Source organism: Phoxinus phoxinus (genome assembly GCF_949152265.1).
Source record: "Phoxinus phoxinus genome assembly, chromosome: 16".
Classification (NCBI taxonomy): Eukaryota; Metazoa; Chordata; class Actinopteri; order Cypriniformes; family Leuciscidae; genus Phoxinus; species Phoxinus phoxinus.
In genome coordinates this window covers 21,989,224-22,061,312 of record NC_136891.1, presented here as the reverse complement: position 1 = coordinate 22,061,312, position 72,089 = coordinate 21,989,224, and the positions used below count along the sequence as shown (strand labels likewise).

Sequence of the window (72,089 nt, the reverse complement as noted above, 5' to 3'; positions counted from 1 at the left end):
AACATACGACGAAAAGGGTACCCTTTAACGTCCATATGTGACGATTCGGGAATGGTTGGGTTTAGGTATGCGGTAGGGTACCGCTAGAGGGCGCTGCTGGTGCGCTTATGTCTGCGTCTCATATGGACGTTAAAGGGTACCTTTTTCGTCGTATGTTGCCGAATGGTCAAGACGCGTCAGTATGTGACGTTTTGGGGTGAGACCGGGACTATAAGGCACTTGCGACATGGGATTTTTTTTTTATCATAAGTAGCAAGCTGGTCAACACATAATTATAGTGAAAGTGACATGTGGTGACCCATACTTGGAATTTGTCCTCTGTATTTAACCTATCCAAGTTAGTGTACACACACACACACACACACACACACACACACACACACACACACACACACACACACACACACACACACACACACACACACACACACACACACACAGACAGACAGAGCAGTGGGCAGTCATTTTCGCTGTGGCTCCAGGGGAGCAATTGAGGGTTATGTGCCTTGCTCAAGGGCACCTCAGTCACTTCCTGCTAGTATTAGAAATCGACATCGCAACCCTTGGGTTACCAGCCTGACTCTCTAACCATTAGGCCACGACTGCCTCCTTTAAGGAGCAATTACATCTGACCAATGACCTTTAAAAAATATTAACACAAGGGAGTTTATGAACAGATGCAGATGGTACTATCTGCCATAAACTGTAAACAATACACTTTGAGCTCAAGCCCATTATTAAACTGGAAGTCACATTTCATCCACAGTAACAATCAATGATGGCACCAAAAATTACACAATCTTGTAGACACAATGCCAACTGGGAAAGTTTCTAACAACAATCTCTTCCAAACTTCAGATTTTAAAGTATGGCAAATCATCAATAGAATTACACTACCTCATGCTTTCATATATGTGTTCCAATGTGGAAAATAAGGGCCTCTTATTTTTAAGATTATGTTTATAGTTTTAATTTACATATTCAAATTTAGCATATGTAAACTTTTGAATGAGGATTTAATGCAGCTATTAGTTTGTGGACTATATGAAAAACATCCGTTATGTGAAATAGACCGTATGTGTGTTATGATTCCATATATAATATTGTATTATTAAACTACATTATTTACTACCAGACTGTATTTTACATATATGATTTACTCATCATAATATTATCAATATTATCTCAAAACATATCGCTGGGAAGAAAGTCACAGGACAAAATGCTTTTTGTTTAATTATTTTTAATTATGTGTATTATTAATTATTATTATTGTATTTATTTGTTTATTTGACCTTATAATACAAAAATAAATAATAAATAACTGTAAATTACATTGAGGTGGTACCAAATGAAGGGTTTTCAGGCACTTAACAAATTGCAAAAAAATACTGCACAACAAACAATTTCATGGTATAGACATTTATATTACTATTATGTTTGTCTCTTAATTTCTTAATGGTAAGTTTATGATGCGTAGACAGGAAAAAGCTAAAGTACCTTACTGGAATCTGGATTATTATTGGAACTTTACCCGATGATAGAGTTTATGGAAACAATTACGCGACTGTTCTAATATTAAACTCATAAATGCACCTAAATGGTCTGTGTTTGCAGAATACCTTTTTTATTGCACACTACATCCTATCAACACGCCCTGAAAGACAATTCTGGCAGGCGTGTGGACTTTGCATAAATAACATTTTTTTAGTCGGCACCTTCTGTGACAAAATGCTGCTGTCAGATAACGCATCTGGAACACTCTACTTCCTTTAGGTGATGTATACCCTTGGATGCATCAACATAAGCGTCGTCACTTTGATGTTGACCGAAAGCAACATCCGTGAGTCCACAGCTGCAAAGAGAAAAAAAAAAAAAACAAGAGGCACCGCTCATGCAATGGGTCTCCTGTGTGGCTGTTACCATAGAGACACTCGGATGGCAATTCATCCGTATCTAATTTCCTTCAATTTCAAGATGGTCGAGATGCTCCCTCAAGCAAACTGGTGGGAGAAGAAACTCTGGAGTATCAAGGGTCAAAACACCAATTTCTTGGAGCTCTAATGGACCTTGGGGTCAGGATGAGTCTTTTCTCATGTCTTCACATTGAGAACAGCAAGCACTTTACAGAGCCAGGATACATTTAATGAGATGCCTTTCACACCACTGAAAATAAAACTACTGGGGGAAAAAAGCTTTGAGATATGGGATATTAAGATATAATAAGTCTTGATTTTGGGGGCTTAGAGACTCCAGGGCCATGGTAACCTTAACATGCTTCAAACTGTCTCCATTCTTTTCTTTTTTTACATTGTAACAAAATGTCACTTTGTAAAATGCATTTATTTTCACTTGGTTAAATTCTCTGACTGATAATAAGCAATACAAGCGGTTACATAGGGACCACCAGGGGGTCCAATGCTAGATAATGCTTGCTAATAAGTGCTGTGTTAATATTTGAAATCTGAAAATCTGCTTTGGGTCCTCAAAATGCTAAGGCCGGCACTGACCTGTTGATACACTCTTGCTAGTTGTTTAAAAGACATTTTACACCAAGTAGCTTTTCCTTGTCATAAAAATATATAATTATCATATACTGAGTGTGACTTATTGACCTTGGAGCAGTGTGGTAACTGTCAGGAGTTGGCAAGCAATGAAGCATACGAGACAGGAGTAGTGAACTTCATCCATCTTGTATACTCTTTCACTTCCATTCTCACACACATTATGTCGAACACACTTCAACGGTTCAGACTTACTTTTCAAAATAGCAGTCCACAATACAATAAACTTACGTTAATTGTTTTTACATTATCAATCGATAACATGTTCGGTGACGTTAATTTTGGTCATGGCTTGTCTTGAAAAAGTTGACAGTTGTCGTAGGAGAAGACTGTATTTTGATGAAGGAGAAAAATAATTTTGCCGTAAGTAAGATTTGATCGCAACGGTCATTAATCTTCTGTCGGTGATGTCAAACTAATTTCCGATTTTAGCTTAGGATCAGAGGAATCTTTTAGGATTTGCACAATTCGTCTCAGACGGCCAAATTGAGGCCAAAATCGTACAGTGTGTACCCGGCTTTAGCTACAGTGTGCCAGAATGTAGTTCTCTTTCGCACTTTAATGAACAATAAGACACTCACAATTATGCAAAAATATCTGTTTTGTCTAATATCCTCATAAGAGCAGTCTTAAATGAGTTAAAGGGTTAGTTCGCCTATTTAAGACATGAAGTTGTATGCAATCCTTACTACACTGACCCACTCTGTGGTCACCTCCCTGGTCAGAGTTCTGGCAGCTGGAAGTTTTTCAATAAAGTAGTGCTGGTTAGTTTCTGGGGCCTCAAAACAGTGCACACGTTTCGATCAGCTGTTCCATAGTGTTTACACAATCGAATGACAACGACGTAAAAAGTAGAAAATTAACAATGGTGCGAACTTGTAAATTCCCAGGTTGTGACCACAAGAATGTGCCGGGACAGGAATCTGTCCTCTCGCTCTCTCTCTCTTCCCGTTCTATCTCCATCTGCTGAAATTCGGCATCGGTATACTCCGGTTCATAAAGGTATGCCTTTGGCGTTGTGCTAAAATTACTTTCATCATCATCTGTTCCGTCTGACATTGTGCTAAAATTGGTTTCATCATCAGAAGTTTCGTAGTCAGATATGTTGTCAGCGAGTCGCGCTATCAACAGCTGATCGGAACGTGTGCACTGTTGACGTTGACAGCAGCGCGGATTGATAGAAATGGAAAGAAAATAGTGCCGATTAAAACTGAGGTATGAATTTTGTCTGGAGTGTTTTTTTGTGATGTAAATGAATCAAGCTTTGAAACGCAAATAATTATTTCACGTAAAAACGCACAGTTTTGAAACTAACCAGGATTACTTTTTTGAAAAACTTCCAGCGGCCAGAACTCTGTCCAGGGAGGTGACCACAGAGTGGGTCAGTGTGTATGCACTATAGTGCTGGTAAGGATTGCATTCAACTTCATGTCTTAAATGGGCGAACTAACCCTTTAAAGTCTTAAATGAACGTAAAGAGTTTGAGAGAATGAGGCGTGTGCATTCCGCCGGGGACTTAAAGTGACAGCAGCCACTAATTCTGTCTGTCAGTAAAGTTAAACATTGAACAAAGGGAAAAGAGAAAATTACTCACTAGTCTTGACTAAATAACTTTTGTAGCTTAAACAAGGGTTAGTCTATTTTTAATTTATGCAGTGCAAACTATTTGATTACTTTAGTCAATTTCTGTCAATTTCTGTGTAGGAGAAGCATTTCATGTATTATGGGTTATTGTGAGGACTGTTTCACTTAAATTAAAAGTTGTTATATATTATTTGAAGCCTAATACATTTAAAAAGTTGATAGCTTTCAATTACACTGTAATGTTGAATGGCTATAATTAATGTTTAAAACTGGGGGGATATAATTTTCACCAAGAAATCAGCTGTAAAAAGAGTCCATTAAACAAGTATTTACAATATACTGTCTTTATGTGTTTTTAAAAATGTAAAAATTACGATTAATCACAGAACAAACGTGTGATTAATATAGTTAGTTATTTTTTGAATCGATTGACAGCACTAAAATAAACTTCGTCAACATCATCAACAGGAGCTGGAGCAACAGCATTATCTGCAGGAGAAGCATTAAGGGCAAATGTGACAGATAATCAACAGTGGCATTTTGAATCGCCTGTACACATGATTCATCAGGAAGAAAACCCTCCACTGTAACAGTATGGTCTAAGAACAGCAGGCTGGTTTGCCGGAAGCGACACTTGTCTTATTTATTGAGCTGCAAGCCAGCAGCTTCTTTCTAGTTATTGTAAGACTGCTTGAAGTGCTTTGTCATGCATAGTCATGTCATCTCTGTGGATGGCAATGTCACTCAGGTAATTTTTAACCCCTGACAAGCCAGTCAAGATGATGATGACCATCTTCTGAAATGCTGCAGGCACTGAAGCCAATCCGTGAGGAACACGATAAAAGTGGAACAGTTCGTCATGAGTACTAAAGGTCATGAGATCACGACTGTCCTCGTGCAGCGACATTAGTAGGGCTGTTATGATAACAGATTTTTCACTACTTGGTTACCGTGGCCAAAAGAATTCACAATAACTGTATATCGCAATATCTATTGAAATCTTGAAAAAAATAAGCAAAAAATAACACTATCAGTCAAATAGAAATTAAAAAGAAATAATATTATTGTCTAGTAATACATACAGTGATAAAGGCTATGTCGATTAGCATTGCATTTTATTCAGCTAAAGTGACTGCCAGATGTCCTTGTCCATATTAGGGATTTCCTGGAACGTATTGCTCATGAGTCTTACTTGTGGACTTTCTGCCCTTCGGCGTCAAGTATGAATGAAACATAAATTACATGTGAGAGTATTTCCCATTTCAGGCCTATAAATAATGGCGACTTACTTTCTGTACAGAGGCCAAATGCAAATGCAAAAAAAAAAAAAATGGAGGTGGGTGAACAGGTTTCTAGTATTGCTCCCTTTTGTCCCAAGTTAACTATATTGGTGTGTGGGTAGTCTTGTCTGTAATAATTTTACAGGGCAGTAGCATCTACCCAATATGTATGCTTGTGTATTACGACAGGCGGCAACTAGAATTAAAGGGATACTTCTCCGATTAGCATTAAGCTTTGTATCAGTAGAAAACCTGTAGTATTTTCGAATTACCATGCCCCCCCCCCCCCCCCATGCCCCCCTGAGACGAGAGATTTATGTATTTTTTGTTTAGAAAATATCTTCCTTTGACGTAAATAAATAAAACAATTTAAAGGCTAAAAACTACAGCCAGTAGAAGGAGCTAGCTCTGCATGTTTTCAACCCACCCATAGGGTGGGATCTCACTCACAGAATGTACAAACAGTGTCAGCAATCTTTTTTTTAAGCTAAGCTAAGCTAACAGGATCTTGCTCTGTGGAGAAAGCTGAGTAGGGGTGACCATAAGTCCTCTTTTTCCCGGACATGTCCGGCCGCTGCTCCGGCCGCCTCCCACTCCCCCACCATCCTTGCATCGGACCCACGCACCAGACCAGACAAGACCTTGAGATCGCCCAAAATGTCCGGGAACTCACTACGCCTATACATTATTACATTATTTGACACTGACACGAACGTGCATTCTGCTTCACAATGCTAAAACGCACATCAACCGATCACTTGTTTAGCGTTCATGTAAACACTACATTCAGATTCACCAATCGGAATGTATTCAGTCCGACTGAAACAAAAGGCGTGCATGTAAACAGAATGAATGGCAACCGCAGAAACCAAAAGCCGAATCCCGGACATCCCGAGCGAGGAACAGCCGCGGGCGATGGAGGAACGTTAGGCGGCCGGAACGGCCGCTGCAGCAGAGGAGCAAGACCCGCCCGGTGGTCAGGAGGAAGAGTCCGGGCAGACTCGTCATGGAAATTTACGCTAAAACGGCATCTTTTCAGTTTCGAGTCAACTGCACCTATATGTGTAAATTCTTTCGATACTGGCCTCTGTAACCGGCAGCAAGTGCATTCTGGGAGTTGTTGTCTTTCATCTCAGTCTAGAAGGCACCAACTTCAAAATAATTTCACATTTCTACTGCATAAATGATCCAATTTACATACACATTAACCCTCTGGGGTTCTTCGGACCAAATGGTCCCGAAGCTTTTGAATAAACATTTTTCAAAAATCATAGCTTCATCGGAAATGTCCGAAATTTGTTAACTTTGTTGGTACTTGGTATATGAACACCCAAAAAAATTGGCAACAGGATTTGAATTGTCTAAGTGGTTGTAAAAAAAATAGTCACACTCAAGACCTTCGGGTCCAAATGGTCCCCCATAGGAAATGAATGGGAAATTGGCAAAAATGTGAAAATACAGAGTTTTTTTGCGCGTACAATCTACAAATCAGCCACGATCCAGAAAAAAAGCACACAACAGTGAAGGGGTGAATCTATAAAACATCAAGAGTGCAAAACAGACACATCCACACACACACACACACACACAAACACACTTTTATACACATACACACTAATAAATTCAGATTACATAAATCTATTTTGAATTTTTAAAAATCACAGCTTCTTCGGAATGTTACGAAACTAGGTGACTTTTATGGTATTAGGTATGTGAACACACAAAAAATATTGAAGTCATGATCCAAGCATGCTAAGTGGTCATCACACTTCTGCTCTTTGGTCAAAAATGACCCCCATAGGAAATGAATGGGAAATTGTCAAAAATATGAAAACACAAGAGTTTTTTTGTGCATACAATCTACAAATCAGCCAGGATCCAGAAAAAAAGGACTCAACAGTGAAGGGACGAATCTCTAAAACATCAAGAGTGCAAAACAGACACACACACACACACACACACACACACAAATGAAAGCTAATTTGACTGTATTATAAAGTAAAACTGGCACTTCAAATTACCATTTAAACCAACCAAACTAACAAAAAAAGACAAAAATAGTCTTTGAGAATCTGTTATTATATTTTAAAATCAATAACCTGAAAAAAAATTGGCAAATATGTGCAAAAATCACTAGAATTTGCAAGCCTTTCTACAGAAATCTGTAAATCTATCTAGTGGTAAAAATGTGCTATTGCGTGATAAAAATGCTCAGTGTATCCACCAGATGGCACCAATCTAATTAAAAAAAAAATTTTCATGAGGCCTAGGCTGCGTTCGAAACCGCATACTCAATGAGTAGGTACTTAATTTCAATAAGTACTTACTTAACGAGCGCTAAAAGAGTAGGTACTTTATAGCCAAATCTCGTTAAGTATGAATGCGAACCGGACATCTGCCATGTTGACGTTATCATGTGACCTACGCCGCGTTATCACAAGTGCAACAACTTAAAAGATTTGAACGACACGTTTAATTCATCTATCTGTAAATATCTTGATATTGATTAAACTTGCTCATTTTATGGTATTTTTAAAGAAACTGCTGCCCATTTATTTTGTGAATACATTTAGGGTTGATTTAAGTTCTTATATTTAACCTTACTTATGTGACCCACCGTTTTATCCTTAACGATATTATTTATTTTTATAACGAAATCCCCAAATTGTCATCTTTTGAATATGTTGTTCATTTCTATTTCTATCTAATATGTTGTTTAATTTTATTTTCAAACATTTTCATCCACAAGCAAAAGTGGCTTACTGCTGTTTTCCTCTTTTTCTGTCGTTTCATCCCTCAGGCCTATAAATATCAAAAAATGCATTTTTTAAATGTATTATAATTACTTATTTAAGAAAAAATATATTAAGATATTCAACCTTTTTCCTGTGTATACAATCTCATATTATGAATGCAAACATAATAAATATATATATATATACACCTCATGACTACATTTTCATTCAAACAATTAATTAAAGCATTAATTAATTAAATAATTATATTTGATTTACTGACAACAATGATAAATATTAATAAATGAGTAAATGAATGAATGAAAGTCACCACACAATAAACAAATGCATGTACAAGTCAACACATGAAACAAAGCTTTATTCAGACTACAATCATGTAGACTACAGGCGCTGAACCACATCTACTGCCATCTCAACACAGCGGTTCCCATTCTGTGGCTTTATTCTGATGAACCAGCCGACCACCAGAGGTGAGCCGTGCCGGAGGTTGTTGCGTGATGTGTTGTGCTTCACGATCTGAGGCAATAAGGGCCGGTGGAGAGATGGAGGGTCTCATAAGGGCCGGTGGAGAGATGGAGGGTCTCGTCCATGGCACGATCTTCAGCTCTGTGCTCCTCATCCTCAGTGCTCACTCACACCAGTCTGCTGAGATCCTACAAAAATGCACAAACATAACACAAAAGCAGTCATTTTAACAGCACAATGTAATTTGATTTCAGTATTATTTAGAAGACAAGAACGCTTTTTTTCATAAATGCCGCCATCATCTTTCCCTGCAGGTCCTGCTCCACCACAACAGCTGAGCAGCAAATGCACAGAAATAGAGTATCAGAAAGGTGCTGTAATAGCTCTGTTTGAAATTACAATAATTAAAATAAACTACAACTTAATATTTAAATAGTTGTTGTTATTGATTTCTGTAGTATACTCACTCAAAGCCTTTGATGCAGCATCAGCTTCATGAGCCTCTCTCCACCGGATACACGCACATCTGTTCATCTGTCCCTGTAACATCCAGACAAGACTCCCATAACCTGTGATTTATGAGCTCAACACTACATTTACATGTTGAGGTTGTTTTAACTTTTTATCCAACATAGATGTTCCTCAATTTATCAACAGTACTAATGGACAAATAAAATAGATAACTTATGTTTAGTTAATTTATAGATTTGTTCTACATAATAGCACACATACCACTCAGATGTATATTTCATGTTGTGCAATACTTATAAAAGATTTTCCTGTCAGATGTAAATGGACGTTTAAAATAAGCGTCTTTAAGATGTTTATGTAAATCCCCTTTAGAGACGTAACTTACGTGTCCTTACCGGAGCTCCCCTCTCAGCTAGAGCTATACATAATAAAACGTGTTTTTACAGCAAAATCACAACTATACTATACTGTCTAACTCCTTTACACCTTCAACAGTTAAAACGTTTACTCTATAGTAGTTTAACACATGCAATTTTAACACAAGGAACCGTGTTTACTCACATTTGAAACCCCGCGCGTCGCTGATCTCCGTGATGTTTTATAATGACGTATCCTCTCGCGTGGCCTCCTGGGATAGAAGAGTATCCATCGGACTGCACTCGAAAATCTGTCTGGAAGCAGTAAGCCATCCGGGAACTCCTCGCCTACTCTTTTATGAATACTGATGTTTCGAACGTACTTCTTCCTTCACGTACTGTTTTCGCCTACTATATAGTAGGAAAGTAGGCATATTCGAACGCACTTAAGTCCGAATCTCGCGATAATTAGTACGTCACCCAGGTAATTCTCGCCTACTCTTTTATGATTCGTGCATACTTTTTCGCTCGCCTACTCTTTTCCCCTACTATATAGTAGGGAAGTATGCGGTTTCGAACGCAGCACTAGGCTTGACTCTAAAATGAAATACAGCTTTAATAAAAAAAAAAAAAAAATTACATATATATAAAAAATTTATATTATATTCAATGGGGAAAAATGGGTCATAATTATTGCATAAATATTAAACCAACCAAACAAACAAACAAAAAAGACAAAAAATAGTCTTTGAGAAACTGTTATTATATTTTAAAATCAACAACCTGAAAAAAAATTGGCAAATATGTGCAAAAATCACTAGAATTCGCAAGCCTTTCTACAGAAAGCTGTAAATCCATCTAGTGGTAAAAATGTGCTATTGCGTGATAAAAATGCTCAGTGTATCCACCAGATGGCACCAATATAATTTAAAAAATTGTTTTCATGAGGCCAAGGCTTGACTCTAAAATGAAATACAGCTTAAAAAAAAAAAAAAAAAAAAAATTACATATAAATAATTTTTTTATATTATATTCAATGGGAAAAAATGGGTCATAATTATTGCATAAATATTAATTACAAATCATAAAATTATCTCAAAACACCAAAAAAGAAAAGAAAAAATATTATAAAAAACAAGTAAAAAAAAAAATTGTTACATTTTTTTTAATAAATATTATTCCCACCCTCCCGGACCATTTGGTCCCGAAGGTCCTAAGTGTGACTCTGAAACGAAGGACACCAGAGGGTTAATCTTTTCAGCGGTGAAATATCCCTTTAAGGTGCAATACCGACACTTACTGTATGTTGGGAACTCAACCAGATATTAGCACTGTATTATTTACATGCCATATTATCATAAGTGTACTATTCGTTTTAAATATTACGGTTATCGCCAAGACATATTGTGACGCCCATAATGAACACAATAACGATATTTATTTATTTTTAAATATCACGGTTATCGTCAATATCGGTATATCACGACACCCCTACTTGGTGGTAATCATTAGTCAGGTAGGTTGATGGTAGAGAAAACAGTAGAACCCTTTTGATCAGAGAGTACTTCATCCATGTGTGGTAATGGAAAAGAGTCCACGATCACTGCTTTCTATGGCTCTCTGAGGTCAACGCACATCCTAACTTTGTCTGATTTTTTCCTGCGTAACAAGTTACAACAATTTGTGACACCCATGCAAAGGTGTCGATGTTGTCTATCACCCCAGCTGCTTGCAAGCGTTCCTCTGACACAGCACCACGAACCAAGAGTGGTAAACAGCAAAGTTTTGGAGCACAGGTGACCATTTCATCCAGCTTTATGCACTGTAGAAAGTATTTAGCACATCCAAACTGAGCAACAGTTCATTAAAAGACTGGTACAGGAGAAGCAGGCACATGAAGGGCATTAGGAGGCAGGACTTGTTTTTTTTTCAATCCTCACGGGAAGAGCAGACATTAGGTCCCTCCCCATTACTCCACCACCTGCTTGACATCATTAACCAACATGATTGAACGACAAATTTGCAACAGTACAGTTTCGGGAAACAGTCATGTCTGGCTAGTTGATTTCTTTAATGATGTATCGTCGTACTATGTTAGTTAGGCAGCAAGTTACGTCGCAGTACGGGAAACCCCTGACTTGCTATTGTAACAGTGTTGTCCAGTGTGAGATCCGTTTCTAGTAAAAGTCTCTCACATATGGGATAAACACATTCTCTACAAACTAAATCATGAATCAATCCGTCAGTTCTGGCACCGGCTCTCACATGAAATAACAAGCTCTCGCAAAGCAACAACGTGCTGTAAAACTGTCTCGTGAGATGCCTGACAGTATTTATGGAAGGCGTGGTGTTCGGCTATTATGTTAGCTTTTGCATCCTCTGCATCCTTATATGTACGTTGTACTTGTTTCAGTAGTCTCTTATTCATTAATTGAAAACACACAGTCTGTTTGCAATGTCTACCAGGGTGATAATACGGTTTTCTATCTTATTATTAGCAATTTACATTTTAGAAATATTTATTTTATTAATTACTCCATAGTGATAGATGCTCTTTTTTACATTTGAGTCACTGCCCGTGAGACACTCTCTGCACATCCCTGTTTCAGTGTTGTGTCAAGGGCCTTCGGGGAAGAAGACACTAATAATGTGGCTACGTAATGAGGAATTTCCATACACTCAACACCCCCAAATTAGAACACTTGACCCTGAAGATCACAAAAACAAAACATGTACTGTTTAAGGAAAAAAACTATTAGGATCAACCATCTGTAAGTATTTAGAAACGACACAATTTTTGAAGAATGATAGAGACAAAAATAGTCTATTTTTCAAACTGTGCGCCTCAAAGGAGAAATGATTGCATGGAATGGTTGGGGTAGGATCAAAACACGTTTTGCTTTTTAACCGTGGGTTTATATTTTCTGGATTTAGTTCACCTGGGAGATAAAAGGTCATTAAAGTCGCCATGAAATCAAAATTTACAGTTTTTTACCTGTTTCAACCACAATTTCCAATGGAAAAAAAATCTAATCCCACCGTACTTTTTTCATGTGTGAGTATCATTTCACTCGCAACCTCTGTTTGAATATATTGTTGAGAGTGACATCTCATTTTCGAGGGGACCTAACAAAAAACATACTTCACATACATACATACGTACATACATACATAGTAACAGAACAAAAACAAATGCTCTCCATCACACCAAAACCACCCATATCTTCCCATATCCAACTGTTAGATATTAGGCAATAAACAATTAAGGTCATTCATATAGACATTTATATCAAACATGAGGAAAACAGTTGCAGCTTGTATGCAAATAATTAAGAAGAGACATCTTAAACTGGTTAAAAGAGGAGATCGATCTAAAAGACCTAAACCATTCCAATCAGAAGGGGCTTTACATTTAAAGGCTCTCCTCCCACTTTCTTTGTATATATTTGGTACAGAAAAAAAAATAATGGTCAGTGTCTCTTAGGCTGTAGGATGTTTGATATGGAATCAAGTATTGTTTCAGATAGGATGGGTTTGAGAAAATACATTTGTGAATAAACTGCAACCAATGTTACTGTCGTCTAGCATTTAGTGAAAGAAGATAAAATAACTTATACATTTCACATTGATGAGTTCTAAATGGACACCTCAAACACAAATCTGCAGATACTATTATAAATCACATTCAAAGGTTTAAGATTGGTTACGACTGTGTTCTGATAAACAACATCCGCATAATCAATTATAGGCAATAATAGTTGAGTAATAATTTTTTATCTAATCTGTTTTGGAAAACAATTAATTGAGCGATATAACATTCGTAAGCTACATTTTATGTTTTTTACAATAGAATCAATACAAGGTCTGAAGGTAAGTCGGGAGTCGAGCGAAAGGCCCAGATATTTAAACTCCTCAACATTATTTAGAGGTGTACCATATAGGAATTTAACCTTAAGATAATGATTTTGCTTATGGAGTGCAGATCTAGTTGCAAAAAGCATGCTATAAGACTTATTTTGATTAAATAAAAGCAAATTAGTAGACAACCATGTTTGAATAAGATTAAAATAAAATTGAAGTGAGTTTTGAATGTTAGATATCTCATGACACCCTGTTTGATGCCAACTTCATGTGTGCAAGGACAGAAGTGAAGCAGGGCATGCTGTCTTCCCCCTGACAGTGATATGAGGAAGTGGATTGTGCGGATTGATGGTGACCTATAGGGCAGAACCCTGTTCCTGGAGGACACCAACAGTGCACATTTTGGATGTCTCCCTTATCAGACCCATCCATTTCTGGCCTTGGAGTCACTATAATGAGCTGATGAGTTGAATCAGGTTATTTTGATTAGGCAGAATTGGAAAACGTGTAATGTTGGTGTGCCTCCAGGAACAGGGTTGGGAAACACTGACCCTGGCTGAGTCTGAAAGCTTAAAAAATGCTGCCATCAGAGGATGCATGCAAAGGTAGGAAGGCATCAAGGTATGTCCGAATCCAATGTTAGCTTCACTTCCTGCCTCCCTTGGAACCTTCATCTGATCGATGGCTATATGTTCGAAAGCTTAAAAATGCTGCCTTCAGAGGATGCATTCCAAGGTAGGAAGGCATCAAGGCAAGTTTGAATGCAGTGTTAGCTTCACTTCCTGTCTCCTGAGAGACCTTCATCTGATCGATATTTGAAAGCAGCATAGATGTATGCTTGTGTCCTTCACTGGATATCCCAGAATAATGTGCTTTCCATTGTGTGACAGTTGAGCTGAAAAACAAAGATCGCATCTGAAAGTTGGTGTAAATTAACTTTTTTTCCACTTTTGATAGCAAGAAATTACTATTATAGTTATTATATATCCACTTAGTTATCACCAAAGCTCACTTTATTTTGTTGTACAGGTAGATCATTAAATTGTTATGCTGCCTCAAAAGTCTGTCCGAAATCAGTTTTGTGGGGTACCTTCATGTGCAACTGCTGCCTGTAAAGTCATTGCCTTGTAAGGCAAGAAGTCCTCGGCATAAGCTTTTGGATGCATCCCTAGAATCTCATGGGTGGTGTAGCCTTTATTAGCATCAGGTACACCTCATCACACAGTGATATCTGTACTCAAAAATCATACCCATAAGATTCCCCCGACCCACATATTAATAAATTTTTTCAGGTATAAAAAGTCTAGTCTTATCCAGCGTTTACTAGACAGTGGGAAACCGGCAGTTGACTTAAAATAAACTTATTTTAATGTTTATTAGGGCCTAAACAACTAAAGGCACCAGGGTGGCTGTGCCACCGGCTTGGGCCCGCAATCGCTGCTTGCAGCTTTAATTTTGTCTTGGTGTTGTGTAAATTATCTTTCATCTTGAGCGCCCCTAGTGGGCCCCGGCCCCCTAGTTGAGAACCACTGATCTAGACTTTTTGACCAGTGGCATTAGACCCGGGCTACTTGCTTATTCTGGCCAACAGTCACTAACTTGGATAGAAGAGATTAACTGACATTTACTGTAGCAAACAACCAGAGCTACTTTTGATTTTGCATATTATTTAGGGGCAGGTTTATCTGAAATAAATTATACCACTATAAATGATTGGTATTGATACAATTAATTTTAAAAAATTGTCTTTGATTATGGTTGTATACGGACAACATTGGAAAAATTGCAGAACATTGCAGAAAATTGGACTTTGTGATCAGAATTTTTGTCCGTCCAAAAGTATTAAATACTTATTTCTATTTCACAAACACAATGTGCTCTTACTCCAGAAGTTGAGGAGAATAACTTGTCACACATTTAACTCCAGTGAATATTGTACGTTTATTTTTCGTAGTCATTTTCACATAATTTTTAAGTACTGACACGAACCTTAAAGGGGAACTATTATGCCCAGCTCAAAAATGCCCCACATAATTTATAGCTTTTCAAAATCAAAAAGATATTTTAAGTGTTTTTGTTTTGTTCTGAGGCACGAGCTGTACAGGCTCTGCACTCTCATGGAAAGCGGGTTGAGAGCAGCAACTCATTTGCATTTAAAGATAAACGCACGAAAACGGCATGTTTTTCCTTCCACTCAAAAATACAACATGGTATAATAAATTATATGTGGGGTATTTTGAGCTGAAACTTCACAGATCCATTCTGGGGACACCTGAGACTTATATTAGGCTACATCTTGTAAAAAGGGGCATATTCGGCAACGAATATGTGCATTCAAATTGTTTAAGCACAGCTAGCCGTGGATTATCTCACTAATACCATGGTCATTTGCCAGCATTGACACTGTCGCTGATGTTTACAGAGCAATTTTTGACTGGAATGGTTAAATTGGCAGTTATATTCGTCACCTAGTCGTTAGATCTCAACCTGTTAGCCTTCAGCGCCACTTTTGAAAAATCCCCAGAAACTGCATTCTCAACCGAAAACAGATTCAGTTCATTGACGCTTTGTCCTAAAAGCACAAGCATGATCTCATTTGAAAGCTGACACCTGGCACTTTATTGGAAATGTAGAATGAATTATTGTCATAATGAAAAAAAAAAATTATGAATAGCTTCAAAGTTGTGTAAGTTATTAGAAATTTATATCTTCATGAAAATTAAATTGAAGTTGGCCCGTCAGCACTCTAGAAATGCACTCCAGCTAAAGACACATGTCTGACCATGTTATATTTAAAATTTGAAGGTGATAAGTCTAAAACTCTGTATTTTGTTAAATGTTTTTCAAGATCATCTCAAATGACTTTATTTTGAATTGACTCTAAAATGCAAACTTGTGTTTATTGTCATCTATTAGCATCTATTCAGTCTATTGTCAATATTGTTTTGTGGTGCAAACGAGACCCATTCAGTGACAGTCTCTCCTGCTCACATTTACACCTCTCCAGCCTGCTTATGGCCATAAATATGCTTTTCCTTTGTCTCCATTATAATGCCTAACGACTGGCTATTCACGGTTTTTCACCCCCTAATTTCTTTCATAATCTTCACTTCACATTTGAAACTGTATCAAATGCCTTTCTTAAATAAAGAAATATTTCAGTAAGCATTCCGATTTAGAAAAAAATCATAAAAAATAACAGCTAGATGGCAGGTGCAACTAGAGAGCTAGCTAGCATGTTAGCTTAGCACACCATCAATACACGACAATTTATGAGATTAAAACCATGTGTGTGCTCCAAACTTACTTTATAGCGCAAGTCGAGTGTTTTAAATAATCTTCTATGATCTTATTTGGCTTCAGAAAAGAAAATCAGACAGAATATATATTACTTTATGGTATTCTGCACAATGCTAAAGTCTATATCGATTAGCATTACATTATAAATATAATCTATTATTATAAAAATACCTGACATGACTCGAAGAACACAGGTAAATCAAATATCATTGCAATCATGTTTATTGTCTTCAAAACATCTTTATCTGCATGTTACAGCGATCTCTGATAGCGTTGTTTATGTGAGTAACGTCCTGGAAGGTCACAGGTTATGGTTCTTCTTCGTGAGTGCACTGTGCACCATATTTGGAAAAATTCTGTGCAAATGGCGCCCTCAGTCTGCTGTATGGATTGAAAACACAGTACATCAGAGTATCCAGCGCTCTTTATGTTTAGATCGACGCATTTGGATATAAATTCAATAAATATTATTCCTGTGTTACCAAGGTAACTGTTCCTTCAAGCAAGGGGGGGGGGGGTCAAAAAAACTTAACTACAACGTACTCATACAAAAAAACAGATTTATTGACAAATAAACCAATAGGACAATACATCTATCAAAGAAAAGAAAAGAAAATACATTGTAGAGCAAAAATTCATTTCCCCTCAAAAGATATTAATAAACAGCCAACCCCATTATAAACCCCAGTACAATCCCAACTTTGTCACACAGAACAATTCAAAATAAAACAAAGTAAATTACACAAACAACCCCAAAATCATATCAAATAAAACTATAGCACACTCAAACCCAACCAAAGAAATCAATTCCACTGCAAACTTAAGTAAATCGTTCATGCGTTTTAAAGCTTCAAACTAGTACAGAGAGTACAAGGGTTGGCTGACAACATGAGGCTGGGAAGTGATATACAAACAAACAGGAAATACAAATCAAAAAGAAAATACCCCACTAGCCAGTACGATTCACAACCTCGATGCACTCATTGCGCTGGAGGCATACAGCGCGCACATGCCGGTACTGGCTAGATGGGGAAATCAAAACAAAATAAACACAAGAGGAACAGCGATCAACTAAACCTAATACAAAAACACAGTTAACAATGACCACAAAGCTTACTTGTTACTTTATTCTCATTATAAAACAAATCAAAACAATTACAAATACCAAAGCTTCAAATGAGGCCTACCTGCCACACAGCCACCAATCCTGGACTAACTTCCAAGATAGGAACGGGCGTGACCAACGGCCTACACATCCACAATGTTTGCGTCTGCATTAAAAACAATTACCTAATGTAGTAAAACAAGGCTTCATAAATATGACACAAAACAATCACTATTTATTTAGAATTTTGGTTACAAACCAACATGGACATGTCACCGACAGCACAATGTTTCTGTCTGCATTAAAAACATCTAATTCAGTGAAACAGGCTTTGTAAATATATAAAATAAAAGTCAATATTCACTTGGCCTACCTGCTCACCCAGACCGCGTCTGTGCACCAACACACAAGGAAAGGCTACCAAACAGCACAATTCCACACAAAAGATTGGACCTCCTCTCTAGGCCTCCCTACAGGTGCCTGCTTAAAAACCCTCTACCTACCTAGCCACGCCCTCTATTAATTGCCACCTCACCGGCTACACCTGTCTATAGAAATATGATGTAAACCTATGAGAATCTATCAATATTTCTCCAAATCTGCACATTTTTGAGCCAAAAGCCCTGAGGGACGTTGTTTTGTCACGCGTTCTCATGACAACACAGGAGTTTTTTTGAATGGACGCGGCTGATGCTCATAATTCATATTAAAGGTATCGACTCATTTTTTCAATACATAAATCCTGACACAAATTAAGACATAACTGTCACTATAAGTTTCTCAGAATACAATAGTGGTCAAATACTGAAACGTGAGACTTATATCTTTTTAATGATGTATAGTTTGTCAAGGTAATAACATTAAATCTGATAGTAACTTTGAACTATATAAAAAAAAAACGCTTCAGTGCGTCCTCGCTCTGGTGAAGGCTAACAGGTTTTAAGTCAGACACAGAGGTAAAGTAGTGCGGTAAGGTTACATTTATTTGGTTGAATTATAATATAGATTTGAATTAATTTGCCTATTGAGAGAGATGTGCGTGTGAATTACCTACATATGTACAGCGTCTCTACCAGCAATTAAGCTATGTGTTTAATTACTTCAAAAACAGTGACGTTACAGACCTTGTAGCGATTCAGTAACGAAGTAAATTTATTAATAAGAGTTGCGGGGCAGTGTTTACAACACGTTTAGCTATGTGCTCCTCTGTGTGCAGCGCGATCTCCGGTCTCTGTGGGAGAATGACGATTGGCACACTTCATTTGCACCTTATGCGCTGTGAAATCGCAAACTGTCTGAGTAGGTACTACATTTGAATTGGGACTTTTCGAATAATGTTTTTCGAATACTATTTATTCGGATATACTACGCTTTTGGCGTACTGCTTTTCACATACTATATGTAGGAAGCGATATTGGATGCACAGATGGTCTTGTGGACATAGCCTACATGGTAAAAATAAATACAACCGTAGTGAGGATAATGTTACAGTTATGGTTTAATTCTTCAGGTCATTATTCAGTTTGGTTTTCCATGTGCCCGTATGCCTGGGTTCTAATTCCTTGTTTGTTTCCATGTTAATTAGTTTTACACCTGTTCTGTTTTCCACTGCTCCCAGGTTTATTTAAGTCTTTAGTTCAGCCGGTTTAATGTTCAGTATTGTTTATGTGAATGTGTTTTATACTATAATGTGTATGCATACTATAATGTTACAATTACTTACTTTATAGTATTTTAGCAATTTAAGTAGTAAAACAATTAAATAACAAAAATGAAATGCAAAAATTGGAAAAGGGTAACACGCAAAAAAAGAAAACATACTAAGTATTAAATTGGCAGTTCTGAAAAAAAAAAATACACAGAGCACAATTAAACCTCACACAATCGATCTTCATATGTTGTTTCCCAGCACTGTGTTCCCTCCTTGTTTTCCCAAGAAATTATGATGAAATTGGGACTCAAACCCATATAATTAGATATGCCACACCAAGCCTGGATCTGCTTGCTTTGCTTTAGAGAGATTGCCAATGTTGCAGATGTATATGAAATGTCATCTTATGCACTCATGTCCCATACATGTTCAGTAAGATTTGATGATTAGGAGTCTGTTAACTCTACTGATTGGTCTCTTGAGGAATAACTCGGACGTCTTGCGGACAGATTTCCCTGAACGGATATTGCTTGTCTGTGTGTAATAATAATATTATGGCACATCAATTTACAGTGCTCATATATGTCACGCTGATCAGCTCTGTTTTTTTTTTTTTTTTTTTAAATAGGCCTACCTAATAACTAACATACAAGTCTTCTGTTTCTCTAATTCAAACAGATGATGCCCAGAATATAAATGTTTTAAAACGGGCACACATCAATGCTATTTTTTGTATTATTTTTTTATATTTAAATATTTTTACTTTAAATTATTTATTTGAATAATTTAGTTTAATTGTTTCCATGTTTGTTTGTTTTTGTCCTAAAATGTTATTCAACAAATAGTCTCAAAATTCAGAAGGTCAAAAACTATTTGTTTAATATTACAGTTTTAACATTAATACACTTTTTTCCAATGGTTCACTTTAGACTGCTAACTATAAGTAACTTTGCAGCCACATGTCAACTTACTGTCATTCTATTAGACTGTCATGCTTAATATCTGCTAACACTTTATTTTCATGGTCGCCCAACAGACATTCTACTACATGTCACTAACTCAACTAACCCAAACCCTAACAGTCTACTAATACTCTAATGAGAGTTAGTTGACATGTAGTTGCAAAGTTACTTCTAGTCAGTAGAATGTCTAAAGTGGAACATCAAAATAAAGTGCAACCAATATAATATTAACAAATTATTAGCATGTTAACAATTTAACGTACTAGCAAATATTGCTTAAATCACGCAATAAATTTGTCAAGAAGTAAAAATATTATAATATACAAGTGTACTGCTTGATACAGCTGCTGCATTCTGTCTACATTTATATAACACATGAAGCTTATCCACATGAAGTTTTCAAGTCTCCAATAAGAAAACTAACACGATCTCATGAAAGTGTGATATGTTATACAACGAATGTTATTTCTCATGCCAATTATACGCCAAAAATGTGTTTTTTTGCGTGCATATGCCCGTTTTCAAAAGTTTTCATTTTACGGCACCCAAAATGCTGTTGTCTCATAAATGAATCGTCAAAGTGCATAAAAAGATTTACGTTTTTAGTTAAAAAACGGTGTTGTGTAAACAGCCCCTAAAATATAATGAAAATAATCCAAAATAGAACAAACATGTTATATACAGTATATTTGATTTGATATATATTTATATTATTTATCTTGACTATCAATTGTATGTTAGAAAGATAAACTCTAACGTTGCTTATATGTAGGTAGAGCAAGCAATTCAAATGAAGCAATATTAATTAATACATAAATCAAAAATTAGGATATAATTGTGAACACAGGCCATTTAATTGAAAGTAAAGCATCTCATGTTACACATCAGTTCTCTGAAACATTGTTCGAGCCAGTCATGCAGTCATGTAATACTATGTCACGTTTCCATAGTAATATTGATTTGCAAAATAGCCCTTCTGTGGGCCTCATGCTATTGAGGTTCACCATTTCTTGCTGTCTGACGCTGCTGCGTATCACATACCAGACATTTGACAATCGGCCATGACACTATCCAGTAACTCTCAGAAGATTGTTGAAAACAGTAGGAAAATTTAAACAGCTGGATTTGAATCTTGTGCATAGAGTAATAGCTATGCACTGGATTGTTCATGGCAAGAAATCAGTTTTAGTGCGGCCTTTGGCACTTTCATTCTCTCTCTTTCTCTTTCTGTTTATAAAGTGAAATCAATTTTTCTTCAGGAGTTTGACATTTCATGATCTAAACAGAGCTGAAACGCCTCTTCTTCATAATTTCCGCTTAATGCACCAGTTCTGTTTAGGTCATGAAATGTCATCTAGATTCTTGAAGAAAAAAATATTTAACTTTATAAACTCTGCTTAATCACTGTTCAAGTGTATGGAAGAATTTCACAAGGACCTTTTACTGTTTGGAACTATAAAAAGTGGCGACTGCCTTGATGAGGGATCCAGATAACAGATACAGATGGCTTGCTGCCCACCCCCACCCATGACCTCCTCTGAGCCTCCCAACAAAGTCTTGCTGCCACCAGCTTTAATTAAGCAATCCATCTCAGGTGAGAGCGGGAAGTGCTGATCACGGCACGGACTGTCTGCGTGACCTGCTTTTATGAATAAAAGTAAGCCTGCCATTTTGCTGCGCATTGAAAAAAATATATATATATATGTTAATGGATAATAATGATGATGGTTGTTATTGTTATTGATAATAATAATTATATTAATAATAAGAAGAAGAATTTAAATATTTTCTCACTCAAGTACTAACAAAACTCGATGTACAGACCATTTGTCTAATTTTAAGTAATGAGATTATAAATAATTAGACAGCGGTGTACTTAAGATATACAGTACAGTTCACAGTAATTCCTTTTTGAAGAATTTTTTTTATTTATTTACCCCTACTGAGACCAATTTGACATGTTTTACTGCTAAATAATTACTTTATATGAAAATATCATTAGCACTTTAACCACCAGGGGTCATATTTGATTGAAATTATGTTATGTACATTTGAATAACCGTCAATTTTACCCCATGGGGGTTAAATTATATGATACTTCACAGATCAGTAGCTACTGGACCTTACATTTAACTCTTAAATGCATGAATGTTTGGCCAATCATTATTACATATTTGGGTCTTTAGGGACTTAGATCTATATTTAAGTATATCTGGATCTCTACCTGTCACGACAATATAAAATTCTCCTGATGAAACAATTACAATTATTACAATTTCAGAAGAATAAAATAAAGAATATTTTACCTTTTGGAGGGTTTCAGTTTGAACAGATGTTTTATACCATCAACACTGTCCTCATTATTTTGTTTTCTGCCTGCAGTAACTGTGAGTGAAACGTCACTTTATCATTGTGTATCAGACATTAACACCTTGTGGAATAAAGGTGAATTGCACTTAGTCAGTCATCAAAGATTAAATTATTGTTCTGCAGAAAAAAATATACTTCTGTTACACACTTTGGGTCATTAGCGACAATATACAAAGTTTACAAAAAAAGAATGGGAAAACAGTCATTATTTTACAATTGTGTTCTTGCTATGTTTATAATGAATTAATTGTGTAATACTAAGAAGGTTCATGTCTAACCTTAAAAAATTGAATGAGTAGGGTAGTGAATGACGTTCGGGATCAATAAAGACCCGAAGTATGTGTTTAAGGGTTAACAGAAGCATATAATTTTTGGATTTGCACTTTGTTTCATATATTTTGTAACTTTATACTTAATTTTGAGTTTTGTTTCTCATGGACTTTAAGGTTAAATTTACATGACAATGATGTACTAATAACAGGAAAGTTTTTCCTTCGCTTTTTTTATAGTTTTTAAAAAAACACTGTTCATTATTCAGGCCAGGGTTTTGCATTTTTTTTTTGGTTTACACAGATACGAGAACGGTATCGTTTTCAAAAGCTTGCATTTTCAGTCCGCCAAAACGCTGATTTCATGTACAGTAAATGAATTACCAAAATTCATACAAATGTTTCTATGGTTATTCATTGTGTGAGTAATTTTCCCAACCTGTTTCTTGCTTCATTGCTTTGCTTCAACCTTTATATATATATAGGCCCGAGTTTGAAGTGTGCATCGTCCGATCTCGTCAATGTTTAATGGTTGTTCTTTTGCTGCGTGTTTCTAATCTCTTGAGTTTATTTTGATTTGAGAGTTTATTAATTAACCACTGCCTTTAGATTCAGCCTCTATTTGATCATTGCCTCAAACATTGTTGACAGCTAAGCTTTAATGTCATCTTTTTTGTCTTCTGAGATAATGGTGAACATTAGAATTGAGGGGAAAGAAGTAGAGACTGGAACCGTTTGTTTTATTTTCAATACTCAAAATCTAATAGCCGTTGGGTCAAGGAGAAACACTTTATATTGTTTAGCCTGCTGGGTTTTACAAGAATAATGTGTTGCCAACTTAACATTTGTGTTCATTTGGTTTACGAGAAAGAATTCCATAAAATGTAGCAAAAATGGACATGCATCTAGAAGACATTTAACCCCATATTGTGAAATCGTTCTGGAATACCACCACAATATCTGGTTTATCTACAGTTGCTGTGTCATGAGCAGAAGATTTGTTATAAAGGCAGCGTCACGCTTGAGTCACAATGTTTATTTTCATATCAGCTTCATAACAGTTATGTGTGCAAGTGTTTTACTCACACGAAAGACAGCCAGAGCATGACAAATGGAAAGTGAGAACGGATCCAGGCTTCCAGTGACGACAGCCTCGTTATGCGTTTATAAGAGCGCCTGTCTGATCTCACCACTGTCTTGTTGGAGGAGATTCAGCCAGACAACACATCGGAAGTGAACGGATAGTGGTTCTGGATCTGTAATTTGGAGCTGTCACTTAACATGCAAGGTAGGTAAGATTCTTACAAGTCACTGGGACTTTAATAAAAAGGGTTATATTCAAACAAACTTCATCACATTATGCTAACGTTGGAAAGAGACTTTGTTACTGAATAATTCAATTTAATTATCCGCTTTTTGGATATGAAACATTATAAGTCAGAATACAAACTTGAGATCAACTATTTTTACACATGTTGCTAATATTCCGAAAATATGAAAGATTGTAACATAGCCAACTGAAGATTAGATGGATCTTCAGTTAGATGGATCAGGTCCAATAAATGACTCCCCTTCATTCCTAGAATTGGATTAGTTTTTTTTATTTGCGAAACAGGAAGGAAACTTTAAACGTTACCAATTCAGGAATAAACAGCAGGTTTTTGTGATTATCCTCAACATAAATTTACACTGTGGATTATTGTCATCCATTTTACAAGAAAATACCATTTTAGTCATTAGTTAAATGTTACTTGCCATTCATTTGTAATAACTATTCTAATTTATGAGTGAAAATTGTTTCAAAGAAAATCTTAAAAGTAAACAAACATATTTTTTACAGTGTCCCAATGGAACTAAATTCATCGAACCTCCACTGCAACGACACAGTTGCCTGGATATGGCTGTCTTCTCTCCAGCCTCCCTTTCTGGCTCTTATCAGTATCCTGGGAGTGGTGGGCAACAGTCTGGTCCTCTGCGTGTTCTGTCTCCAGCGGAAGTCGTGCAGCGTAGCTGATGTGTATCTGGGCAACCTGGCAGCTGCAGACCTTGTAATGGTCCTCTGTTTGCCCTTCTGGGCGGTCACCGTCGCCCAAGATTATCAGTGGGACTTTGGTCAACTGCTCTGCAAAGTGGTCAACACCGCCATCTCGATGAACTACTACTGCAGCATGCTCTTCCTAGTGCTGGTCAGCGTTGACCGCTACCTCGCCTTGGCCAAACCCATGAATCCTAGTAGGCTGAGATGCCCCAAATGGGCCAAGCGTATATGTGCGATGATTTGGACGGTTGGATTCACCCTCAGCCTCCCAGCCTTGGTTTTCCGAAGAGTAAATGTCGTTCCTTTCTTAGGGGTGGAAGCTTGCTACCTAGCGTACCCTCATCCGGCCTGGGTGCTCCAACGGAACCTCACGACCAACTTGATTGGATTCCTGTTTCCCCTGCCGATCATTTTACTTTGCACCTTTCACATAGTCAAGGCGCTTAAAAATCGTGGCCTGGGGATTCAACCGAGGGTGCGGACCGAGAGAAAGGCCGCTCAGCTGGTTCTGGCGGTCCTAGCTGTATTTTTCCTGTGCTGGACACCCTTTCAGCTGGTGCGGTTCCTAAACACTCTCGACTACTTTCAGCTCCTTCCTGGGTGCCTCTGGGAGGACATATTGCAAATAGGCAACCAGCTGGCTTCTTATATAGGGTATAGCAATAGCTCAATAAACCCATTCTTGTACGTTATTGTAGGTAGTCACTTCCGAAAGAGAGCTCGAGGAGTTTTTTGGAGACTTTTACATCCTGGATGGAAGAGCAAACCCTCTGTGCTCACAAACATTACTGTTATTAGCAAGAGCGGTGAAAGTCCCAAAGACAGCAGAATAACACCGCTGGCACTGCGAGCTGTGCCCTCGCACCTCATATAGTTTGTAGGTCACCATGAACATACAAAGAAATGGAGGAGTGGGCAAGAAACATCATGGTCAAGGTTCGAATCCCAGGAGAAAAATATATACCTCTGATTTCTTTGATTGTGCAATCTCATTTACCTTTCCTCACATTCATTCTTTCCGACTTAGCTGAGGTGTGGAAAGAATGAGAAGCGACGATGGAGGAATTAGTGTCAAGTCAACAATGATTTTGCACTAAAATACTTTGAAAAAACTTTTGTAAAGGTATAACTGAAAATCCGTGGACTGACATGGTTAGGTTTTAATATTAGTAAACTGAAAGAGTCTATTTTATTGTTAATCATTAACTGTTGCTTAATGTAACATTTTATTTTCACTAAAGCAAATTTGAACACCACAAACCTTTATTTATTGTTTTTTAAAAAGAAAACCAAGGAGTATATTTAAAGCCAAAGCTGCCTTTGAATATATAATGTATATATTTATAATATCACTGTATTTGTGTTATATTAATAAAGAAAATTAAATACTGTACTTGTACTGCTTTAATACGTCGCTGTGATGTTATGTTGATGTAGCTGGTTAAACAAGACATTTTGAATAAAGGAATATGTACTGCTAATATGTGAAATTTATGGTTGATTAAAAAAAATTAAAATTAGAACTTTTATGTTCAGTAATCCAGAAGTGTAAAGAATGATTGGACACCAGGGAAGGATACACCTATATTTCCTAGTTCTCCAGTCTCCACTGGAAGCTTCCTCGCCTTATATTGGGTTTAGTAAATTGATATATCCTTCATGATGGTCCTCGATCGATATCCGGCTCATGGAGGACAGAGCAGTGAGGAACCAGGGAGTATTTAGAAGCACATCACTTTGGAAAAAGTGCCTGCCATATACCCTTTTCAGACATTTATCTGATAGGAACATTCATTTCTTTTTCGGAATGCTGTACTTTGTATGGTTATTGTTAATACCATGAATTGTTTCACTTAGTACAGATACAGTATGAGCATATATGTGTATACGTGTCAGTGTGGGTTATGTCTATTGGCAAACATGTTCCCTAAAACAGACTTCTCTGTGTGGTGATCAAATAGTTTTAGGCTGCATGACAGGCTTTCTTTCTTAAAATAAATAAATACACTATACCATTTCCCATTTTTGGCTCACTTTTTAATAAATATAAAATCTGGATCCTGAAACAAAACCAGTTGAGAATCACTGGTGGTCTTTACAGAAGTGAGTCAATTGTATTAGTGAATCACATGAACTGAAGCACAAGGTTTCCTATCTCCTCATTTGTCTGACTAAGCTGACTCAACATTTAAATCTCTCATTATCTAGCCATATTAGGCAGTTATCGTGAATGTTGCAGTTACCCGCTTGTGACAAAGTAGTCGACTTAAGCATACTTTTAAAAAGAATACTCATAGAAAAATATTATTTTAAAATAATATACTTAAGTGAAAATTAAATATGTTTTCAGACCTTAATTATCATTTATTTATAAATATAAGTTATTAACTTATTTGCAATTAAAGGAAAATGTATTATAGTTTACATTTATATTGAATTAAATCGAACTTCGGATGCTTTTTACTACTTAAGTATCTGTGTAATGTCATACTTACTTATACTGCCGGGTGTACTGACAAAGCATTTGTGGTAAACTAAAATAGTATTAAATGTAATTTATATTGAAACTTGTGTCATGTATTTAAATAATTTTGTATATAATCTTTTAATTTGACATTATTACAAAGTAGACTTTATGTACCCAAGTGTGTTAAGAAACAGTCATTATAGTGAACTCTCTTTACAGTTTTTTCCAACTGCTTACACACGTTTTCAAAACTATGTCTCCTTTTTTCAAAACTCTACACACAATTCCCAAAACTGCACACACAAAATGCAAATTGCCTCACATCTCCTTCAAAATGTAACACTGCATTCAAAATGCCATAAACACACGTCAGAACGAAGCATTTGCATCAAATGACAAACACTTCTTTCATAATAGTAAATTTTTGGATATATCATGCAAACACTGTTGTTCTAAATCTAAAGCTCTTTGGTCTTTCATAGCCTAATATATACATTTCAATGTTAGTGAAAGTAATCTGCTGATATATGAAGGACTAAATATGACCGAAGGAAAAATAAATAAATAAAAGTAGAAATAAAAGTAGAAATAAATAAATAAATGCATAAATAATAGTGAAAATAAATACATTTTGGTAATATAAATGGCTATTTCTGTATTTTTGCATGTATTTATTCATTTATTTATGCATTTCTATATGTATTTATTTATGTATTTATACATTTATTTCTATATTTATTTACACTTTTATTTATTTATTTATTTTTACTTTTGTCGTTTTTAGTCCTTCATACTGATAGGGGTAACAAGTACACTGTAAACCTTGTGTATCTACAATGTAGAAACAGAAAATATTTAACATTACTGTTGTTTACAGTAGCATACAACAAAACCATAAACATGTAAACCAAAACAATATTATTTAGAAGGAATCTATTTTTCAAATCAGGTAATCTGACCTTTTACCTGTTTATAGGCCTATACTACAGTAAAGCAGTGATTGGTTTGTGATCAGCAATTACTGTAGTGTTTGCACATGTGAGGAGTGTGTGTGTGGCCTGGTGAATAAGTGTAGCATTTTGATTGGTTGTGTTTGGAAAAGGAAAGCAAGTCACTTACTGTTAGATTTTTGTGTTTTAGTAAGAGAATTGTGTGTAGTGTTTTGAAAAAAGTGTTTTATGCAATTGAAAACAGAGTCAAAGGCTGAGAAATAGCTTATGGGTTTGGAGATTTGATGTGTAGTTTTGCACTTTGAGTGAGAGGTTTCAAAAATCGTGTGACATGAAAAGATTTTGAGTGTAAGCAGTTGGAAAAAACTGTAAATACACAGACATGCATGAATATATTTAAGAAAAATGTGTTATATATATATATATATATATATATATATATATATATATATATATATATATATATATATATATATATATATATATATATATATATGTATGTATGTATATTTATATATAATATAATGTATGTACAAATATATATACAGTGTATATGCAAATATTTCTTAAATATATACATCCATATGTGTGTATTTATATATACAAAATAATTATACACAGTACACACACATATATTATGTAAACACAAACTTTTATTTTGGATGCGATTACAGTTTTTTCCAACTGCTTACACACAAAATCTTTTCATGTCACACGATTTTTGAAACCCCTCACTCAAAGACCAAAACTACACATCAAATCTCCAAACCCATAAGCTATTTCTCAGCCTTTGACTCAGTTTCCAATAGCATAAAACACTTTTTTTTCAAAACTCTAAACACAGTTCTCTACCTAACACACAAAATCTAACAGGAAGCGACTTGCTTTCCTTTTCTAAACACAACCAATCAAAATGCTACACTTATTCACCAGGCCACACACACACACTCCTCACATGTGCAAACACTGATTGCTTTACTGATCACTAACCAATCACTGTTTTACTGTAGTATAGGCCTATAAATAGGTCAAAGGTTAGATTACCTGTTTTGAACAATGGATGCCAACAATGGACAGAGACGCCACACACACAATTGTGTTCTTTACTGTATTCTAAAGAATATACTTTTGGTTTACATATGTTTATAGTTTTGTTGTATGCTACTGTATACAACAGTAATGTTTGGCCTGATAAATATGTTCTGTGTCTACATTGCATCGGTGTTTACAGTGTTGTTACCCCTCTCAGCAGATTACTTTCACTGAAGAACATTGTATTGAAGTGTAGATATAAGCCTATGAAAGACCAAAGAGCTTTAGATTCAGAACAACAGTGTTTACATGGTATATCCAAAAATGTACTATTATGAAAGAAGTGTTTGCCATTTGATGCAAATGCTTCATTCTGACATGGGTTTATGGCATTTCGAATGCAGTGTTACATTTTGAAGGAGATGTGAGGCATTTTGCATTTTGTGTGTGCAGTTTTGGGAATTGTGTGTAGAGTTTTGAAAAAAGGTGACATAGTTTTGAAAACGTGTGTAAGCAGTTGGAAAAAACTGTTATCGTAATTAATCTTTGCCCGGCACTAATATATATATTAGTGCCGGGCAAAGATTCATTACGATTAATATATATATATATACACACACACTTTTAACAAGATTTTATGTATACTTCAAGTGCACATTCAAAACAATTACGCTCAATCTTTTTCTCAAGAGCAGCTCTGAGATCAGTCTTGTGTGATGCTGTCACAGCCACTGGGGAGCAGTGTTGGTCAAGTTACTTGGAAATAGTAATTAGTTACTGATTACTGATTACTTCTCCAAGAAAGTAATCCAGTTACTTTACTGATTACTTATTTTCAAAAGTAATTAGTTACTTTACTAGTTACTTTACTAGTTAGGCTACTTAAAAACATGATGCACGACCTGAATAGGCTACGCTATAAAAGCAGACTTTTCAGCCTAATTCTATTCTTTCTGCATATTCCATCATCTAAAATTGAATCAAATTAAACATTCTCTTTTTAAAAACTTGTTTAATTAGTTTCAATATTTTAACTTTATGCACATTGCATCAACCAAAAATTTAATTAAATGCAACAGTCTCAGACTTGAAGAAAAATGTTGAACATTTTCAATTTCTGCAGACCACCATATTTTAACGAAATACACAAAGTCCTTCTTCTGTTAACTTATATTCCAGCATATAAAATGCAAATATTTTTTTGTAAAATCCTCTATTCGATTAGATTCAAATAAAATACAGCAATAAAATAATTAAAATGAAAGTCTCTCATGACTGTATTCCAAATTATTAACAGTTACGTCTTTTAACATTAAAGAGCAGATTCGTTTTGTTTTTGTAAATCGTCAGACATGTTTTTACCATTTCATTGAGTTTTCCTTTGTAGAAAGCTTTTGTTTAAAGTGAATTTCGTTTTGTATAAATTGTATCTTAATTTTAATAAATATTGCATCAACCAATTGCATGTATTTAATTTAAAAAAAAGCAAATATAGCAGACAATATAATAACCGTGACATTGAGGCGGTAGCGCGCCGCGTTCACTTGCATTGCATTGTTAAAAGCCTTTCTTTAAAGTGAATTTCGTTTTGTATAAATTCAATTCTTTTTGTATCTTATTTTAATAAATGTTTCATCAACCATTTGCATGTATTTAACAAATACAAGGCAAATATAGCAGACAATAACCGTGACATGGAGGAGCCGGCGCGCCGCGTTCACTTTCACTTTCATTGTTAACTAGAGCGCGCACCTCATAAATGAATGAAACTCAGCGTAGGCCTATGTCTCATGATACATTAGCATTAAATATCTTTGCTGCATCCTTTCTAGAACAGACTAGGGCTTTCTCGCGGCTCGCATCAGCATTTACGGATGATGAGTTTTGTGATGCGGATTAAATAAATAATACCCCATTCGCGCAGCTCTATCGATAACAACATTGAACACTAGGCTACACAAATAGTATTTTTTTATTTTATTTAGGCGATTCATTTTCCATAGTGACATAGGAGGTGCCGGATCCAATAAAAAAGGTTCCGTATCCAACGTCGGGCGTGTTCCGGCTCAAATTAAGCCACGACTCACGAGACAGTCTAACGAAACAAAATCACAGTAACGCAGTAACGCTGCCTCCTTACGGGGAAGTAACAGTAATCTAATTACTGTTTTTGCAATTGTAATCCCTTACTTTACTCGTTACTTGAAAAAAGTAATGGGATTACAGTAACGCGTTACTTCTAACGCGTTACTGCCCATCACTGCTGGGGAGTCTATAGCCTTTTCCAGTTGAGTTTGTGCTGTGAGTTGTGTACATTGATTACAGTAGTCAATGTGATGAAAGCTATCTAGCCTCCAGTACGGAAAGGTCACTGAGTAATTATAGAGGTCCTTTCTCCTCTGAATTCTAAGCTGAAAGGGCAACACTGTCCTTCTGCTTGAACCACTTTAGAGAGAGTGCAGTGCTTTATTCACAGTAAAACAACAGTGCCCACTACATACTTAACAAGCTATTCAGGAATCACTGTTAAAGTTTTGGCATGATTGTATACTCCTTCGTGTTAGCTGCTACTTTTAAAAGTTTTAGAGATGACACAAAACAAAAGTTTGGAAGATAAATAAATGTTTAGCTTAATGCTAAATATCCATCTGTGCAGTACAACTATCAACTACCAAAAGGTCAGCAAACAAACCTGCAGATAGAGACTTTATTTCTTGATATGAATGCATATGACACACATGAAGATGACTATTCCACCTAAACTGTGTTATATGAATTAGCATTCTCAGACTTCCTCATTAGCCGTTAGCATGTTAGACCTGCTGCTTTTCCCCCCTGTCTGAAATCCCTCAGGACACTGAAGATGCTTGATCAGTTGGCTAGATAATGTATTTTCAACAGTGTTACACTATGTTTGGAGGGGTAAATGACATCTGGATGCTTCGGTAATCAAGTTGAAACCTCACTCTGTTGTTTGTCATTTACTGCATGCTAATTACATTGCATTAATGGGTTACATTTAAAAGACAAACTTCCCACAGATGCATACTCTAGAGTAGAATACTGATATGAGTATGATATCAAATTCACATTGTCTGTTGATTTTTAAGGTTTTAAACTGGAAAAATAAATGTGTGATGTTTACCACTAGAGGTCAGTGCAAGACAACATATTCTGTGTGACTTCTTCATCTAGCAATACATACATTTTTGATCCTGTAATGTTCATAAACTTACATTTAAATGTCATCATAGTGTCTCTTGAAAATGTTTAAGTTGTGTTAATGTTTATAGTGTGGCCTATACATCTAAAACCACAAAAAAAATCTAGAATTACTAGAAATGTAAATGCAGATAAATAAGTAATTAAGCAAATCTATAAAGTTTATCTCAAGTTGTTATTCTGATTATGTAATTTGTAATGAAATCAATGTTTCAAACTTTTAAACTCAGCTGTAATTCAAAAGGACATACAGTGATATTTTTTTTGCATCCAGTCAATCTGTCAGTTATGATAAAAAAAATGTAAGGAAAAAAAATTACTCAATGGTATTTACATAATCATTGAGTATTATGCTTCTGTAGTTTGCAAAGTGACAAAAAAAAATCTCTCTCTCTCCGCTGAGACTATTTAGAACAAAATACTTACAGAGTTACGTCTTTACATTTATGCATTTGGCAGACGCTATTATCCAAAGCGACTTACATTGCATTTCAAGGTACAAAATAACATTATTATCAGTTCTTGCTTTCCCTGGGGATCGAACCCATGACATTGACGTTGCAAGCACCAAAACTCTACTTGTTTGAGCTACAGGGAAGCTTACATCTTTCAAAACATTACAAAATTGTATATACGATCTGGAATACAAAGAAAGATCACCACAGACAATAACAAATTGCATAGACACTACACACTCAGCTTTTACTTATTGGACTACACAAGAAAAGGAGTCTGAAATTACATAATCAAGCTAAATACATGAAATAGTTTTCAAAAGACCTCTAATGGGCAAGTTACCATTGTACCTGCAAACAGGTAAGACAATCTGACTTCAAAACATCTGTAATAGCAGCTCCAAGTAACCAAATACATTCAATTATATCCTGGTAAGAGAGGACAAAGCTCAAGCCGAGGGCTTATTACTTGAATTTACGCAACAGCACTTTTATCATCCAGTCACTGGTAAAAATGAGTCATTCATTAATGTGTGTGTCCACTGTATTTGTTAGAGGAAATACACCACATAGAAATGCATCATGAACAATCAATCGTAACCCAATTTGGAAGTGAGTAAAAGAACAGCAGTCGGCCCAGAGAAAGCGGCAGGCCACATCTATCGTCATGAATCAGCCAAACGGTGACAGATAATCTGTCCGACTCCAGTAGAGCCACTGACCTCATCCCATTTTCCTAGCATTCCTTCCTTTCTCCCTGCATCTTCGTAATCAAACACAGCCTGAGATTACAGCCTGATATATTGCATCACATTTAAATGGTGGTTATTATTCAATAGTTATAAAGTATAGTAATTATACATGTTTTCTTAAATAACAATTTAGCACTACTGCATTTATCAGTTAGTTATTGTGGCAATAAGAAACAACAAATAATAATTAGATAATAAAATACAGTATGCACTTTCAATGTACTTACAGTTACCACAAAAGTAAGTAGGTTGTAAGGTAACTACATGGGTTAAGTTAAGGTTTAGGGGTAGGTTCAGGCTTAGTACAAGGTTAGTGTCATTACTACAATAAGTATATAGCATGTTCATGCAAAACAAGACTGTAAAACAAGTGATATTGGTAGTTAATTGCATTTTATAATTAGCCCTATTGCAATTTTAACTACTAGAAATTAACATTTTACATTTATGCAAGTTTAATAGACAACTAGATTAGGAAGAAAAGACATGAAAGCAGACATTTTGTCTTGCAAATGCAGTAATTTCTGAGAAATGTATTATTCTGTCTTGACGGTTTACTGATTTACTGACTAATAACACAGTAATAACACAATTGTGGTCAATGCATCATAGATGGTGGCCCAGATATTAAACTGAAAGACATTTTTTGTTAAACCCAGAGAAGAAAATGTATGTTTACCAAAAGTATCACACTGCAAAACTTCACATCTGTAGTGTTTTTTAAATCACAGCCAATATAGTCTGATTACACTTGGAAAGATGCTAAATTTGTTTGTGAATGGCCAAGAAAAGGTGTAAATGTAATAAACATTCATTAACAGGCAGCATCACATATGTAGCTGTAGAGCATCCATTATGCAAACAATGTGATCTGCTAAATCCACTAAACCTAGCAGAAACTCCAGCACAAGCTTATTTTTAAATGGTTATGACAAACCTGCACATGACAACGGTTAGCATCCGTTTTCCACTTCTCATTTACATAAAGTTGAGCATTTCTCAACTTTTGGACACTCTCCAAACCCAATGCATTCCCCAGTCCACTGTCAATCCCACAAGCCTCTGCATGAGCGTGTGCAGAGGCTTGTGAAAAAAAACTAAAACAAGTATATATATGACCACATCTTAAAAACAAAAGCCACCTCAAACAGAGTTACATATATATACATATATATATATATATATATATATATATATATATATATATATATATATATATATATATATATATATATATATATATATATATATATATATACCAACACACACATAACAATAATGAATAATGATGGTTATTATATTGCAATTTGGAGAACACAAGTTTAATGTGAAGATTATTTGACTCATGTGTGTCCACATTTCACTTTTAGCATAACTGCCAAGGCTCAGAACTGATCTAGACTCCAGCACGTTACCACGGTAACTACAGCCCAGACATTTATTGAATCAATGACGATAAACTATATAATGTATCCCTCCATCTCTGAACATTTTGTCCATTTTTTTGTTTGTTTGTTTTACGCTGCCCTGAAACTACTCAAAAACTCAATCACAGATAAACGGTGAAAAACAATGTTCTTGATTTCTTTTCTCTTCACTTCGATTCTTTACTCTCCACTTGACTGAGATGGTGTATATGTTCCCTGAACTCTTATTCTTCCCCCAGGTACTGCATATCTAGATTCATGCAAGGTTAATAATACTCATCCAATCAGCTCTCATTTCTGGCTTTTGTTTGTGTCACTGTCGCTGTCGCTGAGCGTGAGTCACATTTGGGAACTCGTGGAGCCCCCAAGCGACAGGGGCAGCTGGGAACATAAGCCTCTGGATGGAGCAAGAACAAGCAGAAAGAGAGAACAACTCATAACCTCACAGCACTCACAGGGTAAATGGCTCTTAATCTTCCAGTAATAGGAATCATGCATCACAAACAGGGTGACAACAACAGCGCTAATGAAACATCCTGTTTTCCAAAAGCCTAATCAACACTGTGGATGTTCCTCTACAGAGGCAGCAGGGAATGTACAAGCTTGTTGATGTGACACATTGAATGTGTGTTTAAGTCGACAACAGCAACACCTAAACTTGTATCTGAAGGGAGGGTTTAAATGAAACCTGAACAATGGGCCTTTCTCAATCTGTGTTCTTGTCTGTACTTGTGTTCTTGTGAAACGTCATCTTTTGTGGCCCAAGTACTGTCCCAATACACAAGTTTGCATTTTGGCAAGAATGGTTAAAGTGTTCTTGACACGTCAATTTTACCGAGGATGCATCGGTTGGTAACTGGTGTGAACTTGACGGCAGAAATATCCCAGCATTCATTTCGGATTTCGAGGAAGGAGAGGCAGGTCAATACAAAACATCGTTTTTCTACAATTTCGTACGCTATTTCATCACCTCTGAGAACATTTGATGCGAGAAATTAACTGTGTAGATTTCAAATATTGCCATTTTTACAAAAGTTTATGCCAAATCGAAAATGTGCTCAAAGGTTTTCGGAAGTGAGAATCTCCATAAGCGCCTGCTAAGTGTTAAGTTAACGTTAGCTAGCGAGCCAGCCGGCCAGTCTGCTCACAGACTCGTTTTACCCCACAGTCAAGAGACCATTGCCTTTTACTGGCGTTTTTTTCCCGCCGTTGGCTAGTGATGTACACAAACAAACAACAGAAGCAGAATGAAAGGAGACAGGCGTTGCTTTATTGTTATGAATATACATTACATTGTAGTGTACAGTTGTAGAGTAATCCCTTGAGCTGAGGGTAGGCTTGGGCGATAAAGCCTGGCTGTTATAGTCAATAATTATCGTTATGTTTGGGTACTGCAGACGGCATCCATAGTTTAATTTCCTGCTTCTGGTTCTATTCTGTCACTTTAACCATCTACCCATGAGGAGGACCAAATGACTAAACATTTTTTGGTCTGTTCCATTAATTCTGTACCAAATCTTTGTGGACTTCAATTCTTATTGTATGTGAAAATTAGTCTTTACCCCAAACATAACTCTCCAACATGCATATATGACGTTTAAAATGCACCTGCATCTGCAAACATATAACAATCATATCAAGTTTCACAGAAAATACTGAACAATTCAACAGTTTTTCTTTAGTAGTTGAGAAATGGATATGGGCATTTTCCAAAATAATAATTTTAGGTTAAAAATCTTTCTCTGTTTGGAACTATGACTGGCCAGCATTTATTTTAGATGGAACTCATTGTGACAAAATCATTTTTAAGTATAATATACTTCCTTATAAAACTGTATGCACACTAATTAGCCAATTATAAAATGTGAAACATGTTATGCAATTCGCCTTTGGCTAAGCCACGCCCTAGAATGTAGATTGACCAATCACAGCGCAGCCAAGAACGAGCTCCCACAGAGGGTCCGACACTTTTTCACAGCGCTCCATTGACTTCAACGCAGGAGGCTCATATTTTTGGTCTCGGCAGGCTATTACGTCGTCGTTTTATTAAAAATATGGTTAAACGTTGTGCCTGGGGCATTTGTAACACAGATACGCGTTTCCCAGAGAGGTTGGAGGGGGGCGTCCGTTTTTTCCCCTTCCCAAAACCGAAGTTAAATACTGACAAGTGTCGTCTTTGGATTAAACTGTGTGGACGTCCTCTCAGTCAGCAAAACCCCTCAAGATCAACAACACACTTTTGTGCTCTAAATTTTTTTTAGCTTTTAACCTTACTGTGAAGTTATACTAGTTAGACAGTTTTATGCTGTTTATGATTTCGGTTCTCTGCCCTAATTGTTGATACGCTAGCACACGCTGCTAATAAATACAACTTTATACTCGCGTAGTCCGTTTGCTTTGTAAATAATATGATTATAGAAGTGAATAGAGACCTACCCAGCTTTGCATGAACAGTGTTTCTCCTGATATTGTTAGTCACAGCCTCCGTCTCGATTAGGATATGCGGTGGTTCATTTTTTTACTGTGACCGTTATGCTTTTGCCTCTATTTGGATGCCTTGTTGTTGCTTGCGTTTCCACCGGTATGTCTTGAATATAACCTTCGAACGCATATTACAGCCCCTTTTGCCTACTTCTATCGGACACTTTATTTGCTGCTTTATAAAAGTTTGATAAAATTTCAGCAGGAAGAGCCGTCACAGCATAAGCCATGTTGATACCAAACCAGAGCCCAGATGAAGTTGTCAGAGGTAGCAACAGTAACTATGGGGTGCGGGGCTTAGCCAAAGGTGAATTGGCAAATGCTTTCATTCATTCATGTAAATGCATATACTGCCCACTAGCATATTTTTCTGCTTTTCCAAATCTGGCCCTGTCACTTTCATCATATAATCTGCATCAAACTTGTGGCCAGAGAAGTTATCCACATCTCTCCAGCAATAACTTATTCACCTAGACTATTTATATACTCTAGAACCAATTGTACTCTCTGCTGGCTCTCCATCCCTCCTTCCCTCTGTCCTCCGTCATACACCCCATTGAGTCCGGGCACTTGGCTCATTAGCAAAGTCCTCAACCTCCGTCTGTTCATCTGCTGATGACGGCACTCTCCCCTTTGAAGATTTTTTCTCTTGTCAATTTTTTCCCCCTAGATTGTCTGTTTAAAACACGCTCACTCTCCCTTGTTATTAAACCTACTGTATTTAGATTTTTTTTTTAAATGCAGTTTATTTGTCTGATTAAAGCCAAGGAAAAATGCATTAAAACATCCACACGTTCACATTGTTTTAATCTCCTTTATAATGCAAATGAAAAGTGTGCAAAAACTGTACAAGACACGCAATAAACATTATACTTTTTTTCTCCAATGTAGATACGTCTCATGACCCAACAACCCAGTGTTATTGGAAAAAAGTGCTTACTGGTACATTTTTGTATTTCTTGTCGCACACTTCACAGCAATTTCAAAGTGAAATGTCCAGTGACTGGTACAAAATAATGTGTTAAATTTTATCCTAAACAGTGACTGTGGCAACATTTTATTATGTTGGTCAATGCACATATGGCGGCAGTTTAGAAATGAAATGTCTGCTGATTGGTGCTAAAAGGTTAATGTTCTATCACATTCAAAATTTACGTATGTCCTACACTAGGGGTTTTCAGAGCTTGGGGTGCGCCTCTCCAGGGGGGCGCAAATTGGTAAATAAATAAATAAATAATTTCAAATCAATAAATTATATCAGAGCCCTTTTTATCTACTTCTATAAGAGGGTTTTGATCTGTTCTGTGAAGTGTTGTGAACTGTGTTTTACAGGAATTGTACCCCAGCACTCTGCATTGCATTTGTAATGCCGTACCAGGTGAGCTTCCGTTTACTAATCATGCACTGTGGTAAAATTGTTTTGAGGTCACAACATAGTATTGTGTAGGAATCACATGAAAAAATAAGACTTTATAAATCAATAATATGCCCCTTAAATATAATTTGTGTGAAAAGGAACAAAAGCTATCCTAAGCCTGATAGTTTATTTTTACTCAGCTGTTATGCCTGAGTCATGCATTAGGTGGCGATATGCACATTCAAGTAGGTTTTCCAACCAGGGACTAACCAGGAAAAACCTAGTCTATAGACAGTAGCACGTTAGTTATTTAAGGGCACGTGCTTGGCCATTATGTAGTGTGTGAACAACGCGCATACACTTTGATTCTCTAATCTAAACGAACGCAGCAGTTTTCATTTTTGCAAATCATACATTTTTATAAGGACAAATATAAACACACGAGGGAAATCATTGTGTCCATGAAGATGTGACAAAATAGGCATAAATATAGCTTACACCCAAATTATGATACGCCTGTTTAACCAAAGCTTATTTGGGTGGGTTTCTCCCATCCCTATACATTGTCACTTCCCTGTCTTTTACGGCCCTGACCAGAATGTCGGTCTCCTCGGCTGTGAACCACTCCTGGCGTGCGCCTGTCAAATCCACCGTTATAATAGCAATCCGCCATGAAACAAGCTCGCCTGCTCTTAAAGGGAATGTGAGAGGACGCTCTGATTGGTTTATTTCACGTTACGCCCAAACCACACCTATGAATAATGAAGCTCCTTCAGACCAACCCATTTTAGATTTGCGTAGGGCGCAAGAGTCATTTATCCGCCGGTAAAATAGCAACAGCGCCCGGGATCCGCCCACAAAGTTACTTGCTTTTCGAGTTTGATACTAGCGTTTCAGATCGTTAAAATAGGGCCCTATGTTGCCTGGTGGCAACCCCGTACCATAGAGGGTTAATAGTTGTATTGTGTGGCAACCGTTTTATAAAAGCAGTAAGGTACTCGAGGCAAGTGCTGTACTCCGCTTTGCGTCGTGCCTAACAACTCCCTTCAGCCGTGACTTATTCACGATACAGCACAGCCTCTCGTACCTTATTGCTTACTTAACACATTAGCATTCAAGGTGCAGCAGCATAACTTAAGAGACATAAAAATAAACATCTTGTGTGAAGAGCATTTCAGGTGGTGATTATCGGCACTATGTGGTGTCTCGCACAAAGTCTCCGTCTCTCTCTCAGTCTCTCAGTTGGCAGAAATTTACATGAGGGGATTTTCAAAGAGATAACAGTTACTATGACAACCCAACTGCATCACATCACACCTCTTTATTCTTCAGCAACTGATGTGCTCTTTGTTCATTTTTGTGTGGCGCATTTTACTGGTTTACACCCGAATTAAAGGGATAGTTCCCCCCAAAATGGAAATACATCATAATTTTCTCAACCTCATGTCTTTTAAAACTTGCATGACTTTCCTTCTTTTTTTCAACACATACAGCTGCTCCATCATATAATGAGTCAAATGTGATCTTGACTGCACAGATCTAAATTTCCTTCTTGAGATAAAGTCTACTTCATTTTATTGAATGTGCATTTGTAGTGTACTTAAAATCTTAAAGGGTAACTCAACCCCTGGTCTGAGCCTGACTATTGCCTGCCAATATTTGAAAAATGCTGGGCGTGCACCTGAGACACGTCTCTCATAGGCAAGAGCGCGGTGAGTTTTTACACCATATTGTATAATTAAAACCCTTTATACACAAATGTCAACAAATTTACTTGAATCAATGAACAGCATTAATAAAGCCCCAGTCTTACAGATCATTACATAAAAAAAGTTGTTTTAGGGTTTAGTTACCCTTTAAGTACATTAAAAAAAACATACTTTCAGATAATATATTAATGAGATAAAAGACCACTTAAGTGTTCATAACGAGAATAAAGTTTCATAACTATATTTCTTAACACTAGAAGGGCCAGAATTCCATAACTAGAACTGCCACAAGCGATCATTTTGACCGCTAGATTACAAACTCTATATCTTTAATGATAAATACCCAATTGAGAGATTAATGCATTTATTGTATTAGGACATCTTTTAAAACAAAACCAAACTGTACATTTAAACAAGTTTAATTACACATTTATAAATAATATCATTTTAGCCGACCGCAATTATCGCATATTCACAACAGGCTATTTTCATATCCATTCAACATACAGTGGGTACGAAAAGTATTCAGACCCCCTTACATTTTTCACTCTTTGTTATATTGCAGCCATTTGCTAAAATCATTTCCATTTAAGTTAATTTTTTTTCCCTTTTTTTTCCTGTGCAGTCTAATTTCTAATTGTCAGAAAAAAAGCCACTACTAGCCGGTACACCTTCTTTATGTGTACAGATGTGACGTAATGACACAAAGACATGCTCGAATTTTCTGTGGAAATCCACCAGTACCACTGGAATTAAAAACATTATTACAAGCTACTGTTTTGAATTGAGTTGGCAAGCAGATAGTTTTGAACACTGGCTGTTTATGTACTTGCTATAAAAAAAAATTTGGATAATTTTTAACCCAAAAAGGTTACGGACTGCAGCTTTAACATAATCAAGTACCCTTTTAAACTTATTACTTTAAAGTACATTTTAAATCATTATGCTTTAGTTTGTCTTGCTCTAAGAACTACACTTATTTTGATGTATTGATTAACATACTGCATGTAAAGTTCTAGACTAATTTTAAATTCAGCATTTGTTATTTTATATTACAATTAAAGTTAATAGTATATTTTGTAAATGTACTGAATTGCAACTTCATTATTACAATTTTGTGTGCTAAAGTGCACTTTCTTTTTCACAAGACTTGGAATATAGTGCACAAGGAATACTTTAATGATGTTTCTGATGGCAGCTCCCTGGTGTAACGCTTAATATCCAAAGATGATGAAGATATGCAAGGTAGTTCCAATTAGCAGTGAGGTTTGTTATATAAAGACAAAGATCCAAAAGTGTTGAAACTCAACACAAAGAGCGTGCTAAGCACAAAAAATACCAGCCCATAACAGAAGGAAATGAAAACTTAAATACTCAATGAAAATGATAATGAACACAATTACGAATAGGAGTGATGACTAAAGTCGACATGAAATCACGACTAATAGAAAATCAACGTCTGAAAAGTTACTTCCGGTCTGGAATGGCGTTCCTTTTCTGATGACGTACAGTATATATCACTTTGCCTCACAGCTTATTGGTCCAGTTTTGGTCTGCGATCTCTAACCCAGAATAAAACCTACTCCAGAGCAGGTTAGCTGTGTAGCGTAAATTTCCATGGCAATGAACCTATCCACAAGCCTGGGTGCCAGCCCGAAGCCCGCCCACAACATGTTTTTGGTCGGGAAGTTCGGTCTGGACTCGATCCTTTGAGGAGTAATTATGCTCAGCTCCCAGAAGGCCGAGCCAATCAAATTGCCAGGGGGGCTTTTATCGATGACAGATGATCTGTGGTTACGTAATCACCACGTCATCAAAGAGCGGTTGGGTTGAATTGGTTTTCAACAAAGATGACTGCAGCTGGAGAATTGAGATGTTTAGATTCCGCTATCGCGTCTGTTATAAAAGAAATCGACAATTGTAAAAGACAAACAGAGAACCGCAATCAAGGCATTTGTCGATGGGAAAGATCTGTTTGCCGTCCTTCCTTCCTGCGGGATTCGGCAAAAGTTTAATTTATAAGCTTTAAACGCAATGAAAACCAATGGAAGGGATGGGCTCACGATCTATTTTCTCTGAAGCCTCAGATGAACGCTTCTTCAGCCTGGTCTCTTTCGTCATCTTTCCATTTTTTAAAATCAGTCAAGTCGTGTTGCAACCGTGTTATAAAGTTGAGACAGGGCCGACAAATGCGAGAAGATTGATTTACTTTATTGTCGAGATCTAATCCTAAACGGAGAACTTGTTCGTATATACATACACCTTTTGTATTTCTCTCAAAAATGCTGTTTGTGCTTGTAAGCACTCCGCACATTATTAAATGATTTTTACAACAACGGCAAAGATCGTTTACACATTCATTTACTACTACTTCCAGCGTGCGTGCAGTTGAGCTCTGTTGACAACTATGCGTCGCTCAACATGCGTTGCTCTGATTGGTTGTAGGTCAATCCAATTGAGTGCAGAGGTTTTTATTTCTGGTTCGTTAAGACACGCCTCATAATCAAAGCCTTATGGAGCAGTATCAGACTCACATTCTGCCTAGAATATGAGTTTGACGAAGTCAGGCTACCTATCCACCTTTTTGAGCCCGAAAACCCAGAGTTTGTTAAAAACGAATCTCAAACTTGCCAGGGCTGAACAGGCCACTGGTTCCCATCTACTTTGAATGTAGAACAAATGTTAATTTATGTTCCATAAAGTCCTGGATGAAAATTTTGGTAAATGAGGGCGAGGAAATGATAACTTTGGGTGAATCTATTTAACACAGTTAGTCACAAATTGTCTTATTTATCCTAGAAATAATAGTTCATATAATCATGCACAATTCTTCTTAATTTTATGTCATAGCTCTTCTAACATGCTTAAATAAAAATAAAATAAAATAAATTTTATGTTTATTTCAAGGTTGAATTATAGGACCTCAACTGTAGATTATAAAGTAGCAGCATTATTTAATATCTGATACTACTGTGGAATAGGCTAGTGGTTCTTGGTGAAATCCAGGTTGGCTTGCCTTGTAGTGCTTGCTTTCAGATCTGCTGCAGTCATAAACTGTGACAATGAACAACATCCCCCTGGACTGATACAAAAGATGAAGGAAAATCAGAACAGTGCATTCAGTGCATAAAAGCAACAAGAACAAACAAACCGACATGAACCTCAGCTGACCACCAGCCTCGCTCAAGCAGAACTTTTCTTTTCTGCCTCTCTGACCCCAATCCGTCTTAAAAAGCATCTGCACTGTCAGTTCAATTATTTATTTGTTGGAAAAATTGATGTTTTAGACAGGAAAATGCACTGTAAAAATGGGATGTCTGAGGGAAAAGCTTTCCTGAGATGAATCGTCGACTACTGTATGCTCTTGACTCAGTTTAAAATGTTACACAACATATTTTGCCATGTAACAATGACCTAATGTAAATAATAGCAAAACATTTCTTTAAACTGCTCAATATTATGTTCTTCGTTTCATATTTCTTTTGAATCAGGTTTTAGAGGTACAACAATGATACAACCATCACCCCAAACAAGGACCTTTGGTAATTGAAACACAACAGTGGTATCAATCAACTATTTAGTTATTTTAGAGGAACAAGTGCATCCTGACATCACAATTATTTTATTAAACATGACAGCAAAATCAACAACAACAGTGTAACTGAAATACACTCAAATGATGCACATAACCATTAAAGGATTAGTTGACTTTCCAAAATATTTTTGCTGATAATTTACTCACCCCCATGTCATCCAAGATGTCCATGTCTTTCTTAAATTCATTTTTTTGAGGAAAACATTCCAGGATTTGTCTCAATATAATGGACTTCAATGGCAACCGACTGTTTGAAGGTCCAAATGTCAGTCTCAATCATAGGTCTCAATGCAGCTTCAAAGGCTCTGCACGATCCCAGTCGAGAAATAAGGGTCTTATCTAGCGAAACGATCGGTCATAAAAAAAAAAGAAAAATATATATATACTTTTTAACCACAAATGCCCGTCTTGTACCATCTCTGAGATGCGCCACGTATTACGTCATCACGTTGGAAAGGTCACGCAAGACGTGTTTACAAAGCGAACGGGCAAAGACTAATACATGCACCAATAATGATATGCACACGTGAGGAGCATTTTAAACAATAAACTGACACAAATACATATAAATATGAGTCATTCAACATACATACATCATACTTGTAAACAATGGGTCGGTACTTCGGACTACGTCTACTCTTGCGTGACTTTTCCAACGTGATGACGTAATACGGGGCGCATCACAGAGATAGTACAAGACGAGCATTTGTGGTTTAAGTATATAATTTATTTATTTTAGAAAATGACCGATCGTTTCGCTAGATAAGACCCTTTCTTGACTGGGATTGTGCAGAGGCTTTGAAGCTGCATTGAGACCTAGGATTGAGACTGACATTTGGACCTAAACCATTGGTTGCCATTGAAGTCCATTATATTGAGAAAAATCCTGGAATGTTTTCCTCTAAAACCTTAATTTCTTTTCGACTGAAGAAAGAAAGACATGGATATCTTGGATAACATAGGGGTGAGTAAATTATCAGCAATTTTTTTTTGAAAGTGAACTAATCCTTTAACCCCTTTTCTGTTTAGGCCTTTTTGAACTAAAAAAAAATGCATTAATTTAACTCACCTGCTAAGATTTGTTAAATAAAAAAATAAAAAATAAAGAGTTCTTACAGCCTAATATATTAAAGTAAACAAAATAAACTGCAATAATAAAGTAATTATTTATTTATTTATTTATTGTATCTAAGAATCATTAAAGAGTAGTTTTAGCTTACAATCATCAGTCTCATCCATTTTTTCGACTTAAGTCTGCAGAGGAAAGTTCTTTCTGTGACCCAGCTGATTCGAGCCAGATTCAGCGTGTGACACCAGAGTTGTTGCCCTTGCCAAGAGCTCATCTGTTCTTCAGGCCAAATCCGAACCGTACTGTGACAGGTGTGATTCCAGCTCTAATGTGAGAGCTCACCTTTACATGCCACTGAGATGAATGTCTTGCACCTGTCTGTGCAAGCTTTTATATAATCCTAGATAAATCAAATAATGTCTGCAAGCTTTTAAATGCACCCGATTAGACTTCTCAGGATACGTATGTTACCATGGTTCCCTGAAAGGGGAACGAGATGCTGTGTCGCAGAAGACGCTTTGGGGAACGCCTTCAGTGTGACATGTGCAACTAGTGCTGTGTCACCTCGTGGTGTGTGCAGGCGCAAGGCAGAAGCTATAAATGGAAGCCGGCAATACAACAGCATTAGCTTTTGATTAGCTGAAAAAAGCCACTCTCAGACATGCAGGAAGTATGGCAAGAGAACGCAGCGTCTCGTTCACCTTTCAGGGAACTATGGATATATGCTTTACTTGATATGTTCCCTTTCGAGGGAACTTGTGTTGTGCCCCAGATGACGCTTTGAAAAATATACCCACTTCGCCATGCTGATTAATTCCTGTCCTGGTGTGAAGCTGTCCTGCCACAACTCAGGACAAAATAACTTGAGACCCTGGAGTGACCGAAAGTTCCAGGCTGTAAAACCTTCTAAATGTGGTGGAGAGGACCACCCTGCTGCATCACAAACTTCCTGGAGGGATACCCCCCACAATAACTCTCTGAAGAAAGCTATACTCTGAGTGGAATGTGCCCTGACTTGAAGAGGTGAAGGGAAACAAACGCACCTCGTAAGCCATAGAAATAGCCTCCACAATCAACCTGCTGATTATTTGTTTGGTGGCAACCCTGACAACTTCAACCCTGGAGGCAACCCAGCCCGAAGCATACCAGAAATTGGTCAGATTTCCTCCAACGAGAGGTCTTACGAATGTAGACCTTGACAGCTCTGACAGGGCAAGGTAAATTTAGCTTCTCCTGCTCTGCCAATAAATGAGGAGGAGGATGAAAGGCCTGAAGGACTGTTGACCCGGCCACATTAGGGGGTACCTTAGGCACATAACCCGGCCTCGGGTGGAGAATAACTTTGATCCTGCCTGGGGCAAACTCTAAGCAGGAGGCAACTGACAGGGCCTGCAGATATCCTTATCTCTTGAGTGATCTCGGGACTCTAACTTGAGCCACGGGCTTTATCCTCAGAGTACCATGAAGGAAAAGTGTTACCAAGTGGTGGATATCTGGGGAAGCGTGGAAAGCTGCAATGGTTGTGGATTCAAAAATGTGGATGGGGAAAGACTGACAGAAAAACAACGGTCTTGAAGGAACTCCAGCACTGAAGACACTGGGAAGTTAACTGGGTCCAACCTGCGTCCGGTGCACCATAAAGTGAATACTCTCCCCTTTAAGGTGTACAGTTTCCTCATGGAGGGATCTCTAGAATTGAGAATGGAGAGACCTGCATTTAACTGATCCCCTTAGGGCGACAGACCCAAGGTTTCCACATCTCTGGCCTGTGATAAAAGGTCAATCCTGGCTGGAAACTCCCACAGGAGACGGTCTTCATGTTACATGAAGAAGACGAACGCCATCCTGGTGAACACTATCTACTCGAGCACCAAAAACTCTCTTTTTGTTGTTGCCTATACAAGGAGCCAGGCACAGACGTCACCCTTGAATCAGCCTTGGCCCCACATGGGCCAAAAATTCAGGACATGCCACTAGTCATATAAGCACTCAACTCACTGCTGTCATGTGTGGAGTAACTGCAGTACAGAATAATTGGGTAAGTTTTGAACACTTTTTAATTACATTGTGGTGTAGAGATGTGCTTGCGAGTGTGTGAAACTGTTGCTTGTGAGAAAATGGAAAGGATGTTGAGAGGTGGAAAGCTGTAGAAATATGTGTTGTACAAAATGTTGTACTTAAATTAAGTCAGACAAGTGTACTGGAAGATTTAAGTGTGTGAGCTTAAAGGTGATGATCATATTTTTATTTAAACACAATCTAAAGTTGTCTAAAAATCATCCATTTGATGAGCAACAACTTGCATTCATTTATGGGTCTAGTTTACATGGTCATAATGTAAATTGAGAAATTGGGTATCATTTTTGTATTTAGGTTTTTAATCACATTACACGCTAGTCTTGCCAACACTTTCACAAACATCTTTTTTTAAAGTGAAAAAGGCTATATATTTGATGAACTATACATATTCTGGTGGTGTACAGTTTCTCTATAGACTCTAATTATAAGTGTATTCTTGTACCCATATACATGTTTTGTTCTTTTTTTCAATCCGAGGGATGCCAATAAATGTGTATTGTCTTAAATGGTTTCTTTAAAATTAACTCTCCACCTTCCAGATAATGACAAGGAGAATTCAGATAAATACAGTAATTTTGCGAAATTAACATTTTATTCATATATTTCCACATGATTGATTGATTGATTGATTGATTGAATAGAACAAATAAAGAAAAAAAATTCTCAAATGTATATGCAATTTATAGTTTAAGTGTTGCTTTATGGACTACTATTAACTGAAAAAAATGGGATAACGTTTGAACCTCATAAGATGATAAGATGTACATTAATGGAGCCAAACACACACACACACACACATACCGTGTGCGCGTACACACAAAACCTTCAAGATGTTCGCAAAGGACATTACTTCTACATTTACCTCCATTTACAGCTTCTTCACTATTATTGACTCAGGTGTCAAGGTCGGTAATGTTGAGAAGAGCTGCTTCCCATAGCTCAATAATGTAAGCGGCGGTATGCAATCAAATTGACATTTCTCTTGCAGTGACGGCAGTGCGAACAATTTAGCCAATCAAATATTTAGTTTTTTTAATTTACCTGTTATTGAGCATTTAGATCAATGTCTGTTGTACTCTGGCTAATTTTCATTCAAGACCTATTATAAGAGGCATCACTTCCCCATCTAGGTTGCACAATATTTGCCATTGAGTGTTATTTCATTTGTTGTTTTTTGTGAATTCTTATGTTTCAAGTTGACCTTTGAGTGAGGACCTATATATATTTGATAAAAACACTGCCTCAGGACATTTAGAAAACAGCAAACAAACCATTGATTTTTCTTCATCTGTGTTTATTTCTAAAAGGCACTCACTACATTGAATGTAATGGTTGCAAGATACTGCAGATACTGCGAACAGCAATTCACTAGCATGTGCAGCCCGACGTAGAGCTCAAACTTGGACATTTCAAAGTCTCAAGAAGCATGTTTGTGGTACAATCAATACCATAGCATGATAACATATTAGCACAATAGCATGCTTTAGGGATCCATGTCTCTAAATTGTATTGAATGCTTTAAAATATTGTACATTTTCATAGCTTTTTTTTCTTATCACAAATATTCAGTCCGTCGCTGCATTCGCTCTAGACTATTGCAAACATGAAAAGAGTAATTAACATTATCTTAACAACAAGCATTTTGCTGCAGCTGTAGATGTTTGTATGTGTGCGTTTACGAGTTGGTGGGAATGAGGTACTGATACGTGTCTCTGCCAAAGGGAGTTTTCATTAATACAGTCAGCAAGACAACAATCACATCAGACGAAGCGGTATTTGGTTTAAACGCAAACACACACGCAAATATGTTGGACGCTCCCAGGCGATAAGCACAAAATAATTTAGTGGTGCATCAAAAGTCTAGTCCAGAAGTATTCTGGAAAAGAAGAGGCGATAATTGTAAACCATAGAAAGAAACTTGTAAAAAGTGCAACATGTGAAGACCTTGTGAAACATGTACAGTTAATATTTTCAACAAAGGGTTTCTTGCAAAAAATCAATTAAAATAAATAGTAATAATAATAATATTGTCCTGTCAATGGAACATCGTGCCAAACTGTATGTCTTTCATCCACATATTCAAAGTCTAGTCGAATTCAATTCAAACAAGTTATTAAAAATGCTATTATTTAACATTGTTCATATGTTAATGTTGTGGAATCACCACTGTCAGACAACTAATAAAGTGTTAAGACAATGGCTTGAAGGGATAGGTCACACCAAAATATAATTTTTTATCAACATCCAATGTTTTGGATCCCATTGACTTTCTTGTGTGGACAAAAAAACGTTTGAAACATTGAAAATATCTTCATTTGGGTTCTGCAAAAAAAAAGAAAGGCATGCAGGTTTAGAGCAATTTTTGGGGTAAAATATCACAATAAATAAAATGGATATTGAAATGGATAAACCATTCAGTGGTTTGTGATTAAACTCTACTAGACTATCTTTTTATTACATAATGTTTTCATTTCTACCTTATGGCTTCTCTTACGTCCCATTGTCCTAAACTTTCAAAATATTAAAATAGTACTGTGTAGCAACAGCATTAGCAGGAAATTGTATGTCAGACATACCGTACAATTGAACAACTACAGTAGGACTACAAGCCCTGAGATTTTATAGGTTAACTTCATAAATCTGGATCACATAATGGTGCACTTGTATTACAGGACAGTAGAGCTCCGTGCATATACAACATGTCAACAATTGAACATGGTTTTTTAATCTTCGAAGAGATTTATCATCTTTGATCTTGGGGGATTCAAGACTCAAGATTAGTTTCTCCATTTAGTTTCTCCATATGGGTGGGAAATCTTGACAAACGTAGTTATGTTTCTGGATAAATTACCTTGAATTACAGTCTGGCAGAGAGAACATTGAAAGTGCAGCACTTTTTTTAGTTACACTTCAAAGAACTGCCATTGTAGCTTGCTACAGATTTTTCATTCGTTTTCCAGGACTTTTGGAGAGATTCTTCCCAACTTATACAAGCATTTCTCAGCGGTCTGAAGAAGAGGGCTAAGTGTCTTCCAGTGCTACACTCGCCATATTTCCATTATCAAGTTATCAGGACACAGTGAACAGTTAAATGAACAGCAGAAGTTGAGATTCTCACATCTCAGATCAGGGTAAGGGCTAAACAAGGCACTTTAGGCATCTGTTATTTATTTAAATTCCTTAAATAAAGCGGTTCCTTCTAGGGCTCCATCTGCAAATGGAACTCTTTGTCTTCAAGTTTTGTCTCATTTTCTTCCTCTTTGGTCTGTGGTGGTAGAGGCATGAATCCGTTTTGTTTATTGGGGCTCTCCACAAAGAGAGGTAAGTTGGTCAGACTGGTGTTGACCTCTTTCTCAAGCTCCTCGTCCTCTGCCTCTTTCTTCTCCTCGTCCATTGTGGGAGTATTACAACTGAATGAATCTAAGGCTTTCCGACCGTCGTCTGGGATGTTCTTCCTCAACTCTTTGTTCTTGCTCCTCTTGGCTAGTTTTGTGACGGAACCAAGGCGGTTGAAAATGTTATCTTCAGAGTATGCCTGGCTGGGGTCGCTCAGTCGATGCTCATTCTGCTCAATTCGTAGACGTAGGTTGTTGAGTTTTGTGTCGATGCTCTCCTGGGAGGATGTCTTGAAATTGGTGGCATCCAGGCTATTGAAGGCAGCTCGACGTTCAGGGGACAGCATGTCTAGGGAATGGGCCCGCTGGTCGAAACCCAGCTGCCTACGCTCCATGCTGCGAATGGTGGCGGCCCTCTGCAGTTTGTCATGAACTTCCACACTCAGTCGACGTCTGGTCTCACGGAGCTCTGCTCGAACGTTGGCCTTCCACTCTGCGGCGTGAGCTTTAATTTCACCCACCTTGAACAAGATAACAATGGTAAATAAACCTGTGAGCCTTTAGTTGTCCATGCAAATAATTTATTTAACTTTTTACAGGTCAATGAAATATACTAGTGTCTGTGATAAAGAAACAGAAAAAAAACACATGCCAAATTCTTAGAAATGTACTTTAGTTATTCATGTTGATTTCAGATCGTTTTGAAAAAATTCTGAGAATTCAAGAAAAACTCATGTGGTGTAACCATTAAGTTAAAAGTAATATTTTCCTGAAACACACGTGAGTGTACACCTCTTAATAATTATTTAAAAAAATGTATTTAAAAAAAAAGTATCAAAGAAAAATATGCAATTTACAAATATCATGATTTTTTTATTAATATACATCAGCGTCTTTGATGGGTTGCACCACATGACATTTTGCCAGCCAGCCTTGTGATTTAAAAACATAAGATTATTGGATATTAAGAGACTTATTGACCTTGACCTGCAGGTCCTCTCTAAGAAATAATCTATGATATTTTTTTTGTGCATGTTGTTTGCTTCACAAGTATTTGGTTTTCTCTAAAAATCAAAAGTTATTTATAAAAAAAAGTTAATTAGTTTTGCTTTTATTATTACAAAAAAATCATATTATGGATTATGATATCAGGAAAGTTGTATCACCCTGATATGTTTGCCTTTATGCTCCTAAACATCCCTAAATGAATTATAATACAGAAATTAAAAACATGTTCATTAAATAAGAGCCATATTCAAGTTATTGTATACAGTATACTTTAAATTGCATTTCCATTGTGTTTTTTAGTATAAATTAAGCTATGAGCATTACAACATTAACCTTTACATCATACAAGTATAACAGCTTAGCTGGAATAATTAAGGTAAATGCAATGCTACTTTAAGTCTCACCTCCATTTTTGTCTTTTTAGAAAGCACCCTCAGCCAGTCTCCAATCATGCTTAGAACTGCAGCAAAGTATGCCAGTCCAACTAGGATCCAGAACCACACCAGCGGCCTGTACCATTTACGGTACTCAATTCTTCTATTGCCTCCTGGAAGAGATGCATAAATGACACTTTCATTTCAGAGATGCAACCATTTGATTGTCTTTTAAACTTACAAGGATACTTGAGACATGCATCAACACCTCCTGCCAAATTCACGAAGCTATTTTCTTGACAACAGCAATCAGGCAAGCTCAGTTTTTTTCTTGACAATTCATGGTGTCTGGAAGTACAAATACTTTCAAAAAGACAATAAAATGCTTTTATATGGTGTATGCTTTATTCGGGTAGTAATTGAAACAAAGTCTGTAATGGAACTTGATAAGTACAGTTATTTTTGCCTACCAAAGCAAACCAAAAGCCATTGCAACTGTCCCATGACAGGAATCTACAGTAAATAAGAATACATGTGATTTAAATGTGTATTTAAAATATCAAAATACTATTTAAGTGTTTATTAACTTCTGCTCATTTTTGTTCCAATTTTTTATTTATTAATATACAATTTATTAATAAAAAATATACTATAATCATTTTGAAAATTAGTTTTTTATTTTGACTAACCAAATCAAGGTCACTTTTTATCATGCTTTCCTCATTTGCTAATATCCCAAATGGCCAGTATAGATTTTGTTTTAGGATTTTGGGCTGTCCCGGACAAAAGATGACCAATTGTGGTGATTTCTGTGGTCGCGGCTGTCATTTTCTAAATGGCGGTCCTACATCGTACAGTAAGAGGTTGAAAAAAAAAAGATTAGTCTTGCGACCAAAGATATAACCTGAGATAATTTTCTGATTGTGTCAGATATGTATCATCTCACAGTGTGTTTGCTGCTACGACCTACGTCTACTGACTAGCCAATAAAAATGCAACAGGAAATGACGTATTCATCAATGCGACATGGCGCTAAAACTTAAAAATATTTACCTCAAGCTCCATTTGCAAAATTTGCATGCCAAGTTTGCACTATTTTCCCTAGCCATGACCGCATCCATATTCTCCTCTTTCGCTTCCTCCTCTTTTTTCAGCACACATAAAACCACCATTGCCAAAGTGCAATTCATCTCGCTCTATTTGTTTACCACTAGCACATGCTGATGATGTTTTATTCTTCCATGCTAACTTGCATTAAATTTTTTTATATTTACTTTGAATATTTATTGTGATTTCTATAAAAAAAAATGTTTTAATTAGGACTGTCCATCAGATGTGTTATGATTTCCAGCATAGATTTAGTTGAAATGTGAAGGGTATGACATTAAATCTGATATTTAATGTCAGAAAGAAACAAAAATGACAGAAATCTACAAATGTTAGACATTATTGGTGGACAAATTAAATAAACAAGTGTGAGAAGTGATTTTTCACATTTATTAAAAGTAAATTTTGCTTACCTGCAACGTAATCTCCGATCCCAACAGTCGTCAGGGTGATAACCACAAAATAGATCGCATCCAGCCCGGTCCATCCTTCGATGTGCTTGAAGATGACGGCTGGTATGGTGACGAAGAGGATGCAGCCAGCCAGGATGAAGAGCAACGTGGAGGCCACTCGGATCTTGGTCTGGCTTATTTGATTGTGTTTGCGCTGGGAGGGGTGAAATAGACAAAAAGCAATATCAACATGAAGCGACATTCTTAGTCATGCAAACAGCACGACTTCATTGCCAGCAGCGGCCGCATGTGGCATGAGAAGACATTTCGTGACTTTGTGAAGGTGGCATGTGTTCATTAGCTCTCTGAAGGGTCTAATGATGATCTGAAGGAGATTGATTAGCAGTAATGAGGTGTGATCTCAACCCGTACTGCAGATGCTGGAGCCTGCTGGCATCACGAGCCACAGTTCTCTGTTTGTTTATTAGGCCTTTACCTCTGCTGTGCAGACACTGACTAACCTAACACAAACATAGTCCTGACTAATGCCTCCCAGGAACTGATGAAAAAGAGTGACCTTGCATACTCCAATATGATAAACATAACACTTGACGTGCTAATTGACCGTTCTCAAAGACCCGCCCCCCCCTTAGTTACTGTCGCTATGTCCGACAAGCTACGCCACTCTCACGCCACACCATGTTCTCACGCAGTGAAAAATACATTGCGGAGCAGAGAGGACACTGACAATACAACGGCAGACAGGACAGACCAGGTTACTTTTCGGTTACTTTTGATATTAATCATATTAAACAAAGTCTCACCTTTCACATTTGGTCATTAAAAAAAAAGAAGAAAGAACAATAAATACCATTTTGTGGCTCTTTAATGTGTCTGACAGATCGCTGTAGAGCATCAGTTAAAGCTGCTCGTGAACCTCTTCCTTCTAGTTAATTTATAGCATCAAATAAACATGAATGAACATAAGAAGTAATGTTATTTTAACTGCGTAAAGGAGTCAGTACACTCCGTTTTTCAAGTTCAAATCCTCCCATGTTAATCTACTAACTCTCCTGACTGCTTTGTCGGACACAATGGCGGATGGCGAAGTATGATTGGTCAGATCACCTGTCAATCAAGCTCCCTGCGAAGGGTCAATTGTCAGAGTATATTTATATTAGAACATTTAACATAAAAATACATTGTCGGTTTAATTAGTTTGAAATCATCACAGTAGTGTTTTTTCAGGTATGCAAAGAATCGTTCAAATGTTTGGTGTTGCTTTTGAAAGAAGTCTCATACTTACCAAGACTGCATTTATTTGACACAAAAAATACAGTAAATATAATTACAAATCAAGAATAACTGTTTTATATTTTTGTAATGTATTTGAGATGAAAAGCTGAATTTCCAGCATCATTAATCCAGTCTTCAGTGCCACATGATTCTTCAGAAATTATTGTGATGATGAATTGATGCTCAAGAAACATTTCTTATTATTATCAATGTTAAAAAAACAGTTGTGCTGCATACATTGTTTTGTGGACACAGTGATATAGAAATGAAAAGATTAATGTATATGTTGTATCTGTGAATCTTTGATCAATTTAATGTGTCCTTGCTAAATAAAAGTATTATTTCATGCGTTTCTATAACCCCCAGACATATTTGTAAATGCAATTCTGAGAATAAAAGTCAGAATTGTGAGATGTCAACTCGCAATTGCGTGATAAAAAGTCACAATTCAGTTTTTATTTTTTTATTCCATGGCCCAAAATATAAAATATCATACATATACTGTATAGCATGTTTGAAGTACTACTCCTTCTGGATGGAATCTTAGTCTGAAGCTAAAAAAATCTGCGCCCATGCATTTTCTGTTATAAAACGGATAGTTCCAGTCCTTGATTCTGATTGGTTGAGCCGCTTTCAAAGCCGTTTTAAATTACTCAACAAACATACACCTGTGACTACATTACATTAGTATTACTGCGCTACTGGCGTTTGTGATTATTTGTTTCTGCATGTTGCTTAGCAACCTCTTTGGAACTGCATTGCTTGGCAGAGGAATGAATGTGTTATAACTATACATTTTTTGTTGCTGGTGTTTATTTTATGAATAAAATAAATATTAAAATAAATATTTTTATGGAGTAACCATTTTATAAAAGCAATAAGCCCCTTGAAGCCGTGTTTTACAGTGGATTTAAAACAGCTAAGGGGTATAACTATGCCCCTTAGCTGTTCTAAATCCACTGTAAAACACGTTTTCAAGGGGCGTATTGCTTTATTAAGCTCCTACTGCCCAAAACTTTCTGACTTTTTTTAAGTAGCAATGACTCGTCTTGATTGCAAATCGGAAAGAAATCTGGGCAAAATTTGTGTATTGTTTTCCAGCCTTCAGACATGTGCCTTATACATATTACCACAAAGTCCATTGAACGTCTATCCACTTATCTTAACTTAACCTAACTTAATCTTGTTTTCGAAAACCTAGGAAGAAACTCTTGTTTTGTGCTCAACAATTCACTTACCCTAAACATTTTCTCCACTTTAGCGATGCTCTTCACAAAAATAGTCCCTAGTTGATCACCAACACCAGCCAGCAGAAAGCCAAAGAGTGGGATGCCAAATATTGCATAAAGGATGCAGAAAATCTTCCCACCCTCTGTGCTTGGAGCAATGTTGCCATAACCTTAAAAAGACAAGAGAGTAATGCTGTAAATTAAGACGCAGCTGAAGAGGACAGTAGCATTAGGATATCAAGTTAAGTTAAGTATATTCAATATGACATATGAAGGATGTAGTTCAATAAAAAATGTCATATAATGGTAGGGGGTTCACAGAAAGAGGAATTTATTGACTAATTATATAGATATTTAGTTCAAATACTGCAAGCTACACAAAATCAGATAAAAAAGTCATTAACGTCTTTTTATTATGGCAGATTATGGCACTCCAAATCAGTCTGTTACTTTTTAGGTTTAACGTGCATTATAGGAAATTGCCTCCCATGGTCCCCATGGATCACAATGTGTCTTCTGAGAGCATGTTTGAAGGTTTAGCAACTGAAGTGTAAAAACTAATCTTGTTTATGCCTTTGTCCATTGCCCACTGGATGGCTGAGCCAATGAGAAATGACACTGAGAGTCAAGTCAGCATTTAAATAGTCACCTGCATTGCACAACAACTTCTTTAAGTAATCAATCACAGGCTCTGGCAGGTAACACAGCGAGCAGCTTATGGACTTCAAGTGTATTACATCAGACCTCCAATGGAGTGCAAGTGGGGAAACACTGCCTCCGTTTGCATTCCTGTCCATCTATTTTTAAAAATGCATGTATGTATTATATACAGATTTTCAACCAATTTATTTCATCTGGACTATAATATGTCCTCCAAAAGCATGAGTAGTTTCATTTTGTTTGACGGCTGAAGCTGCAGTTTCACACGTGGCATATAAGTGGGTTTGGCGGAGAAAAAAAAGAAAAAATATTGATCGGTGGTTATAGGGTCTGGCATAATGACTGAAAGTGAGACTATAAATGTATGACATGAGCAAATGCCTTGTATTTGGCTTGAGCTATGCATATTAATGTGGTTTGTAGAAGTCTAGTTCCTTGTGGTAACCGTCTGGCTTTCACTTTATTTTGATGGTCCCTTTAACACATTCTGTTGACTATAAGTAACGTTGTATCTATGTCTAGTCTACTAACTCTCATTAAAGTGTTAGTAGAGTATTAGTAGACTGTTAGGGTTAGAATAAGTTGACATGTACTTGCAAAGCTACTTATAGTCAGTAGTCTGTTGGGGAGAATCACAATAAAGAGTTAGCAGATATTAAGCAGACAGTCTACTAATACTCTAATGAAAGTTAGTGGACAAAGTTGCAAAGTTACTTCTAGTCAACAGAATGTTCAAAAGGGACCATCAAAATAAAGTGTTATCACAGTTTGAAATGCATTTATAACATAAAGGTATGTCTAGGTGTTACCTATTGTTGTTATCACAGTCCCAGCGAAGAAAAAGGAACTCCCCAAGTCCCAGTGACTGGAGTTGTATGACGTGTCTCCGATAGGACTGACTCCAGCGTTCACTGCATCTACAGAGTGCTGGGAAGAGATAAGACTGGAGTTAAGGTCATTGCATGAGCAGCACGGCTTTCAAATGATTAATAGTCCATTCCAGTGACAGATCATTTAATCTGGTAATGAAATTCAAAATTGGCATCAGGCCAGAATAAACAAATAATTTCAACATCTAAATGGACTGAAACTCTAAAATCCATACTGATATTGAATGAATGAAGTGTTATGAAGTATTTACTTGAAAATAGCAAAACGCTGTAAGGATTTTAAGCTCTTTTGTGCAATTTCTAAACCAATATCTCAAAAATAATGACCCATACATTCACAGAGACAGCTCTCTCACAGTTGTCAAAAATACTTAAGGTCTATTATTCCGAAATTTTCGTATGCGTTTTTCCATACGAATGCTTTCACCGATGCGAAAACCGCACCAATTTTTTTCGGCCAAAAGTGTGTAAACGTGATTGACACAACATGAGGTTGTAAATTGTTTTTAAATGTGCACAAATTTCGGTGCAAGGACCTTTAGATTAAAATAATTTACAGTTATTTATCTAATAATAATAATAATATTTACAATAAGTTTTCAGCACTTTGTGCTTGAACCCCTAATAATACAGCAACCCAGGCTCTTTGGAAAAACTTGCAGTGGCAACATATCTGCACAATATCACATAGCTTCTTGCACATGTCATGATACTTTAAAAGCAAAATGTCCAGTGAGTGACACTAAAAGCACATTTAGTTTCATCCGAAACAGATGAACGTGAATCTGGCGACATTACGTTGGTATCACGCATGTTGTTTGATTTCGGCAGTTTGAAAATTACACGTGCGGTGATAAAATGTGATGCTAACACAACCATGCCATTTTTGCTTACTTTTACAAGTCTTTGAGCTCTTTTATCGAGACTTGTGTTTCACAAGACTCCAAATCTCAAGTGCAACACTTTTATTAGTTGAGCCGAGCAAGTTTACCAGAGTACATACAGAAAGTCAAACATATGGAGCTTTTTATGTGATGCAAACATAAAAAAATGTAACATCCACTATGGTAAAAGTGTTTTGAGGTCATAACATTGTACTGTGCATGGAAATGTGTGGAAATAAGTTTTTGAATTGTAATGATTGTGTAGAGGTAGTATTTTTCCAAAAAGCCCATAAATCAAATAGTATATAATGCATAATGCATAATACATGTTGTCTCAGACATTCTAGTAATGTCTGGAAGAATTTCACAGAACAAACAATAAATAAATCCTCCTTTGTCACGCAAACTGCAGTTTTCCACATAGTTTGTCATGGTCAAGGCATCCTACTGAGGAGATGATTCAAATGAGCCGTCCAGCATTAATGAGCCTATGACGATCAGATGTATCATTAACAGAGAGGAACTGGGAGGGCGGATCAGAAAACGGTCACTCAGCCCAACAGGAAACCTGGAGAGCAGATGGAAGAACTATACTGAGATCAACAGGAAGCGGCTCAGGTGCGAGAAACAAGCGTGTGGGCAGCTGAAGGGCAGGTACACAAGGGCAGATTCAGAATCTCTCGGTCTAGACTGGATGCGTAATACCAAGTTTGAGCCAAAAGCAGAGCCTGATGGCAAGAGAAAATAATGGAAATTTTGCACATTTGCTGATCAAAACTATTTTACAGAACTAAGTAAGTTACGCTCTTTATTAATAATAAAGAATAGCAATCAATCAGCTTGAGATTTTTGGAAACTGCTGTCCCTTGGATGGATGCTCTTCGAAGAGATCAATTTTCTCTTATAATGGAATGTTCTCGAACAGTTTACCACAAATGGGTTTTACCTCAACACAGACTGCTAGAAAGCAAAAATGTGCATCCCATCTGTTTGTGCAACACCAACTCTTCTTCAAATTCATCACTGAACTGATCTGAATATCATTTTATTCCATCTGCTTGCAAGGGTGATCTGTCTATGTGCCCTACATGGAGATGTTATACCACTTTTATGGTGGTAAGAACATGATTTCAAAGAAACATGCATGCATCTTTACAGCGGACAGCAGGTGCTCAGATGATAGTGTCTGGAAGCTTTCAATCTCACCATGAGTCATTTTGACAGAAGTAAACTATATATAAGCTGTAAATACTGACCTGAGTATCATGAGCAATCTTTTTTTTCTAGCTATAAGATTCTGCTTTAAACCCAGCCAAATGAATCAGGCAACCACATCTTTACTAATCACTGTGGCACTGTGCCCTGATTCCAAATCAAATTCAAACAATATCTGACTCTTTTTTTTTTTTTAAACATGCTTTTGGTATAATGTATGCAGATTTGTCATATATAGTACTGTTTCCAAAATGACAAAATCACTACTCTCAAGCCTCATGGTAACCGGTTACAATCACACAGTGGCACAAGACCCTCTTTCTTTCATTTTGCTGGGCCTTCTTAGTTGCTATATACATGGTATTTTGCAATTGATTGAACATTTATATTTTTATTAATTTATTTATCTCTTATACACTTTGGTGATTATATTAGCAAATCAGCTGAAACATACAATTCAAACTGTATTGATTGTCAACAGAGTTTATACGGGTCCCAGATGTAAAACATGTATTCAAATGTCTTTTTGAATATTTTTTCTTCTGATTTTTGTGGTAAAATATGACTTGGGGTTCATGAGGTATGAATATGAGGTTAATTTTAATTATGAGGTTCATACTGGATATTATTAATCCATAATATATTTTACCCCACAAGTTAAAAAAAGAAAATCCAATTCTCATAACTCTAAACAAAATATAAAGTCTCAGTCTCAAGTATTTATATACAGTATTGTGTTGTATGGATCATCATTAAACATTATGTTTTATTTTTTATTTTGATTATTTGTATGTATATTATTTGTTTTGGGGGGAAATGTACCCTGTTACAGAACATTTCTTAAAAGGTTCCGTGAGTATTTCACTTTCAAATCGTTCTTATATATCATTTATATGTTTATATTGTTTGTGTAATTCTAGTAGTGAAAAATATCAAGCCATTTGGATAAAAGATATGATCCATTTTTTTTTCTTGTCTTGTCAGTATCAGAGGTGTAGTAAGTAGGATAAATAACAGTATAAAGTCAAATGTAATTGAATATTTTCTTTAATTTTCTTTGCAAGTAGAGTTATGTAACTGGAAGTGAAGAATCTGAGCAAATGCCGAAGCAATTCCTAGAGCTGCAGACCAGACAGAACATACAGTCCACTAATGCTTGAACACTTCCTGGCCATTGAAAACACCTTTTCAGTGTTCATGCTCTGTCTGATGCACAGCTTGAATAAGTGCTTTGGCATTTCTTCAAATTCTTCACCTCCAGTTACATCACTGCCAGATTGCAGTACATATGCACAGCTCGCAGCCCGAGCAGAGCGGAAGCAACAGCTTACATTCAGCTAATCCACATGCCGCTAGCCTGAATCATCGACGTTTTGCAGCATTCATAATCAGCGAATCCGCAAGTTACATCTCTTGCAGCAGATCTGTTTTCCATTTTCTTTGTCTTCCAGCGTTCCAACAACATTCAACAGCAGAAGCCGCTGTCCTACGCCTCTCTCATTCTCTTCTGGAGTCAGTGAGGCTGAGCTATTTTGAAATGGTGCTTTGTTACAAAGCTTTCAAATGCTGCTGGTTCTAGATTAAATTAGGGTTTCAGGTTTTTGATTCAATTATGGTTTTTAACCTCGCCGCCTCAGCGATGGGCGGGCTTCACGTTTTCCCCTGCCCATACTCCTGATGGAGCCCCATTAACGCAAAAAGAATCAAGATTCCCCAACAGATGCTTTTAAGACTTGATTGTTCTTTATCTGCGGAGCTGGATGATTATCATCACTCATCTATCAAAGAAGCTTATGGTCCTTTCATTTGGCTTCTCCTCTCAAGGACATCTAGAGAGAGAAAAAAAACCTTAGCATTTTAGAGCCAAAATCAGACCGGACTAGAACTGCACAACATTGACTACTCAAGATAATCAGAATTCCTGATTTTAGAATGTGTATTTAAATGGTCTTCTGGGAGCACTTTATTTTACAGTCCTGTTCCCTATGTGCACATATACTAATAAATTGGTACTAACCCTGAACCTACCCGCAAACCTAACCTTAACCGATGTAGTTTCCTTATATTACCAGTACTTTCTTGGGTAACTAACTACATTGTGAGTACAATGTAAGTGCACGTACTGTAAAATTAAGTGTAACCCTTCCAGTCAGTGTTGGTATCATAACCCGTGGAGTGAATAATGAAAGTGGCAGAATAGTTAGACATTGACAGAGTATTGCAGCTGCTTGTATCGTGAACATTGTTTCGGAATTGTATGAAAATATCGGACAATATCATTTAAAATAACACTATAGTTTAGGGTCCAATTCTCACTATTAACTAGTTGGTTATTAGCATGCATATTACTAGCCTTTTGGCTGTTTATTCGTTCATATAAAGCACATATTAATGCATTATTCTGCATGACCATATTCTACATCCCTTAATCCATACCCAATACCTAAACTCAACAACGACCTTACTAACTATTAATAAGCCGTTATTATGAGTTCAATGAGGCAAAAGTCATAGTTAATAGTTAGTTAATAGAGATAATTGGATCCTAATCTAAAGTGTGACCAAAATATCTTAGGACTTGTTAATGGATACCAGTGAATCAGATAATGTAAGTTATTTTTGTTTGGGGTAGTACAATCTAAATGCTAACTTGATGAGCTAGTTTTTACAAGTAGTATATATTTTGCACTCTATTGGGTCATTGGAAAAAAAATTTCAAAACTCCAAAAACGTACATTCAGTTCGTTGAAGTTTCGAGCTGAAATGAACACCAGCGGCAGCAAAACAAGTGCAACTTGTTTTCCCTTCCACACAAATTATGGTTACAGGGGCAGATTGTCAATTAATAAAGATGTATTTCCCGGCAGTTATTTGCACCTTATTTGCAAGTTATGACCTCAAAATACTTTTACCATAGTGCATGATTAATAAACTAATACATTTTGACATTTGTCTCACATAAACAGCTCCATATGTATGGCGTTTCTGATGTAATACACTTGTTTGGTAGGTAGAAACGCCATACATCTGGTACATACATCTGGTACACCTCATTGTTTGTCACCTCTAGCTAAAATGACATGGAAGGTGTGTTTTTTCTCTCACGTTCGCTTTTGTTAACACTATCGGTTAGTTTTAGAATAGGGTTTAATTGAAAATGGTATATTATGTTGAAACGCGATAGAGCATTAATCGGTTAACCCAACCCACCGGACATTTGATTATTAATTCATTGATATATCAAATTATTTAGCATTTGCGAGGAAGAACATATCCTTCAGAATAGCCTTTCCTTTGTGAGGGTGCCTATGATGCCTTACAATGCTGTCTATGTAGGCAGCTCACTTGGTGTTGGAACAGAACCAGAGTCAATATCTGGAAGGTCTCTGCACTTGGGCGCCACTTTCACGGTTTTATGAGGAGCAGTGTGAGCACTGGTCCCTGAAAAGCTCAGGGCTAGCAAAAGGTGACGCATTGCAAGACAAATAAACTGCTTCTGTCAAGCATGGGCATAACCTGATCCTTGTAAACCAGGCTATGAACAGATTACATGGACAAGAATGTAAATATAAATGTAAATATTTTATGAGTTTAATAAAACAAAAACAAAAAACTAAGCATGAAGGTCAGCACTAATCTTATCCCTAAACCTAAAATTAATTTGGGGTGTGAGCAGATCTATAGCAACATACAAAGATTGTACGTATACAGAGATTGTGTGAATTTGCCAAAATGTAAAAATATTTAAGAATTGCCATGAAAGTGTGTTGGGTCTTCAGAAGGCGTACAATAGCATTGCTTAAATACATTTTGATTTCCTAGTTAGTTTCTTTTTTGTTCATTAGTTCCACACACCTGTTTCTGTTCAGTTGATTAGCCTCCCTGAGTATTTAAGCCTCGAGCTATTTCTGTTCATTGTTCGGTGTTGCTAGTTCTCCTGAATATTCTTGTTCTGGGTTATTGGATTTTTTTGGTCATATGCGAGTCACGCGCTTCATTGCAGCAACGCGTGACAATAGTTTACCCAAAATGAAAAAAATATTTATTCAGCCTCATTTCATTCTAAAACTGTATGGCTTTGTTTGTTTGAGAAATGTGTATATATATATATATATATATATATATATATATATAAAATGTTGTCCATATAGAAGTCAATAGGCTTCAATGTTGTTTTTGGTTTACATTCTTCGATATTTATTTTTTGTGTTCCACAGAGGAAAGAAATTCATACAGACTGGGCTGCTGAAAAGGGAGAACAACTTGACCTTTTGTCGTGAGCCCATTGCTTGGGGAGACCAGGTGGGGTGATCATGATTTCACTGCAGATCCGGAATGTAATTTCAACGTGATTGCGTGGAGTCTGTGATGAACGTTTTGCACTGGGCCCAACAATTGCTTACTGAGTCACAACATGAGAGTGAGCAAACGATGACAAACTATTTTTTGGGTGAACTGTCCCTTGATCTTCCATACTGACACAGCAATCAATTTCATTTGCATATTCAAACTTGCCAGGTTTGATGTCAATGACTACATATTTGTTTTTGTGTGTCTCTTAACTTAAGCGACAACGGTCAAAACCGTCACCAGAAGACTTGAAATAAGGCACAGCACTTTTAAAGTCCCCCTGTAGTCAATAATTTCATCCCTTAAAACTCATCTTTGGTTGCCAAAATTACATATTTAAAGTTCTTTCCTTGAAAAAAAAAAAAATTTGACTTAAGATAGCTTGAATGTAACTGTACACCCTTGCCTCATTTAGTAGCCTATAGCCCCGCCTCCACTCGCTCACACCAGCTCAGAGATCCACTCGTTGACGATCACACATTGACGTGACTGGTTACAAGATAGTTTGTGACGTCAGAAACACCAGCGATTTCAAACCGCATTTTTGAGACTGTCTTTGGCTCACTGCAGTTTTAAGGAGAAAATACTTAGCAATAGTGTTGACTTATGAATTTGTACATGGTTTGACTTAAAGCATATTAAAAACAGCACATTGACATAAACAACATTCAAAGCTTGATTTTCACCACAGGGGGACTTTAAGGACTAATTTTAAGGAGCTTTTCTCTATCCTAAGCTGTCAACGACAGTAGACATGGAAAATGCTTTTAAGAGATTATCAATAAACATTAAGATTAAATAAATAGTATTAAAGATTTGCAATATGAAAACATTGTTTGGTCAGAATACTTGGACTAAGGAGAAAGATGCTCTTTGCAGCCAAGGGGATGTAGTTCCATAATCTACCAGCAGGGGCAAATGGGTTCATGCTAATCAGCAAAACCTTGAACCCTTGATGTGAGAGGGGGAAAGTCAATCATAAATCTACCGTACATGAGCTTTGCAGGAATGAAAAATCGTTTTTGTTACACCATTAGACATCACATCATTGACCTGACAAAAATATACTCAGGATTCACAGATTGAAAGGTTGCAGGGTTTGCAATGTTTCCCCCATAAATCTCTGCTGTTTTATTGCTGAGCACATTCCTGAAAAGTCGTGTTAAAGTAGGATCGGTAAGTGGGAACCATTAAAGACCAGAATGGACTTTGCACATTGCTTCGATACTGCAAAACAGATTGATTACTGCCACCATGGGCACTATTCATCAAACACTTCAACGCCTTGCTGTCATAAATCTGCTATGAAAGTCTGCTCTGATATCTTTACATTTATTTTCGTCGGTTGCTCCATTTAGCATTGTCCAACCGCTGTGCCCCGGTCTATTGCATGAGTGAAGCTCACATGTCAGACAGATCGATGAAGCTATATTGTTACACTAGATCTGAGATCCCACTAGGGATGCCTGAGCTCTACTACAGAAAAGCAACAGTTTTACCTTGATGAGCTCTTCCAGCTCATTGGGGGTCACGCAGGGATGTTTCTGCAGGAAGGCGGATTTCTTCAGAGTGATGGTGTCTTTTTGGTTGCTCTCGAAGGGTTGCTCCAGGGCTCTGAACACCAGACCACCAGCGACCAGGTACGCTACCACCACCACAAACACGGCTAGGACAGTCTTCCACTTCATGACTGTGAGGAGGGCTGAGCCGTCCGCCACCGCTTCCATGCTGGCCACCATACTAGAAGGCCGGGAGACAGAAAGGCGGGGTAATGAGCACCCCATGGGGTTCTGCATGGTGGCCACACTGGCCTGCACCAAACTGGACTGCAACATCCCTGATTGGACCTTCTTTGGCGGCACCAGGTTGGTCTGCACTGGCACTGTTGGAAAGAAAGACAATATGTTGTTATGTAATTTACAGCACTGGTTTTTAATTGGTTTTGCATTAGGATTTTAAGGTCATCATGATTTTGCGACATGAGACATGTTCCTGGATCAACCAACATTTCTGTCCGGAAATTTAGTCCTCATCCTATCCCCTAAACCTAACCCTACCCTACCCATAAGTTATCCGTAAAGTGGGAAATGATAGGTGAACAACACTGATGTAGAAGCACCTAACCCTGGTTGTAAGCCTAAACTTGACCAACTGTAGACTTGTCCCTCAAATCTGATTGGTTGATTGGAATGTTGTTCCAGGATCAACATAGACGGTGATCCAGGAACATACTGTACTTGGTGAAATGACGTTCACACAGATTTTACATTGAACACCAGTACACAGTGAACAAAAATGTTTGTACAATCATATATTTTCAGTCAGAAATGTTATTCCAGGATCAACTAAATATGTCGATCTATTTTTAAAAGCTGTTAAACCTATGATATTTGCTATCAAAAGCACTGTTATTTGATGATTTGTTTTTTTGTTGTTGTTGTTTTTTCCCCTGCTGTCCATCACCTTATCAGAACAGACCTGCAATTTACCAGACCAATGATTTACATTATCATATATCCACTGGAAAAACAAACCTATTCAAGAACCAAAAATTAGAATAAAATACAATTTACTTTTTGAGTGAAGGGGTTGCTTTCCTCCTGTGTTCATTATCAGTGCTGCATACCCACACATACACACACTCTTCTGTTGGCTTTCTGAAAACCCATTACAGTAGAAAGCAGATGCAGCACCAGGGTGGAGCAACAAAGCTAGTGTTTCTGACCGACTACATTAATTAACAAATTAAACAGGTAAACACATAAGAACAATGCTAATATGCATATTCTTAAAAAAAACTAAAATCATCTTGTGGAGGTGGTACTGTAAGTAAATTAAATGAATCACACGAAGCATATGAAGAGTAAGCCTCAAATAATTTCCCCTCAACTTTCTTGTATTCAGGCAATGCTTTTGCCTGCAATATGATGTAGTACTACACAGCTGTTTATGTGGACAATCCCTGCAGCATGTACCGCAATAACTCACTGTGACAATCCGATCGGTTGTTTACAAGCTACTTTGAGCTGAGTCTTACTAATTCGAATTTGGATTAAATACATTCAGACAATAATGACTTCAATTGTAGTCGCATTATACGAGGCTCAAAAAAAAAAATTAATCAAACGTAAACGAATTAAATTTTGACAGAATGGTCATCAAGTATGTTTATAACTTTGTATGACATTTGTCTGAAACCTGGTTAATTATATAAACGCCGTATCGTAAATATGTGAGATTGTTTTCGGTATAGTAAGATTAGGTAATGCGCGTGTCCCCCGCGTTTCATTATGCGTGGCTCGTATCTCTGCATAGTACTCGCAGACTTAGACACGTAATGAGCCTCCGTTTAAGATCGCAGGTTAATTTTATATATAGACGTATATGATTTCGTCCTCTTCCATCCTGCTAAACTATCGCAGCAAACATACAGTTTTCTCGGTCACGTCGTGATTGTGATTTATCTTGTGGGGAAGACCTAGACGAGCATGAAGCGATGTTGTGATTGACACGCGTGGATGTGAATATTAATGAAGGTGTCCACTGACAAACTGAGATGGGCAGAATTAAATCCATTATTAGAGACGTTAAACCTTCGATGCAAGACAAACTGATCACAGTCAAATACCTCACCCATTGGTACTCCATCATCATTTTGCGCATCCTGGTTAAAGTGCTTTTGATTGAATCAGTTGGGTTCTTAAATCACTCTACATGACAACTGGCTGCCAGAGCGGGTGTATGCTTCATTATGCTCATTATAACTTCTGTCTAAATTGCGGCATGAACAATATCGCAATGGAGATGCATTTTGGAAAGGAAAGGTATACCTACCCGGTGGAGGGTTCCAGTTCCCTGGTTTCCTTGGGTTTTCCGTTGGAAATTTCATTTTGGGTTGCAGTTTAATTCATGAAATGATCTCGTTTGATGAAGAAAGGAGATAATTCAGGAGATGCGTCGTAATTGTTGAATCATGCAGCGAATTTCCTTGAACACATTGTTTTTAAACGAGACAGGGAGGTAAAGGGGCGCAAGCATGAGATCATCTTCATCTTCAGGCGTGTAGAGGATGTGCTGCTTGACTAGGATGAAACTGCCTCTGTCTCTTCATGGCACTTAAGAGTTCCAGATCACTCCGCCTTTTGCCAATTGCACCATTTCCCGCGCGTCAGAGAGTCTTTGTGTGTGAGGTGGACGGTGAAGGTGCAGCAGAAGTCCACGCGCAGTTGGGGGCATCCTGTGAGCGCTTCGCGAATGGACTATACATCGAGAAGGCTTTTCTCTATAGCCGCAGTATGTGGCAAGCAGGTTTAACATATAGTAGGCTACTGGCTTGTTTCGTTTTTATATGTTTAGTGCTAATTTTCATTTAATAAAAAAATAATCCTATTCCTACCTAAATATTTTAATCGGCAGCTGGAAAACCCCCTGTTTTTTTTTTTTTTTTTTTTTTTTTACAATTCTGCTGTATTTTATGCAATTAATTGTAGGAGGATGACAAATAATTGCTGTACATTTTCCAGTAAAGTAAGATATTACATACAATAATATATGTTTTGTGTTAGTTAAATTACTGTTGTTCTATTTTGCTTTTATTTGAAAAAAAAAAAAGTCAGTCTTCCTACAGGAAATCTAAGTAATTTTGATACCTCAAGTGAATAACACCAAAGCAATGGTGAATTTAAAGGAATACATCACCATTTAGCATTAAGCTTTGTATCATAGAAAACCTGTAGTATTTTTTTAATTACCATGCTTTCCTGCCTCATGTCCCCCTGAGACAAGAGATTTATGTATTTTTTGTCTGGAAAACAAAAAATCGTCAATTTGCATCATCAGAGGCTTTTTTGGCCAGAGGCTAATGTTCCGCATGTTCCATCTTTTTTTAAGCTAAGCTAACAGGCTTTTGCTCTGTGAAGAAAGCTGAGTAGTAGGGGTCCTACTACTGACCATACGTCCTCTTTTTCCCGGACATGTCTGGCCGGGACTGCCCGGGCTCTTCATCCTGACCGCCAAGCAGGTCTTGCTGCTGCAGCAGAGGAGCAAGACCTGCTTGGTGGCCAGGAAGAAGAGCCCGGGCAGACTCAAGCCTGGGGCGGACTGGTGGTGTCAGTGCTTTCGCTGTGCGCCTATGGACACAGATAGAGAGTCTTAATGCTGTCGCAAACTCGTCACGGAGACTCACCATAAAACGGCGTCTTTTCAGTTTCGAGTAATACTTCCGATACTGCCCTCTGTTACCTGGTAGGCGTGGCTTGAGAGTGGCCTCGTAGGGCAGCGAAGCAAATGCATTCTGGGAGTTGTTGTCTTTCATCCACATGAGCCAAAAATACATTTTCTAGCTTTTCTCAGTCTAGAAGAATTACTAGTCAGTCATTTCTACTACATAAATGACCCAATTTAAATACACATTCATCTTTCCAGCGGTGAAGTATCCCTTTAACCAAGGGCTTTTTAACCATTCATTTAAAAATGTTGGCTTCAAAACCAGATGGACATCGGCTTCATGCACTGCATGTGATGTCATTGCGTAATTTTTATTGAGCTGATTTATTTGCGTTTGATTTATTAATCATTTATTTGGTTTCACTTTATTTTGATGGTCCCTTTGGAACATTCTGTTGACAATAAGTAACTTTGCACCTACATGTCTACTAACTCTCATTAGAGTGTTAGCAGAGTATTAGCAGACTGTTAGGTTATGGTTAGAATCAGTTGACAAGTAGTTGCTTATTGTCAGTAGAATGTCTGTTAGGGAGCATCAGAAAAAGTGTTATTAAAGATATGAAATGCAGACAGTCTAATACTCTAGTGAGAGTTAGTTGACATGTAGATACAAAGTTACTAAGAATGTTCAAAAGGGACCATCAAAATAAAGTGTTACCATTTATTTGTATGCCAAGTTTTAGAATTATTTTCAGAATAATTGTGGGCATTAATCCAGAAACTCGATATAAAATAAAAACAGCGCAGGGAATAAACCCAAGAGGTCCTCGCTGCAGCCTGTAGCACGATGACGTAGCTGGATGGTCCAATACGTAGTGGACTCTGTTACGCGCATGCGCGGTGGTGTGTTTTGGTGACGGAAACAATCACACGTGCTTTGATCTTCCAAGAAGAATAAAGTTAATAAAATAAATGGTCACTTGAGTATGCAAGCTCTTTTCCGCCACAGAATAAAACATTTAAAAATATAATTGAGACTTTTTTATCTCACAATTGCGAGTTTACATTTAGCATACTGACTTTATTTCTCAGAATTGTGAGATATAAAGTCAGAATTGCGTGAAATAAAGTCTCAATTGCGTGTTATAAAGTCAGAATTGCGAGATATAAAGTCAGAATTGGGTGTTATAAAGTCAGAATTCTGACTTTTTTTCTCGCAATTCTGAATTTAAAACACATAATTGCGAGTTTATATCTCCCAATTCTGACATATTTTCTCAGAATTGTGTATATAAACTCGCAATTGCGAGTTATAAAGTCAAATAAATATTATTCAAAAATATTATTATTTTTTACCTCAGTAGGCTAGTTTAATATCTCACATCTCACAATTCTGACTTACACGCAATTGCGACTTTATATCATGCCATTCTGACTATCTCCCAATTGAGTATTATAAAGTCAGAATAGCGAGATATAAACATGCAATTCTGAGAAAAAAAGTCTGAATTTCAAGCTATATTTCTCGCAATTGCGAGTTTATATCTCATAATTATGACTTAATAACACGCAATTGCGACTTTATATTACGCAATTCTGACTTAATAACACACAATTGCGACTTTATATCACGCAATTCTTAGATAAAAAGTCAGAATAGTGAGATAAAAATCGCAATTACCTTTTTTATTTCTCACTCCGTGGCGAAAACATGTCTTGCAGACACTGAACAGCAAGAACCTTATGTACAGATCACTGGAAAAACGAATAGCCATTAAAGAAGGAACTCTTACCAGGCAAAATATCATTAAGCACTTTTTTTTGACATCTGACAAGATTTATTTTCTTGATGCTGTTATTATTTTTGCATTTTCCCTTGGATGTTTACTGGTATTGTAAGATGTTTACAGACCTTATTGTATTGTACCTTTAAAATTACAGAGACAATTAGATTATTGACTCATTTTTGCTTCCACTCAACAGCAAATATGACCTGAATAAAATAAAATGGCTAATAATAACAACCCCGCAATATCCCCGCAACATTTAATTATGACAGGTTTATACTGGGTTGATAATGAAAATTAAAAAGGCTTTATTTTAAAATGTTCTATATACACGCATTAAAAAAAAATACTTGCAGTGAGGACATGCTATTAATCTATCAAATGTATGTTCAAAATCATGTGATTGAAATGTTGTAAAATTAACTATTTTGTAGAGAGAAACTCGGATAACTTAGCATCCCATTTATGTAATACTTATTCATCAACAATTACTTACTATTAAACTGTACTACTACTACTACACGGGTTAGATTAGAACATCATCTCAATACAATATTGAGCAAACATGTCACCTTTACCAGCGCAGGCGAATTATAACCATAGATATAGTACGATTATAACCCAGAGATCGTTACTGCGCATGCGTCACCAAAACACACCTCCATCCACTACGTATTGGACCATCCAACTACGTCATCGTGCTACAGGCTGCAGCGAGGGGTGTCTCAATAAACCCATATGTATGCACTCTTTTTTGAAAGCGGATATA

General features: G+C 36.8%; 2 protein-coding genes and 1 long non-coding RNA gene across 3 annotated transcripts; 1 reads left to right on the top strand and 2 right to left on the bottom strand.

Annotated features, from left to right (window-relative positions):
• Positions 1–8,480: 8,480 nt before the first annotated feature.
• On the bottom strand, positions 8,481–10,054 carry LOC306983774. Its single transcript, XR_013794434.1, has 3 exons — positions 9,682–10,054; positions 9,117–9,189; positions 8,481–8,837 (listed from the first exon to the last, which is right to left on the bottom strand). It is a non-coding gene; the product is annotated as an uncharacterized lncRNA (long non-coding RNA).
• A 14,787-nt stretch (positions 10,055–24,841) lies between these two features.
• LOC307012612 (B2 bradykinin receptor) lies at positions 24,842–25,906 on the top strand (the record flags this gene model as incomplete). Its single annotated transcript, XM_079639494.1, has 1 exon — positions 24,842–25,906. The coding sequence occupies one exon, from the start codon at positions 24,842–24,844 to the stop codon at positions 25,904–25,906; it is 1,065 nt and encodes a 354-aa protein (XP_079495620.1).
• Positions 25,907–48,964: 23,058 nt separating this feature from the next.
• kcnk10a (potassium channel, subfamily K, member 10a) lies at positions 48,965–68,430 on the bottom strand. Its single transcript, XM_079583748.1, has 7 exons — positions 68,202–68,430; positions 65,867–66,249; positions 57,838–57,955; positions 56,378–56,538; positions 53,865–54,057; positions 52,375–52,517; positions 48,965–51,483 (listed from the first exon to the last, which is right to left on the bottom strand). The coding sequence occupies exons 1-7, from the start codon at positions 68,254–68,256 to the stop codon at positions 50,827–50,829; spliced, it is 1,710 nt and encodes a 569-aa protein (XP_079439874.1). The 5' UTR covers positions 68,257–68,430; the 3' UTR covers positions 48,965–50,826.
• Between the last annotated feature and the right edge of the window lie 3,659 nt (positions 68,431–72,089).

What these genes read in the sequence shown, in the direction of transcription:
- kcnk10a (XM_079583748.1), bottom strand. Translation starts at nt 68,256, where the DNA reads ATGAAATTTCCAACGGAAAACCCAAGGAAACCAGGGAACTGGAACCCT. An exon ending in AGCTGGAAGAGCTCATCAAG is followed by an intron (nt 57,956 to 65,866) that starts GTAAAACTGTTG and finishes ATCTCTTCCCAG; the next exon opens with CACTCTGTAGATGCAGTGAA. An exon ending in GACTGTGATAACAACAATAG is followed by an intron (nt 56,539 to 57,837) that starts GTAACACCTAGA and finishes TGTCTTTTTAAG; the next exon opens with GTTATGGCAACATTGCTCCA.